This window comes from Vulpes vulpes, chromosome 14, assembly GCF_048418805.1.
Source record: "Vulpes vulpes isolate BD-2025 chromosome 14, VulVul3, whole genome shotgun sequence".
Classification (NCBI taxonomy): domain Eukaryota; kingdom Metazoa; phylum Chordata; class Mammalia; order Carnivora; family Canidae; genus Vulpes; species Vulpes vulpes.
The window spans coordinates 100,513,724-100,574,671 of NC_132793.1; the positions used below are offsets into that span (position 1 = coordinate 100,513,724).

The 60,948-nt window shown below is 50.9% G+C and overlaps 1 protein-coding gene and 2 long non-coding RNA genes across 4 annotated transcripts in view; 1 reads left to right on the forward strand and 2 right to left on the reverse strand.

Annotated features, from left to right (window-relative positions):
* LOC112921728 (uncharacterized) overlaps positions 1-6,075 on the reverse strand; it is a 24,003-nt gene extending 17,928 nt beyond the window's left edge. Inside the window, exons 1-2 of the long non-coding RNA XR_003235301.2 lie at positions 5,996-6,075; positions 5,798-5,896 (exon numbers count right to left, since the gene is read on the reverse strand). This is a non-coding gene — a long non-coding RNA (uncharacterized lncRNA). The remainder of the gene's footprint in view (positions 1-5,797; positions 5,897-5,995) is intronic.
* Positions 6,076-31,244: 25,169 nt separating this feature from the next.
* Positions 31,245-47,720, forward strand: LOC112921711 (uncharacterized). The gene is made up of 5 exons (XR_003235297.2): positions 31,245-31,345; positions 33,705-33,879; positions 38,250-38,495; positions 46,463-46,512; positions 46,832-47,720. It is a non-coding gene; the product is annotated as an uncharacterized lncRNA (long non-coding RNA).
* On the reverse strand, positions 31,280-55,858 carry RHCG (Rh family C glycoprotein). Of its 2 annotated transcripts, none has more exons than XM_072737273.1 (11): positions 55,428-55,697; positions 46,796-46,982; positions 44,213-44,363; positions 40,634-40,781; positions 39,608-39,774; positions 37,945-38,082; positions 37,624-37,760; positions 37,182-37,306; positions 36,892-36,965; positions 33,616-33,708; positions 31,280-32,333 (listed from the first exon to the last, which is right to left on the reverse strand). In XM_072737273.1, exons 1-10 carry the CDS (start codon positions 55,612-55,614, stop codon positions 33,640-33,642), a joined length of 1,383 nt encoding a protein of 460 aa, XP_072593374.1. In that variant the 5' UTR covers positions 55,615-55,697; the 3' UTR covers positions 31,280-32,333; positions 33,616-33,639. The 2 variants fall into 2 exon arrangements, with proteins under 2 accessions (XP_072593374.1, XP_025856829.1); XM_026001044.2 differs by lacking the exon at positions 31,280-32,333 and adding an exon at positions 32,335-32,781 and having other exon boundaries at positions 55,428-55,858.
* Positions 55,859-60,948: the final 5,090 nt, after the last annotated feature.

The window sequence follows — 60,948 nt, forward strand, 5'->3', positions numbered from 1 at the left end:
GCAGGAAGCCCAATGTGGGGCTTGATCCCAGGACCCCGAAATCATGACCTAAGCTGAAAACAGACACTCAACCAACTGAGCCACCCGGGTGCCCCTCAGTTCAAGTTCTTATGGAGATCTAGACTCATGGGTTTTCCACCAGAGCCCCAAGAACATTTTTCAGAAATAGAGAAAAAGCCTATGGCAAAGTCTCTAGCAGCTGCTGTCCCTTCTGAGACGTGGCTCTTGGTGGCCTTTAGTAGATCAGAAACATCAACAGCCATGTTGATATCAACAGTAAGATAAGAGTGTATTTTAATCACTGGGATTCCCTCTTTCTAAAGGGGAAACCAAGCCTTTTAACCCAAACCCCTTGTGCCATTGTACCTAATAATTGGTTGCAGCTGCCTTCCCAATAAGGATACTTATCTCATAGAGCAGGAGGTCCAGAGGAAGGTTGTCTTTTTTTTCTTAGATTTTATTTATTTATTCATGAGACACACACACAGAGAGGCAGACACAGGCAGAGGGAGAAGCAGACTCCCCATGGGGAACTCGATGAGGGACTCAATCCCAGAACTCTGGGATCACGCCCTGAGCCAAAGGCAGACGCTCAACCACTGAGCCACCCAAGTGTTCCAAGGAAGGCTGTCCTTTAACATCATAGCATCAAGGCTCAGGGAGGTTGGGTATGATATTGTTATTTCTAGTATGATTTTAGAGATTAACATAAGGGCAGGTAGCACTGACAACAAAAGTTGGAGAAAGTGTTTCCTATAGGAACACTGCCTGAAAATGTTGAATGGTACAAATCCATATTACATGGGGGAAAAAAGAAACTTGAAAAATAAAATAACAAATAGTCAAGATCAAATCCTTGGAGATTTACATCTTTTAAAAAAATATAATTACCTAACACAAAACCTCATCTCCATCCTCACTCACTTTGATGACACTGTTAGCATCATATCCTTCAGAAACTACCAACACGTTGGCAGTGTTCTATTTCTTGACTTTCGGTGGTGATTATATGAGAGATTGTGTTATAATTATTTATATTATTATATTTCATAAGCTTTCTATGTCTGTTATATTTCATAATTTTTAAAAAATCTGTTTTGCTTTTTAAGTGCCAGCACCTTTAATAAGGTCAGCTGAGCATATGAGGAAATGACCAGAGGCACCACTAAAGGAATACAGATCTCAAAGCCTGGTTGCCAGGACCCAGGTCTTCCATCTTCATCTTCCATGTTGGCTTTATTCTCAGTAACATTCCCTTTCATGATCACGAGGTGGCTGCCAATAACCATAAGAGCCATGTGATTGTTTGCTTGTTCATGCCAAAGAAGAAGATGAGAGGAAAATGCTCCACCCAATCCATGGACTCACAGTCATCATCAGGACAGATGGTATCAGCTGGTCCAGACCAATGGTTCCCAATCCCATCAGGCCTGATGCCTACTTTCCATAATAAATATTATTATCCTACTGAAATTTGTTTTTTTTTTTTTTAAATTTTTATTTATTTATCATAGTCACACAGAGAGAGGGAGAGGCAGAGAGAGACACAGGCAGAGGGAGAAGCAGGCTCCATGCACCGGGAGCCCGACATGGGATTCGATCCCGGATCTCCAGGATCGCGCCCTGGGCCAAAGGCAGGCGCTAAACCGCTGCGCCACCCAGGGATCCCTGAAATTTGTTTTATACTACAAATAGAAATTCTACAAAATAGAACCCACTTGTGCATATAATTATAGGACCCCCCCCCCAAATAAAAAAACCAATACAGTGCCCTAACTATAAAAGAAAAACAAAATGAAATGTATAATAAAATAACATGTATTTCAAGATATATGCTCAGGTGCAAGTATTCTAAAGGATAAAACAAAACAATCAGATACCTTCACCTACATATAAATTCTCCACAAATATGGCAGTGATAGATGAAGACAGATACAGGTGGATTGTTTTGGTGACTAAAATGCCACCTGGTACATGATTTTGTTGACATACTAACTCTTGGGAAGATTCTAAACACCATAGAACATAAGACTTCTCAATGTACACAGTGGTTGCTGCACTGTGGTGTTTATTTTTTTTTAAAGATTTTATTTACTTATTCATGAGAGACAAAGAGAGAGAGAGAGAGAGAGAGAGAGAGAGAGAGGCAGAGACATAAGCAGAGAGAGAAGCAGATTCTATGCAGGGAGCCCAATGTGGGACTTGATCCCAGGACTCTAAGATCATCCCCTGGGCCCCCCTGGGCCAAAGGCAGGTGCTCAATTGCTGAGCCACCCAGACATCCCTGTGGTGTATATTTAATATATATATTAAAACTGTACAAAAAACTTTTCTGTTAATATGTAAAGTGGGATTCGCTTCTAGGCTCAGATTTTGCTTTTTTCTTTTTTCTAAAGAAGATTTTATTTATTTATTAGAGAGAGAGTGAGCAGGAGCAGGGGAGGGGCAGAGGGAGAGAGAAGCAGACTCCCCACTGAGCAGGGAGCCTGATGATGCTGAAAATCCTGAAATCATGACCTGAGCCAAAGGTAGACACTTAATTGAACCACCCTGGTGCCCCTAGGCTCAGATTTTTCACCTATGTCACTATATTCAGTGGGGCATTTGAAAGTTTTATGGGATTATGGCAAAAGCTTTGTTATTGCAAATGTCAGGAATTCTAGCCCCTACCCCAGCTCACCAAATATCTGCAGTTCCTCTATCATCATGACAACCAGGAATGTTCCACAGAAATATAAATGATTGTAAGAATACTGCTGCCCCTCCCACCCCCCCCAGAAAATCTCTGGTCTGGTCCAGTTAGGAATCCTTTGTGTGGACTGGGGTAACTACCTGAACAAAATTGGATTCTTTTAGCAAGAAGGAGGGCCAGAAGTAGTGAAGGTGACCCAGTGTTCACGCTAAGCCTCAAGCTCAGCTGTTTCTCACAGATTCACGGTCTACTGCTGGGGTTCCTTCCTGGGATTGAAAAATCTTAGAAGATGCACAGAGGGACTCTCAGGAGAAAGTTCCGTTAGGTATATAGGTGTGTGTGTGTGTGTGTGTGTGTGTGTGTGTGTGTGTGTGTGGTTTCTGACTGGCATAGAAAATACTCATATTTCTCAGCCAGAAAGAAGGGAGGCCAGGACAGGGTAGGCTGATCCTGTGCCCACTGAGAGAGAATAAGCCCCCTTTCTCTGACTTCTTCTAAAACACTGACACTCAGATTTGTACACCTCCTCCTATCATACAAAACCCCTTTACTACTACTATCTTACTGTGCACTTGTCTTCTGTTGGGTTACTCATCTTTTAAAAAATTAATTTGTTGAAACTCTTTATATATTATAGATACTATTCCTCCTTTTATTTATGTTTTTTTAAATTTATTTTGTTGATGTTTTCTGCCAATTGTCACTTTTCATTTAACTTCATATAAGGCATTTCTTTTTTTGCCTCCTGTAAGTTTTTTCTTTAAGGTTTTATTTATCTATTCATGAGAGACCCACAGAGAGAGGCAGAGACATAGGCAAAGAGAGGAGCAGGCTCCATGCAGGGAGCCCGAAGTGGACTCGATCCTGGGACCGTGGGATCACACCCTGAGCCAAAGGCAGATGCTCAACCGCTGAGCCACTTAGAAGTCCCTGCCTCCTGTAAGTTTTTAACTGTTATGTAATGAAATTTAGAAATTTATTACTTTGTGTACATTAGGATTGTAAGCCTGGGGATCCCTGGGTGGCGCAGCGGTTTAGCGCCTGCCTTTGGCCCAGGGCGCGATCCTGGAGACCCAGGATCGAATCCCACATCCAGCTCCCGGTGCATGGAGCCTACGTCTCCCTCTGCCTGTGTCTCTGCCTCTCTCTCTCTCTCTCTCTCTGTGACTATCATAAATAAATTTTTTAAAAAATTAAAAAAAAAAAGAATTGTAAGCCTGGATGAACTGGTGGTTTTCATATGTTGATGTGTAGGAGGCCTGCTGGGACAAGGGAACTGTGCTATGGGAAGGCCAGGTTTGTGAGCTTACAAACCTGGCCTTCCCGAGTCAGGCAACTATCCAGAGACTTATACCAAGACCTCCCCTCCACTCCTTTCCCCAGAAGGTACACCCATGTGCAGGACCTGGGATTCAGAGTTCCCTCTGAATCCTACCAACAATCCTTATAGAGCCACAAGTGACCAATAGTTCTGCCTGAATGGCTGAGGAACCCTCTGGAGGTTACTTCCTGGCTTTGGGAGTGGGACATACAGGGCATCAATGTGGCCAAGTGAAAGCCATCAAGGGCTGGGAGGAAGAGGAGGTGGAGTGAATGTTGGTGCTGTGGCTAACTGGCTGTGTGGCTTTGGGGCAGCCTCTGCCTCTCTCTGGGCTCAGATTTCTCCTCTGCTCAAGAAGGAGGTTGACCATAATGGTCTTAGGGTTCCCTTTCATGGCAGATAGCCCATCATATTTCTCCATATATCCCTTTCTTGAGAGAGTCTTACTGCTGGGAGCTGCCTCATCCTGCCCCTGCTCAGATTCCTCACCTGGGACAGGAGGGGACCTCAATTTGAGGATGTCTGGGAGTATCTTTTGCTCCAGAAACTTGCTTCAGATCTGGGTGTGATTTCTGAGTCTCCGCCTGGCTTCAGCCCTGGCAGTGCAGAATGGAGGTCAGTCCCATAGGGCTCCCTGGGGCATCCCTTTTCTGATAACATCAAACCTATTGACGTGCATGCATATTGAACATAATTTACTCTGTGAGCTGTGTGGCGACTAGCTAGTTACCACGAGTTCTATCCCACAGACAACTAATTAGACAGTTTTTCATTGGAGTGCCTGGTGGCTCAGTTGGTTAAGCATCTGCCTTCATCTCAGGTCATGATCCCAGAGTCCTGGGATCAAGCCCCACATCAGGGAGCCTGCTTCTCCCTCTCTCTCTGCCTGCTGCTCCACCTGCTTGAGCTCTCTCTCTGTCAAATAAATAAATAAATAAATAAATAAATAAATAAATTCTTTTTAAAAACCCACATTTGTTCATTTGGATTTTGCAAGTTTTCTTTTAAAAATCTGTAAGCAAAACTTTTGCTTTTCATGCTCCTTATATTTTTGTAGCTCCAGAAAAGCTCATGAACTGAATACTATGCTTAACCAGGCTGGAGACTCCCAGTGCCCTGCTCACACCCACCCCCAGCCTCCCTGCTTCTAGTCTGTCTCCAACTTGTCCTACACAATGCAGCCAAAGTGCCTTAGTTCCTTTCTTTTCTTCTTCTTTTTTAATTATAAAGACTTTACAATTTATTTATTTATTTTTAAAGATTTTATTTATTTATTCATGAGACACACATACACACATACACACAGAGAGAGACAGAGATACAGGCAGAGGGAGAAGCAGGCTCCACGCAGGGAGCCCAATGTGGGTCGATCCTGGGTCTCCAGGATCATGCCCTGGGCCTAAGGCAGTGCTAAACCGCTGGCCCACTGGGGCTGCCCAAGACTTTACAATTTAATAATTTTTGTTTATTTTTCAGAACAGTGATTCATTCCATGGCTCAACATTCAATATGACCAAAATGCACACAGTGTAAGTCTCCCTCCACACCTAATGTCTATAATTGCGGTGTATCTTGCAGATGTAGTCTATGACTACTCCTAAGTATATGTATACATATTCTTTATTTGGGGGGTGGGGTGTCCCCTCCATTTTTTTTTTAACACAATGACAGCAGAGTATTTTTTCTAAGTGTATTTCCAACCAGGCCTTTTGGTGACTCCCTTTTGTCCCAAAGGGGAAAGACCAAGCTCGTTAGGCTGACCACTGCCCAACACCCTTGCTTACCTCCAGGCCTGTGCATACTTCTGTCTGCCGTTAAAGCACACGTCCCCTGCTCCTAGGCTCAGCTTCCCTGGTTTGCTCGCTGTGCTGGCAGTATCTCTCCTGGAAGCATACAATGCAGCCACTGGTCAGTCACTGTCTGCTCCCCTGTGAGTCTCCCCCCCGCCAGGCCATGCGGTACTCTGAAACAAGAGGTCGTACCTTACTCATATGGAATCCCTAGGGCTGGGCACCGTGCCTGGTACCGAGAGGGTGCTCCGCGATCTTTGCCCAGTAGACTTGTAGGGGGCCCCCCCGACGCGCTTTGCTACAGCGGCACCTCGTGGTAGACCTTGGAAGTGCAGCGAGGAAAAGACCTTGGAGGGGGGAGGTTCCACAGGTTCCAGAGATCCCTTGGGGTCTGAGTAGGAGGCGCTCCCCTGTCCGTCTGCTACAGACCCCACCTTCTCCATCGGCGTCCAACTTGGGCAGAGCCTAGTGGTAAGTGACCCACCTTTCCATCTCCAGGACTGCTGTTCCCTGAAATCTACCTACCCCATGATCAGTAGTAGCTTGAGGCATTTAGCAGTACGTGTGTATGTGGGGTGTGTGTGCATGCAAGTCTACATGCACACGTGTGTGATGTACTTGCTTCGGGGCATGGCTAGCATGTCCCTGTACAGATACTTAACACCATTCCTCTTCTATAAGACAAAATTATTGGCAATCATTTCAATAATCATGAAATGAATAGCAGTAAATAAATGGCAGACAGCCAAAATGTTCTTTTATTGAATTTTATCTATAAGCTCACACCATTTCAAAAAGAAATGAAATTACAGATACAATAATCATTATAGTACAAAAAAGGAAAACATGAACACATACTTTTACATTATTTTTTTAAAAGGGGGGGACATATATATATTGGTCTGTCCCAGTAATGAATAAAATTACATTGGAATTAAATAGGAACAATTTAAAAAGAAGACATTTCCATTTTTAAAAAGATTTCTTATTTATTTATTTGAGAGAAAGAGTGTGAGCACACAGAAGCAGGTGGGGAGGGGCAGAGAGAGAGGGAGAAACATACTCCCCACTGTGCAGGGAGCCTGATATGGGGCTTTATTGTGGGGCTCGATCCCAGGACTTTGGGATCATGACCTGAGTTGAAGGCAGAGGCTTAGCAAACTGAGCCACCCAGGTGCCCCAAGACACTTCCATTTTATTTATTTATTTATTTATTTATTTATTTATTTATTTATTTATTTATTTTTGACACTTCCATTTTAAACAAATTGTTCAAATTCAGTAAAATATATTTCCAGTTTAATCTAAAATGTGCACTTTCTTAACAAAACGGTTAGGTCCTCAGAACTTGCCCTCTGGTTCACTATTTAAAACTTAATTTTATTTACCTATTTTAAAGATTTTATTTTTAAGTAATCCTTACCCCCAATGTGGGGCTTGAACTTACAACCCTGAGATCAAGAGTTGCATGCTCTACCGCCAGAGCCAGCCAGGCACCTCTGTTTACAATTTTAAATACAAATAAAACAAAGTGGTTCAAGTCCTGTTTCTCCAAGTTTACTATCACAGAGCTAGGGCTTGGAGACACAAACCATGCCTGAGGCCACTCAGACAGTTCCAACCCTCGGAATTTGTGTGGGGGTCAGACGTGTGAAGCTAGAAGTTGTTGAAATTTATGCCTATGTATAGGGCACGGGGTTAAGGAAAAGATGGGTAATAGAAATGCACTGACTTGATGTCTACATATTTATTATTAAAGCCAACAGGTTAAGACACAAAAGGACCCATATTGTAGGATTCTACTTATATGAGGAAGCTAGAATAGGCAAATTCATAGAAACAAAAAGTAGAAAGAGGTTACCAGGGGCTGGACAAGGGGACAGGGATGTTATTGTTTAAGAGGTCTCAGGTTGGGATCCCTGGGTGGCACAGCGGTTTAGCGCCTGCCTTTGGCCCAGTGCGCGATCCTGGAGACCCGGGATCGAATCCCACATCGGGCTCCAGGTGCATGGAGCCTGCTTCTCCCTCTGCCTATGTCTCTGCCTCTCTCTCTCTCTGTGATGACTATCATAAATAAATAAAAGTAAAAAAAAAGAGGTCTAGAGTTTATTTTGGAGATGATGAAAAAGTTCTGGAAATAGATGGTGCTAGTTCCACAACATTGTGGATGTGCGTAATGCTGCTGAACAGTACACTTAAAAATGATTAAAATATTCACAATAAAAAATTGAAAAAATAGTTAATGTGGTCAAATTTATGTTATTTTTATTTTACCACAATGGAAACTATATGAAAAAAAAAAACCCCAACAGGTTAGAATTAACGAAATAATTTTGGGAGGGGAAGAATATCTTATCACTGACGTGGCTGAAGAATTTCTGGTGCAAAGTGATAATTTAAAAAAAAACAGACTGCAGGTGGGTTTTATTATTTAAAAAAAAAAGATTTTATTTTATTTATTTATGAGAGACACCTAGAAAGAGGCAGAGACACAGGCAGAGGGAGAAGCAGGCTCCCTGCAGGGAGCCCCATGTGGGGATTCCAGGATCACGCCCTGGGCTGAAAGCAGGCGCTTAACCGCTGAGCCACCCAGGGATCCCCTTTATTAGTATTTTTATTTTTTTATTTTTTTAAAAGATTTTATTTATTTATTGAGACACACAGAGAGAGAGAAGCAGAGACACAGGCAGAGGGAGAAGCAGGCTCCATGCAGAGAGCCTGATGTGGGACTCGATCCCAGGTCTCCAGGATCACCCCCCGGGCTGCAGGCAGCGCTAAACTGCTGCACCACCAGGGCTGCCCTATTAGTGTTTTTAAATTGTCTATAGACAAGTCCTCACCTGTCCCCAGGTTGGATCCGTTAGGACACCATTGGTGTGTTTATCTTTGTGGGTCTGTGCTGTGTTTGTTTTTTTTATCTGTCTGTGAGGTATTTGTTTTTGGTTTTCCAATGTGTAATGTGTCTCTCTGTTTATGTTTCTTTGTGTGTATATTTGTGTGTCTGTCTACAGTGTGTTGTGTATGGTATGTTCCTGCTGTGTGCTTGTTTGTGGGTGGTTGTATCTCCTTGGATCTGGGGGTCTTAGTGTTTCTGTGTGTGTCCGTGGTGTGTGTGGTAAGCACATGGTGACCCACTCCATCCCTGCTCCCTCTTTCTCATTTTGTCTGAGACTGCCTTCCCAGTGACTCCCAGTCTGTCCAGAAGTCCCAGCGAGCCCTGCACTTGTTCACCCACAGACCCCAAATGGGTCTGATGGGAGTGGACAACAAACCACTCCCAGAGTGACACAGTCCTCTTGAGGTCACCTCCATCCAGCACTAATGTGGAGCTAGGAGCACAAGTTTGTGGATCTCATGGCCTGGAGCCATGGAGACTCCAGTCCTGACCTGGAATCCATGCCTCACCCCCGGAGATCATCAGTTATCGTTCTGGGTGTCAGTTCCACCACCTTTTTTTTTTTTTTTTCAATTGCCTCCCTCATTTTTTTTTTAAATTTTTATTTATTTATGATAGTCACAGAGAGAGAGAGGGGCAGAGACACAGGCAGAGGGAGAAGCAGGCTCCATGCACTGGGAGCCCGATGTGGGATTCGATCCCGGGTCTCCAGGATCGCGCCCTGGGCCAAAGGCAGGCGCCAAACCGCTGCGCCACCCAGGGATCTCCAGTTCCACCACCTTTAAAGTAGGAATGGTAAGAGGCACCTGGGTGGCTCAGTGGTTAAGCATCTGCCTTCAGTTCAGGTTGTGATCCTGGGGTCCTGGGATCAAGTCCTGCATCGGAATCCCCTCAGGGAGCCTGCTTCGCCCTCTGCCTGTGTCTCTGCCTCTCTTTCTGTGTCTCATGAATAAATAAATAAAATCTTAAAAAAAAAAAAAAGTAGGCACGATAATACCAGCTGGAATCTCCCTTGCCCAAACACAGCCCTGCACAGGCTTCCGAGGAAGCCCCTTTCAGGGCCAACAGGCTGAGCTCTGTGAGAGGTCTTCAGAGCAGTTAGTGAATAGGTAGGGAGGTACAGAGGCAGCAAGCCAAGCCAAGGGGGGCTGGGAATCCTGTAGCTGCAGTTGGGAAGGAGCAGACCTGACCCACAGAGGGGGTGACACGCTTCCCTTTCCAAGCTCTGAGGTTCCCAAGTGGAGGTTGGGCGAGGGTGGTGGGAAGCCTGTTTCCTGAACAAAGGTCAGCATCCCTTGCCGCTGATGCTCTTTTGGGAGCCTTGGCTTTGGCCAACGGGAAAGAAAGGCTCCTTCTCTCTGGGCGGTGGTGGGCCTGGCACAGGGCTGCCTGGGAAACAGAGCCCAGTGTCTAGCTCCAATGAGCATTCAGAAGCTCAAGGCCTGGAAGCCTCTGCCAGCTGCCGGAAAAAGGAACCATTGTCCTGTTCTCACCCGAGCCAACAGGGCCTTCCCTCCACTGCTCTTGGGGGCCTATCCATCTCCGGGCTCCCAGCGTGGCCTGTGACTCAGAGGTGCCCACAGTCAGGCACCACAACTGGGCTCTGAGGGAGGAATCACAGGTGTGCGCTTGAGGAATGGGCTGGCGCTTCTGATTCTCATTCAAGTCTGGATGCAGAACCACCCTCTGAGCTACAGGATGGCCCGGGCCACCTTAGGGCTGAGGATGTGTGTGTGTATGTGTGTGCACCAAGCAGCAAGGACACGGGACCTCTCAGATGCTTTTGGGGCTCCCAGTTGCCATCTGCATGGTCTAGCATAGCTCCAAAATTCTCCCTGTAGACTTCCAGGCTAGCAAGGAGCCACCACAATCCACTTATCCAGAGCTCTGCTCCTCCGTGTACTAATAAGCTTAGCAAACCCACTTCCTGGTGGGTTTGGGGGACTCTGATATACCAACAAGGTGGCTCGTGCGGATCCTGTGCCCCCAGTGGAGACAGCTTTGTTGAGAGCACAGCCTCTGGAGAGTCAGTGAAGCTGATGAAGAATGACACGTCTGTCCTTTCATCCATTAAAAAACAGGTGGCTAAGGGCACCGTGGCATCTTGCACTGGACCTTGGAAGACAGGACATTAGTGGAAACAGGTGAAATACAAATAAATCTAGCATTTAGTTCATGGTACAGTAGTTGCCCTTATTTGTGGTTTTGCCTCCCACGTTTCAGTTCCTGGAGGTCAACCATGGTTCTGAGCAGCTGACCCTCTTTCTGATACGTTGTCAGAAGGTCACTAGCAACCTAACGCTACATCACCACGCCTGTGTCACCAATCTTATGTCATCCCATCACGTGGGCATTTTACCGTCTCATGTTATCAAAGAAGAAAGAGGAGTACAGCACAATATTTTGAGAGACAGACCACATTCACATTACTTTTACTATAGTGTGTTGCTATAATTGCTCTATTTTATTATTAGTTTTTGTTGTTAATCTCCTACTGTGCCCAATTTATAAATTAAGTTTTATCGTAGGTATGTATAGAGGAACACACTTAGTGTATATAGATTCATACTATTTGTGGTTTCAAGCATCCACTGGGACAGGGGGAGTCTTGGAATGGACCCCTGCAGATAAGAAGGATGACTATTGTAGGGATGTTACCTCGTTGGTTTTGACAAAGGTACCATGGTTACATAAGATGGTAAGGTTTGAGGAATCTGAGTAAAGGGTATGCGGGAACCCTGTACTATCTTCAACTGTTCGATAAGTCTAAAGTTGTTCCAAAATAAAAAAATTTCCTTTAAAAAGGTGGCTACTGGAGAAGGAACCCAAGTGCCTGCCCTGGTCACCCTAGCTCACCACTTCTACAGAGCCTGCTGGAAGCCTTTGTCTGAGCAACACTTTTGGACACAACTAATTCAGAACCCAGAAATACATGAAACACCATTTATAGAGCAAATCCTGTGTGTAAGGGCCAATACCCATCACTTCACACAACACACACATCACCCTGCAAGCACTGTTTCTATTGAAGCACTATTTAGAGATGAAGAAACTGTGACTCAGTGGACTCTGAAGCCAGCTGAGATCACACGCCCGGAGCTGCAGAGCCCAGGTCTGCTGACTCCGAGTCCAGGTCCCTCTGGAGTGCTCTCCCTAGCGCTGGGTTCCTAGGGGGCGGTTGCTGTCTGATAACTCAGTTGGCGACGGATGTGGGTCTTGTAGATGGGACTGACCCTAGGCGGGATGATTCGGAAGAGGAGCTCTCTCCAAGTTTTGTGGAGCTGCGCCCTGTTTGCAGACCAGCGGCCCCTCAGGGGGCCCATCACTCACCAGAGGCCTGAAGGCCTTTCTCATTAGTCACCAGTTCCTGTTACTGTCCTGGAAAGTGAGAAAGCAGTGTTTTAGCTGCACCCCCCACCCTCACCCCCAGGGGATCTTCTGGTATGTTCCAGGCTTCCTGGGGAGTGTGTGGGGGGGCAGGTTGCCTCAGCTTTCATCAATCCCCAGTACAGCTGCCAGGCTGTGGGTGGCTGGGGCCCAGCTGGCCCCCCATGGTGAGGCGGTGGGGGCGTGTTGAGAGGATGCCTGGGTGGGCGGCTAGTGAGAACTGGCTTCCTGGGGCCTCCCCGGGTGCTGAGCAGCGTGGCCACTTCCGAAGGCCCCTTTGTTTGCCCCTTTATCCAGAAGAGTGGCTGCAATTGTGTAGGGTACAAAGCCACTGTGGGCCCTGACTTCCCACCCCTGCCTGTGGCCCGAGAGGCAGAGGGTTTCCCAGGCTCCTCATAACAGCAGCCTCCTGCCCCTCCTGGGCAGCCGGTGAGACCCAGGCCTTCTCCTTCTGAGCCCAAGACCTGATCATCTAGCTCACATCAGCTCTTCTGCGCCCCGCCCCCCACCACCAGGGGACATGGCTATTCACACAGGCCATTGCCTTACTGCTTGTCTGCGCCTTGTCCCTGGACACACACAAGTGCTAGACGCCAGTTAAGACGCCAGGGAAAACTCCAGGAAGATGCCCTGTGCTCCACTCACCTGTCATTGCAAAGCATCTGGGGAGCAGTTGGTGACGCACTGGCAGCCCAGGGTGGACTGAGCCTGGACCACCTGAGGGGGTGACTGGCAAGTGGGGTAGGATGGGGAAGCTGGCCACAGGGTCCTTGCTCCCACCATGAATTAAGAAGGGAAGAGGAGGAAAGAAGGAGCTCTTCCCTCCCCTTCCCCCTCCTCCTTGGCCTTTTCTACACTGGTCTGCTAAGCCCTGTCCCCATATCCCAGTGTCCAGTGTCCAGTGCTCCCACTATTTCCCTGCCTGTTATGGCTGAGACTGAGAGAAGTGACTTTCTCAAGGTCTCCCAGCTCATAAGTAGAATTCAAGGCCATGGACGTCTGACTCCTTAGAGGGTGCTTTTAACCATTCTTTGAGAAAGGGGGATGAACTGTGTGGTCAAAGCCACAGAGGCTGCTCCAGGGCTGGCTGCTTTGGCCTCTGTCTGCCCAGACTACCCAGCCTCTGCCATCCCCTGGGAGTGGCCACCTTCGTTCAGTGGGGGAAGTTCCCATCCTTCCAGGAAGCTCTTTACCCTTGTCTCTCTCCCTGCCCCTCACCTCCAAAGAGGGACAGAGGGGTCCACCTCAGGGCTCATGCCCTGCACCCTGGGAGCTCTCCTGGAGGAAATAATAGCTCACCTATTGGCCTATAGCTCTCACCCAACCTGTTTTCGTCTGGGTCGGGGAAACAATAATTCAAGGTCTTGCGGTCCACTCCTGGAACCTGGAAGGTCACCTCCCAGCCCCAGGGGCCAGGCTCTGGGCAGCAGCCCTTTAGGGAGAGCCACCCCTGCCCCACCTGCCACAAACCTCAAGTCCTTTGGGGAGCAGTGGAAGCTAACTCACTGCTGTTCTCTTCACAGAGACTGAAGCTGCCAAGCTGGATCTTTCCTCTCATTCTTCCTCCTTTCTTTCTCCTCTCTCCTTCTCCTGTTTCCCCTTCCCTCCCCTGCCACTGCCTTCCTTTCTACTCCTCCATCTTTCTCTCCCTCCTCCTGCTTCTCATCCCTCTCTTCCTCTCCTCCCATGTCCAAATCTCTCCAGGGGTCCAGGACTTGAAGTTCGTAGAAATGATGCAGGGAGCATCGCCCTCCGCTCATCAACCCAGAGTGCCACAAATCATAAAGTTCATACTAGAAGGAGGTCTTGGACTTCCTCTATGAAGTCTTTCCTTTTATAGATGGCCCAGAGAGGGGAGGCAATGTGCCCATGGTCCAAAGTACTATGTGGCCACTCTTCCACAGGAATAAAAGTAATCACAGCACCATTTATTGATCATCCACTAGATGTTAGGTGCTATGCTAGGTACTTTATTTATTTATTTATTTTATTTTTTTTTTTTTTTTTAATGCTAGGTACTTTATATCGATTCCATGATAGCAACACTTTAGATTAGGAGCCACTATTGCCTTTCATTTTGCACTAGGAAACTGAAAGCCTGAGAAGTCCAATGACTTGTCCAATGTCACATAGCCAAGAAGTGGAAGACTATAGAGATTCAACCCAGGGCTGCTACAACTTGACCATTCACGAGATCTGTTAGGATCATTTTCTCCAGCTCCTTCCTGCTCAGGACTCATTGATCACTCATTTGCCCAGAGGTTGCTTGAGGCCCTTCAGGGGCCTCCTTTTATACCAGACTGTCCCCTGCCAGGCAGTCCTATGGCCCCACCACGCACCTTGCTCTGCCCAGGATGCTGCCTTCCGTTCATCTCAGGGACTCCATCCTGCTCACTCAGGCCCTGGAGATGAGGGCAGAGGAGCATTCTGGGAGGACAGGGGTAGGGGGGGTCTGGAGCATCTACCCCTCCCATCTGTCCGCCCACCCGAGAGCCCTCCTTGTGAGATGTCACATGAATTCATCATTAACAAAAGCTCAGGGCAGAGGTGGGAGTGCAGTCACAGCTGTGGGAATGAAGCGGGGAAGGAGGGAGACAGCCAGCCACAGACATCCCCAACCCTTGGCTGCCCCTTGGAGCAGAAGGAGGCCTGTCGGATGTGGGAGGACAAGGGGCTGCCCCCTGCTGAGGAAAGACACTAAACTTGGGCCTCCTGCCAGCCCTAAAGAGGGCCTGACCCTGGCTGAGCCAGTTTGGGACAGAGCAGCAGGTGTGGGGTGGTGCTTGGTTCTTGCTTTTCCCCTGCATTTGTGGGTCACATCCCCCCTGCATGTGAGCCATTAAGGGGTCAAGGCATCAGGGAGCCTCTGTTGCTGGTCTGCTGAGTACCCAGACTAAATGCGTGTAAACACCAGGGACTGAGAGGAGGGAAGAAACGGATCCATTTCATGGAAAATGAAACTGAGGCCCAGGTAGGAGAAGGGACTTTTGTGAGTTCATGCAGCAGTATATAGGCAGTGAGGGCTTTCAGCTCTTGAAGGAGAGGATTCGGAGGGAGCCACCAGGGCGTCCCCTCCTTGTCCCACCCCGGGGTCATCGGTGCATGAGGGCTCAGAGTCTAGAGCACTGTTGTCCGGAGGTTGGGGGCACTCCTTCCCGGAACAGGGGCTCAGGTCCAGAAAGAGTGCTCATGGGGGTTTTCTGCAGAGGAGAGCTAGCCCACACCTCTGTTTGAATTAAAAAAGAGGACTCCTGCCCTTAACACCTTACTTCCCCTGCGGGAAGACATCCTGCAGCCTGGGGCTGGGTGCTCCTGCTAGCCTGGCCCCCTCCAGCCTTGTCTCCTCCCTGAGTGACTCTAACCTCTCTCCTACCCTCCTGCTCAGGGCTCCACTCTCCCCATGCCTCCTGCTGCCCCCAGAAGACCAGGATCCCCCATGGAGCTCACATGGGCATCTCAGGAGCCAGCTGCCTCCTCCTTCCACTTGCCCCATGCTCCAGCTGCGGGAGGCCATGGCCACCGCTGTACCCAAGTGGACCTGCCTTGCACCTGCTTTTTCTTCTAGTGGAGCACAGTCCCTCCTCTGCCTGGACTGTACCTGAGCATACCCCTGGTCTTAGAGGACATGTCTTTAGGAGGCCTCTGTGGCCCCATTGGTGGAGTCAGCTGCCCTCCTCCACAGGCTTCCCCTAGTATGGGCCTGGCCTCTCTGTGCTGTCACACAGTGTGGCTGTCTCTCGCTCATTGGATGCAAGGCTTCCAGAGGGAAGCAGCCTATGTATCTCTTCCCAGGTGCTGTCTGGGCCCAGGGCTGTAACACAAACCACTACAGTATATTTATTTATTTTTTAAAAGATTTTTATTTATTTTTATTCATGAGAGACACACAGAGAGAGGCAGAGACACAGGCAGAGAGGGAAGCAGGCTCCCTATGGGGAGCCAGATGCAGGACTGTATCCCAGGTCCCCTGGATCATGACCTGAGCCAAAGGCAGATGCTCAACACTGAGCCACGCAGGCTACAGTTTAATGAGTGAATGAGTATTTCTTTTGTACCAAGTTCTGTGCAAAAGCACATTACATACAACTCCTCAGTGTGTCTTCATAATGACCCTTTGGATTCGATTATTGATAATTAATAATAAACACTAATAGTTAATAATAAATGCTATTATTATTGATTAATAATTATTATTAATAAACACCCATTCCACAGGAGAAGAAACTGAGGCCCGGGGTGGTTAGGTACTTTCCTGCTAAGGGGTGTGTCTGAGTCTTCTATTACATGCACTGCCTCATACCAGATCGTGGATCAACTCACAATGTGAGTTGAATGAATAAGCCACCAGGATGTGGGTAGGCATGGGTAGGCAGGGGAATCAGCAGCGCTGCTTTCACGAGAGCATGGCACAAAGTCCCTGCTCCCATCAGGGCCTGTGTCCCAGCTCAAGGGGCTCCAGTACCCTCTGAAACTAATGCTGGGCTCTAGCCTCAGCTTTGTCAGGTGGGAGATGGGTGAGTCCCATTCTCCGAGCTTCTGGGCTGCAGCTATAAATTGGACACTGCAATCCTGCCCTGCTTCCCCTGCATACTGGTTTGAGGGGTTCAGATGAGATCCTGGTGAACGTGCTTTGACACTGATAAAGCTTCATACAAACAGAAAATGGTATTTAGTATTCATAAAAGCTACCCGCCTCTCTGCTGCCCCCTCGTGAAGGGTCTGGAGCTTCCCAGACCTCTGGAGATAGGGTTGCTGGGGCTCTCAGGGGTCACCTGCTTCCTTTTCTAGCTGATCCCAATGCCCCATCTCTGTGGGGATGGGTTGGCAGCCTTGCAGGGTGTCTACCTAAGACATGTAAGACAATAGGTCTTAGGCCCCTGGTAGCTCTGCGACCTAGAACGGGGTCTCAGTTTCCCCATGTGTAAGGAACTATCTACCAGTTTCAGGGCTTGTGAAGACCCAGAGGCCAGGCAGGTGAAAATTTGGCCTGCACCCAATCCCCAAGCTGGGTGTCCTGCAAGGACCGTAATTGCCCAGAGGGAGCACCCTTCCCTAATTTTCACACAGGCTTTTCTGGGCCCTCACCCAGCATGGGACATAGGTCTCTTAGGGAGAGAGCAGGGCCTAGCACCAAAAGCCCTCCAGGATTCCCTAAGGTTAGAGCACTTTTCCAGGCATGGACATTCAGCAGGTCTCTGGGGCAGGTAGAGCCGGGTCTGCATCCCCGCCGTGGCCCATGAGGACTCCCTGAGAAGGTAGCTTGTGTGTAGAGGTTCCCCTGCTAGGCTCTGGGCTGTGATCCACGATCTGGCCTGTGATCTGATCATCACCTGCAAAGGTGGCTTCCAGACACCAGGCCCTCCTATTTGCCCTCTAATTCCCCTGTTTTGGGAAGAAAGAGACAGAAAATAAAGTTCTTATTTCTGTCACATGTGTCATTTCCTGATCTAAGTAAAGAGTGTCAGGAGAGTGACAGGCTAAAAGCTGCTGATTACCATGGCTTCAAGGCAGCACCACGAAAAGAGCCAACATCAGAAATAACGTGGTCCAGCCTGTTTTGGGTGCCTAACCCTGCAATTAATCAGCATTGAAGTGGGGGGGGGGCAAAGAGATGAGGGAGGGTCTGTTCACTCAGCCCTGGGAATCGGGGAGCCTACTGATTAAAGGGACACTCTCCCCTCTCTGGGGGGTGGTGGGGTTGTCTAAGGATGGAGGATACCAGGGCCAGGGCAGAGTCATCATGAATCAGCTTGCTTATTTTGAATTCAAACTCATATTGTGAATCTGTGGCGTGGGGCTCCTCCCAGCCTTCTTCAGAAATCCATGGGATTATCATTCAATCCGATTTAGCAGCCTGCCCTCTGGGGGCCTAAATGTTAGAACAGATGAGGACGATGAACACACACACACACACACACACACACACGCACGCAGGCATTTAATCAGTCTGGCAGGAGGGACTGTTTATAGAAATGATTTCATTTATTTTACTCTCAATATCAAGCAGGCTTGGCAGGGAATAAACCTTTCTTCTGGGTAGACTGGTAAACTTTGCAACTTGCCTGCAAGCTTGTTTTAAACATACAGTATCATAGAAATAAGGATGGTTTGGGGCCTGGTTCCAGCTCACGCTTCCCATTTTGGACTCACCTGAGTTATTAATTTTGAAGGCACTTATGCACCATGCACACTACCATCTGGATTTGGGTTCTGGCATTCCTGCAGTTGGTCCCACCCTGTGGAGCCCCTCTGTTGCTGGGATTTAGGAGCTGCCAGCCAAGGCTCCAGAGGAGCCCTGAAGCCCAGACCTAGACCTGGGGGCGGGCAGCAGAGCTTCTCTCCAAGGTGGGAGTGTGCCCAGGCTTCTAGGTGGCCAGGATGATGAGGAAGCCGACTGGCGGCAGACTCTGAGGCCATGGGGCAAGGGTGGGGACTTGATCTCTTGGTCTTTCTATGTCCCTGAGGATCAGTAATTAATCCACTAAAGAGGCTTGGTTGTTTTGATCTGAATCCTAGCACTGCCCCCCACCCCCACCCCAGTCCCCTTTGTGTGAGCCCTGGGGTAAAACCCACAGAGGGGTCAGAGGGGAGGACCTGGCAATTAACCCCACATCCTGAGCAGGGGGGGTCAGGGGTCACTGGGAGTGGGGGAGGGGCTGCCTGCCAGCTGCCACGCCCAGGGGGAGGCCTCCAGGGGCACCCACAGGTGGCATTCCAGCCCAACGAGCTGGGGAGAGTGGGGCAGGCGTTCTTGTCCTGCACCACCTCCCAGCACCACGGCCCAGGCCTCTGAGGAGCCTCTTTCTCCCTTTGCTCCCCCACTGCAGGCCCATGGGGTTCCCGGCCAGGCCTCTTCCCCGGGTGGGACCCTGCCCCCCACCTCCCCCCTACCCCAGCTTGGAGCAGCAGCTGATTCTCCCCCGCCTCCCCACCCCCGCCCTACGTTAGGGGGAGAATAACCTGTGATAATTTCTCCTTCTTCTTTCTGGCAACTAATGGACTCCTTAAATAGCAAAAATTGCGGCCTGTAATTAAGATCTTGCTTTTTAAATGATTAATCATTGTAACCCCTTTGAGCAGTTTCCTACTTTCCTCCCTTCTCACATTGAAATGCAGATCGCTGGCAGGGGAGGGAGGTGCTCCGGAGCCACCGAGGAGCAATTCAACCTTCCCAGCTGTCTCTCGTCCGCAGGCCGCCTCCCGGCCCCGTCCAGACGCCTCTCAGGAAAGCGCAGGCCCCGCTCCACCACGGCCACCTATGGCCTGGCTGGGGGGCCCCCGGGGGTCTGCCTCTGGCTCTCGGAAACTCCTAAGAAAGCAGATCACGTTTGCTGAGCACCTCCTCCATGTCCAGCCCGTTGGTACTAAGATCTCACTCAGTGTTCACAATAAAGGGAATGTAAAGGAGCCCCGTTTCCACAAGGGACAAATGGAGGTGCAGATGCACCAAATCGGTGAGTAGGCCTACCAGGATTTCAAACAAGGACAGGCTGATGCCAAATCTAGACTTGTTTTACTCTTCCATGGGGTGGACAGACCGTCACGGGACACCTCACTAAACACACAGGTGCACACGCACACGACGATTCCTCACCAGCTTGCAAATGGCTCTCTGGATTGATGGGCTTTAAGCCAACCTTGCAAGCAAGTGCTAGCATTTATTTATCGGCCCACAGAAATGTTTTCCAGGCCTTTTCTCCCTTTGATATATACACAGACCAACAACTTGATTTGGGGAATATGTTGTTAGAGCTAGCAGGGGACTTGGAACCTGCTGTGTCTGTACCCATCACCTTACTTAAGAGGACCTTGGGCTCAGAGGTCAGGGAACTTGGCCAAGATCACATACCATATATACGGACAGCACTTAGCAGGATGCCAGGCCCCTAGCAGGTGCCTATGGATTTGTTGAATGAGTCAACATAGGCAGCCTTCTTCCTTAAGGGCTTTGCTGCTGCATTTCTCAGAACCGATTTGTGCATGTATGGTAGTGGTGGCTGGGGGCAGGAGAAGCTCCAACCTTAGTAACTATCCCAGAGGAAGACACAGAAGAGAAAGAGTGAATAGATTCAAGTGTGAATGGGTATGCCGTGTGTGGTTGTGAAAGACCTCTATTACACAAGTGCCCTGGGCTGGGAAGGCTAAAAGGCCCATGTACTACTGGCCAAGCCAAGATGTGTGCATCGAAATAGTCAGTGACCCCTCCTTGTTAGGATCTTAGAAGCCACTTACTGTGGGCAGGCGGGGACACCTGCCCCATGGAGGGCAATTTGGCAAGATATGGTGAAATGACAAATTGTGTAGAAGATTTCGTCGTGCAATCCCCCTTCTGAGAACTTACCTCACAGACATACTCACACCTGTGAGAACTGACTCATGTGCAAGGTTATTTGTTGTAGCAACATTTGTAAAAGCAAAAGGTTGAAACAGAGCAAATGGAGCCTTAAGAGAGGACTGGTCCAGGGCAGCCCGGGTGGCACAGCAGTTTAGCGCCGCCTTCACGCCAGGGCATGATCCTAGAGACCCGGGATCAAAGTCCCATGTCAGGCTCCCTGCATGGAGCCTGCTTCTCCCTCTGCCTGTGTCTCTGCCTGTCTCTCTCTCTCTCTCTCTCTCTCTCTCTCTCTGTGTCTCATGAATAAATAAATAAATCTTAAAAAAAAAAAAAAAAAGAAAAGAGAGGACTGGTCAAGGGACACCTGGGTGGCAGGGGTTGGGCGTCTACCTTCGGCTCAGGGTGTGATCCCGCCATCCTGGGATAGAATCCAACATTGGGCTCCCCTGCAGAGAGCCTGCTTCTCCTTCTGCCTATGTCTCTGCCTCTCTGTGTGTCTCTCATGAATAAATAAATAAAATCTTAAAAAAAAAAAAAGAGCTCTCTCTCCCTCTCTCTCTCTCTCTTTTTAAGAGTCCTCTACTGGTCCATGTAATAATACTGGGAAGCTGAGTAAAATGGGGAGAAAATAAGAATACAAGTTTGTATTGGCTTGTTTAGGTATAAAGAAAGTCTGGAAGGATACATAAGAAATGATGAATAGTTACCTTTTAAGAGAGTAGTGAGAATGGGGCAGATGTGACACAGGGACATGAAGGCCATTTCTCACTGCAAAATTTTTTATTTTGGGGCCAGGTGAAAGCATTAGCTATTCAAAAAAAAATTCAATACGATCTTCAACGCCCTCACTGATACGGCACATGCTTACTCACAGGCTCAGACAAATGTCACCCATGCCATCAGTTGGTTCTAGAAGTCTCAGGGACACATTCTCATAGAATGTGCACCCCTTAAGGCCCATCTGCTGGGGTGTCCAGGGGTAAATGTGGGGAAGACTTGCAGTTCCCTGTCCTTCCTGAGGGATACTCCAGATTCCTTGGCCTCTTACTTAACTGGCCACATGTTGGCACTCACCTCACTATCTAGACATCACTGGGGACTCCCCATTTGTCTTGCCTTTTCAGAGCATCAGAGTAGTTCAAGGCACTTGCTTTAGCCACATGCAGCCATAGCAAATATGCACATACAAACACACACAAGGGTGTGACACACGCTCACATGCACGCAGGCATATCCAGGTGTGTATGAGCGCACACACACACACACACACACACACACACACAGAGGCCTGGTTTAGGCCATTCTGCAAGTGATGGATGCTTCAGTCACTGTCAGTAATGAGAGATTGAGAAGTGCTGAGAGGGAACATAGGAGAGAGACAGTTGGGAGCCACCTGGGTGGCTCAGTGGTTGAGCATCTGCCTTTAGCTCAGGGCATGATCCTGGGGTCCATGGATCAAGTCCTGCATCAGGCTCTCTGTGAGGAGCCTGCTTCTCCCTCTGCCTGTGTCTCTGCCTCTCTCTCTCTCTCTTTCTGTGTCTCTCATAAATAAATAAAATCTTTTTAAAAAATCTTTATTCATGAGGGACAGAGAGAGAGAGAGAGAGAGAGAGAAAGAGAGCCCTGCCCCTTGCTCCCGGTATGCCAGGCACTGTGCTAGGATGTGGCACTAACATTGACAGGTCTGTAAAGCTAGGCATGGCGAGGTCAGGGTGGCTTGCTAAGGTCTGACAGCTGGAAGGTAGCAGAGCCAGGATCACATGGAGCAGGTCGGCCCAGAGATTGTGCTCTTTACCACATGGCTGTGAGGGCCACCTCTCAGCTGTGAGGGGCTTTTTCAGGTGTTTGTGCACAAACACACCTAGCCCAGGGTCAGGTGCACAGCAGGACCAGGCAACTGATCCTTTAGCTACCATGTGTTATATTCTGAGCAAAAAAATCCAGTGAACCACCTCTTACAGGGGTGAAGAGCAGAAACAGCCTGAATAATGATCTGCTGGGCAGCTTTCAGGACAGGGGTCCCAGGATACATGGGGTCCTCCTCAGGAAATGCCTTTGCCTGCCTGAGACCCCTTGTTCTGAGGATGAGGTTTCCTGGGGCAAGGGCAGGTCAGAGACCACCACTCTCTGGCAAAGAGGCAGCCTGGCTCACTGTGCCCCAAATTAATGCTCTGTTCCAGGTCCTCACACCCCTGGGTGTGTCATGGCTATGTTGCACTCCCCACCCCAAGGTTTCTCTGAGTAGCACAACCCCTTTGTTACTCTGATAGTGCCAGACTATGAATATGAGCCCCAAGCTGTCACACTAAGTCAGGTTGGATTGTTTTTGGCTGCAAGTAACCAACAGCATCTCTAGTGGCCCTGGGACTTGAACCCTGGTCTCTCTTAATGCTTGTCCCCTTAACAACATGTCATAACAGCCTAGCAGGAGAGCGGACCAGTGAACCCTAATCCCAGTCACTAGATGCCACCTCGGGAGGGGGTCCTGGCTGATACAGGGGGATTGTGTGGTTCACAGACTGTCCCCATCCCCAAGTCCTGGGCCTTGCCTAGAGGAGAAGTGAGGGGAGGGCGCTGCTCCATTTTCTCCCCACCACACCCCATGTCCCAGGACACCTCTCAGAGCTGGGTCAGGCCAGCCTAGCTTGCTCCCATCCTCCCCGGGCGGGCGTGATGAATGCCAGGACCGCTTATAGAGTCACAATCGCCAAATTAGGTTGCCAAAGGCATCCCAGGCACAGCCTGGAAACACCTCCCCGACTGAAAGGAGGCGCGTCTGGACGGAGCAAACGTCTTTATTCAGCTCTAACTGACGTTTCACAGACGTCTGTAACTCTGTCTGGAGGGACACAAAGCGCCCCCATGCTCGGCCCAGGCAGCCTCTTTATGTCGCCCCCTTTCATCTGGCAGTCAAAAGTGTACGAGCTGCCTGGGCCGTCCTACCCCGTCCTGAGGCCAGGACAAAGGCGGGTGCTGCACACAGAGGCCGCCTGGTGGGCCTTTACCTCCCGGAGTGCGTTATGCTAATCCAGCGCCAGCCAGGACCCCTCCTGCATATCGATGGGCAGCTGCCAGCCTGGCTGGGGATGGGGAGAGTTCCGGCTCTCCCAGGGAAGGGGTGGCCCGGCTGGTCAGGTCTGAGAGGGTGGGCCAGCCTGTACTCAGTTGGCTCAGGCAGGGGGGAATGGACTTTGGTGGTCAGCAAAGGTTCTCAGCCTGGAATCCATGGCCCCCAGGGGGAGGGACATGTGACCCTCTGAAATTATAGGCAAATCTATGAAGAGGTCCTTTTCTCTAGGGGAGAGGGTCTGCTCCTTTTTTAAAATTTTTTTGTAAGATTTTATTTATTTGAGAGAGAGAGAGAACCAGAGAGAGAGCACGAAAGAGCACAAGCAGGGGGGCAGCAGGGAGAGGGAGAAGCAGGTTCCCCGTTGAGCAGGGAGCCTAACACAGGGTTCGATCCCAGGATCCCAGGATATGACCTGAGCTGAAGGCAGATGCTTGACTGACCAACCCAGGTGCCCCTCATCAGATACTTCTAAAGGCAAGTCTTACTGCTGGGCTTATCCAACCTCCCATTTCACAGATGGAAAAGTGGAGGCCCAGAGAGCAGGCACCCTTTGCCCAGGATGTCCCAAGTTAAATTAGTGGTAGCACTTGGGCCTCTACTCCTGCTCAGAGAAGCTCTCTGCTGTCAGAGTGGGCTTACAGAGACGGGGCAGGTAGCTGTAGGGAGGGATACAGGCTCACAGAGGAGGGGCCAGCAGGACAGGGGAGCGTGCCACAGTCTACCAGGGCCACTGCTGCTCAGCCATAGCCCAGCATTGCCAAATCCTCCAGAGAAGACTCAGATACTTTTTTTCTTAAAGATTTTATTTTTTTATTCATGAGAGACACAGAGAGAGGCAGACACAGGCAGAGGGAGAAGCAGACTCCATGCAGGGAGCCTGATGTGGGATTCGATCTTGAACCCCAGGATCACACCCTGAGCCAAAGGCAGAAGCTCAACTGCTGGGCTACCCAGGCGTTCCTCAGATATTTTAAAAATATGAAATGAGCCACTTTAAAAATGCAGATTCGTATTTTAAAGCCTCTGGGAGGGTGGGGAGGGGTGGCCTACATGGCCAGGGGGTTTGAGACTTGCTTTTGGCCTCACTGAGTGAGATTTTCAACCTCCATTCACAGGGCTGCAGGCAAAGGATGCTTGATGGGAGAGGCAGAGGGTCTCCCTTGCCAAAGTCAAAAGTGGGCTGCAATGCTGGCCTGAGGTCCAAAAACCCACCCCAGCTGTCCCTGGTGCCCTGGAGCATGTCTGCGGCCCTCTGACCTGGTGGCTTCTGCTCTCAGTCTCAAGCTGATGCCCCATCTCCAGTGACTGCAGTCCCTGGTCTTTCCTGGGCCCTGCTGTTTTCCTGGCTGGAGGCAGAAATGACAGGTTAATGGCAGTCTGTACTGTTCCCCATAGGGGGCCCTGACCTTCCTTCTGGGCTTGGCATCATCCCACAGAGTATCCTCCAGAGGGGGTGAGTGGGGAGGGAGACAGATGGAGAAGGAGACAGACACACAGAGAGAGACACACATACACACACAGAGAGAGAGAGAGACAGAGACAGAGAGAGGCAAAGAAAGAGAGAGAGACAGCCTGAGAGAGACAGCCAGAGAGAGAGAGAGAGAGAGAGAGAGAGGGAGAGAGAGAGAGAGAGAGAGAAACAGAGGAAAATAGAGAAGATGAGAAGGGAAGGGGGGAATCAGGCAGATAGAGAAGGAGAGAAGAGCAAAAATCAAAGGGAGAGGTGGCGGAGAGACTCGGGGTGGGGGTGGAGACAGAAGAAGGAAGCCGGGGAAAGAGGAGAGCTAGACTTATACAGGTAGTGAGAGCCAGAGACAGAAAAAGGAGAGGGGGGAAACCGTGAGTCACACAGGCAGGCACCCCAGGAGAGCAGGCAAGAAGGGGAGGGGAGGACAGAGGTGGGGAGTGCTCACCCCAGGCACCCTCAGGCTCCGCAGACACAGTCCTCCCTTGGCAGGGCCCTCTGGGCAGTTCTCGGAGGCTCAGAGCGGTGAGCATCATGTCAGATGTCTGAGCTGATTTACTCTTTGCTCTGAAGCTCAGCTAGAGCCAGCACTACCTCTGTGCCTGGTTGGTGACAAACTTCCAGAACTGACCCGCTGGTGGCTCTGAAAAGGTAGGAAGGTGATTCTTGCTGAGATCCCAGGGAGGCCTTCCCCGATGGGGAGCTTCATTCACCCTTCAGAGGAGTTTACATTTATTTTGGGAAGGATGAAACCCAAGTTTCCAAATTCCTAAAATATTTTCTTTTAAGGATCCCTGGGTGGCTCAGCAGTTTAGCGCCTGCCTTCAGCTCAGGGCATGATCCTGGAGTCCCGGGATCGAGTCCCACATCAGGCTCCCTGCATGGAGCCTGCTTCTCCCTCTGCCTGTGTCTCTGCCTCTTTCTCTCTCTCTGTGTCTCTCATGAATAAGTAGATAAGATCTTTTTAAAAAAATAAGATAAAATATTTTCTTTTAGAAATAGTTATTAGATTTTAAGATGATAAAGTAAAAATATGTTTGGTGTGATGGCACAGGAGGAATCAAGAGAAAAGTAAGTTTTCCCTAGCAGCCTCCCAAGCACTCTCTGGAGGACAGGATCTGAGTCCTCCAAGCAAAATTCACGAGGGGTTCCCTCTCCTTTCCCTCCCCTTGGCTGAAGGGATTGGGGCTCCTGATTGGCATTCATGCCAGCTCTGCCTGCTGGATCCTGCAATGGCAACTCTCTGGAACATACAGGAGGGCCAGGTCCTTAGCGAAGCAGCTTTTTACAAGCACCCACACTTGTAAGCACATGAGCAGTGTGCATGCATGTGCATGATCCACCTTCCAGGGGTGGTTCCTGGAGTGTCCAAGGGTTAGCTAGGTGACCTGTCATTACAGTCGGTGGTAGCAGCCAGCCAGAGAGATTAGAACATACATCAGGCACTGGCGTGCAGCTTGTAACTAGGACCTTTGAGATATCTGACCTGGGCATTTGGTGCTTAGTGACAAGTAGGGAAATTTCAGGGGCAGGATAGAGAGTGCTAGGGCAACAGGGGGGTGGTTTGAAGGGAAAGATGAGCAGATGGGCCAGACTCTTCCCTTTGTTTGTTCGTGATTGATACCTTCTTCTATCAAGCATTTACAGTGATGTTTCTATGGTGTGCATTTAATTACGTGCATAAATGCTCAATGTTTTTAATTTAAAAAACTATAAAAATACATTTGAATATATGCTTTTTCTTTTCTACTACATATTAGTACATCCATTTATACAGGTATAGGACTGTTTAGAGTCATATATACCAAATCATGTATATGGGCTTGCTGGGCAATTGGGAAAGGCCCAATATTTTTTTTATTTTGGGTAATTTTTTTTTTAAGATTTTATTTATTTATTTATTTAAAAAAATTTTTTTTGAGAGAGAGAGAGGGAGAGAGTACAAGTAGAGATAGAGGCAGACGGAGAAGCAGACACCCCTGAGCAAGGAGCCCGACACAGGGCTCAATTCCAGGACCCTGGCTGGGATCATGACCTGAGCCAAAGTCAGATGCTTAACGACCAAGCCACCCAGGTGCCCCACCAGGGGTAATTTTGATAGTACTGGATGTTTACCCTGAGTATTGACCCTAACCCCACAAAGGTAAGACTTGACCTAATCCCTCCTCTGTGGCAAGCCTTCCCTTATGCCCTAAAGGAGACAGAAACACACGTTCTGTCCTTGTGGACGTTGTATCCTACTGGGATGTGCCATCTAGACATGTGATGAGTATGCCTGTGATGTGTGCTCTTAGGGGAGGTATGTTCATGGTGAAATGGCGTTCAGGAAGGTTCTATAGAGCAGGGACACTGGAGAGAATTCTCAAAGGGGGAGTAGGAGTGGTTATAGCGTTAATGGCTTCAGCCTAGCTCCAGAGCACTGGGGGAATAGCCTGAGTTCTGGTCCTGCCACATACTAGCTGTGTGAATGAATTCATATATGCCCAATCCCTAGAACTGAGCTTGGTACACAGTAGGTGCTTTGTGTTTGCTGTTCTTGGTCTTTAGTCCTATCCTGTCCTGGCCAGCTACCGTGTCAGTGATCTTGGGCTTGCTTCCCTATGGAAGGTTATAGTATCCGGGGCCGCCTGCACCCCTGCCTCCCAGCACCTGGCCCAATGGAGGTCAAATGGTAACTACCCATTGAAGTATATTTGCTCTGGGAAGAATTTCTGGCCATCATCCTATACAGTGATAAATGTGGACCCTAGCCTTTTCTCCCTCTTGAGGGGTAGGAGGTGCTGAGCTGAGGCTTCACGCCCTCCCCCAGATCTCTCTCCTTGCCCCAACTGCCAATGCCTCCCTGCACCCCATCCTCCTGACAGCTTCCCACAGGGCTGATCCTAACAGCCCTGGATGGAAGAGTCGGACTGGGAGTAGGGGTGAGGTCAGGCAGCAACCCTGTGAGCACAGATGGAGAGGGGGCTCCTTACATTCAGAGGGGCACTGACAAGCCAGGTGGGTCCAGCAGGGAACAGCCAACTGTTGGAGTGCCATACCCCAGGGAAACAGGAGAGTCTGGGGAGGCAGGGGAGCCCAGGGGGCAAGAGAATGCAGCTGGTGCAGGTGCTCGATGATTGCTCTGAAGCAGCACATCCCCTAACTAACCCTTCTGTGTGCCCACAGCTCCCAGCTGGGAGTAACTGGAGCTCCTAGCTGGGAGTGACCAGAGCATACACTACAGTGTACCAATGCTAAGGGTTGCCATGACCATGCCCTCCCTGGGTCACCTTGGTCTTCTGCATCCTCCACACCTCATTCAGAACCAGGTGAATTGCTGGTGCCCATCTGCTGCTTAATGGATGAACTAGACTCCCATGGTGGTGGTTGTGGTGGTGATGACGGGGGAGGCACAAGGGGTAGAGGGATAGGATAGAGCTGGTTTCAAATCTGTTTCTCACCTATTAGTTGTGTGGCTTGGGCAAGTCACTTAGCTTCTCTGAGCCTCGGTTTCTTCACCTGTGAAATGGGAAGCCCAGAGTCTACCTCCCTGGGTTCAATGAGCCGCTGTGTGCAAAGCAAGTAATAGCATCTGCACAGAGGCTCAGTGAGCTAAGACCTTTCTCTGAATCTCTGCATATCTCCATCTGTGCATGCTGCCACTCCCTCCTTCAGTATCCCATCTCTGACACCCTTCGGATCCCAGGCACCTCTCAAACTGCTCAAGACTCAGCCTGGCCCACAAGGAACCAGCCACAGGGAAAGAGAACTGCCCACCTTCATCTCAATAGAACCTAGAGGCCACCTCTTCCATCCCCTCTGGGGTTCCTGCCTCACTTCCCCATCCTTCATTTTCACGGGCCCAAAAGGACATCCCAGAGCACAACTCAAGCTGGAAATTTCTGGAATTCATGAAGAAAGCCCCGCACTGGTGGTGGAAGTGTTCCCAAGGCCTGGGTGCCTCACATCCCCAGGCCTGCCCGCGCCTTGGAGAAGGGTCCTGGTACCTCCTATTTTCCCAGCCAGGAGGCCTGCGGGTTCCCACATTACCACATGAATGGGGCACAAGCCCCTGGTCCACTCGAGCAAACAATTTGGCTAGCAAATTGACATAATTATGAGAGACAGAGAGAGGAAAGAAAGCGGCCCCCACCTCCGAGGCCCCCCAGCGGGTGGCTCCCGCCGAGCTCCTCCCTGGCTTTGTGGGCCCGGCGCTCAGGGCTGATTAGAAACCGTGTGGCCTTTTCAAGAGCCCTAAGTGATTGGCCCCCTTAATCTGATTACAATTTGCAGAGTCCCTCCAGCCGCCTCTGAAGGGCCTTTCTCAAGCACCCTGCTCGATGGTGCGCGCGCGCATGCATACACACACACACACACACACACACACACACACTTAGCACCCACTCGGGCCTGCTGGTGGGGGCTAGGCTCCTTTGTCCATGCCTTACTTCTTCAGTTAGGGACCTTGAGCGGCCCCAGGCCCCTAAAGGTACACCCTAGACTTCAGACACATGCAGGGGGACTGGGGCTGCCCTAACACACCAGGTCACCTATCTTTAGGGTCCCACACAGATATACCGCCCAGCTGAGGGGCACCTGAGGATACGCACACCCCATGAGCACACCTTCCCCAGCACCCATCCTTCGTTAGAGGCCACTCTGAGCATCCAGCTCCATGCTGTGTAAGCCCATCAAGGGCGGCCCTGTCTCCACAGCAGCTATATTTCTGGGGCTCTTCGAGCTGCAGCTCCCAGGGGATTAGGCCCAGCAGGCTGCCTGGACACCGCTCAGCCACAGGCTGCTCCCACTGCCCCCCCTGGGAACTCAGCCCTCCACAGCCACTTTGTAGCTCTTAATCCCCAGCCTCAGCCACAATGGCTCCTTTTCCCATACTTGTTCCTGGCTCTTACAGGCTCCAGCCTGGCCTCCCACCCCTAAATGGAGCACCCCCCCACCTGGGGGGGGCAGCAGCTTAAGATGAGGGTGGGGTGGGGGGCAAATCTGGGGCCAAGGCAGAAAGAGGCAGAAGATGGCTCTGGCCTTGTTAGCTAACCATGCATCCTCACGGAGGAGGAAGTGGGGCCCGAGCAGGTGGCTCGAGCCCTCCCAGGTGCTGCCCCCAGCCTGCTGCACCCACATACCTCAGGCCCTCAGCCTGGAGGCCCTGAGAAGTGTTTTCTCCACTTAGGAACCCCACTGTCTGGCAGCCCCGGTGGTACAGCGGTTTAGCGCCGCCTGCAGCCTAGGGTGTGATCCTGGAGACCCTGGATGGAGTCCCACATCAGGCTCTCTGAATGGTGCCTGCTTCTCCCTCTGCCTGTGTCTCTGCCTCTCTCTCTCTCTCTCTCTCTCTGTGTCTCTATGAATAATAATTTTTAAAAAAATCTTTAAAAAACTTTTAAAAAAAAGGAACCCCACTGTCTTCTCAGACTGTCCCACAGACCTTCTGGTGGCTGGAGCCTAGGTTGAGATGTTGGAATCAGAAGGACCTGCGCCCCAGTCTCACCCTAGCACCATCTTCAATAACTCTGTGACCTTGGAAGGGTTACTTATCATCTCTGGGCCTCAGTCTCCCCACCGGTGAGATCGGTGTGATACAAGCTTTCTCTTAGGGTGGCATAGGGTGCTTCCAGCACTCAGTGGGACACCCAGCACACAAATGGCATCAATCTATGGCTGCTGCCACCATGTGCGAGTCAAGACCAGGAGGAAACCGGGGGTACAAACACTGATGGGGGTACAGTCTCTGCGCACCCCTGCCGCCCTGCTGGGAATGCCAGGCTCTGCAGTCCCGGGGGTTTTCTAGGACAAGTCTCGCAGGCGACAATTTTTAGATCTTGTCCTTGATCATGAGACGCAGAGCGGGTCTGGGCAACAGCGGTCTAGACCCAGGTCTCTACCTCCATAGCCCCGGGCACAGGTCCCCCAGGGCAGCCTCGACAGCTCCCTGGGACGACCACCTGGACCCGCACAGCTCCCAGGACCCAGGTCAGGGGATGGGAGGACGGTGGTGGAAGGGGTCCCGCCCCGGCCTTCTCGGAGCCCGAGCCCGAGCCCGAGCCCGGTGCTGCCGGGGTCCTAGCCCGGTTAGCCGACCGCCAGGGGCTCCTCTCCCCGCCCTGGGCCGGTCTCCCCCGCCCTCGGGGGCGTGCCGCGGGGCGGGGCCGCCGGGCCGGGGGGCGGGCGGCTGGGGCTCGGCTCCGCGGAAATGAAAGCCGCCGCTCCGCTCCGCTCCGCTCCTCGCCACGCCGCACCCCTGCCGCGCCGCCGCGCACCTCCTCCTTTGTCACAATGTTTTTCAATCCGGTGAAGCAAACTGTCCAATTAGAGCCGGCGCCTCCAGCTTCCATCTTTGCCGACGTTTAATTAACATGCTCCTCTTGGCAGCTGCTGACAAGTTCCAGAAACAGGTTGTAAAGGGTTTTTGTCTTTACCCAGCATGGAAAATGAGGGGTGTTACATCGCGGGAACATGAATAGGTTGCATTTCAGCTCCCTCCTCCCCCCCCTCCGGCACGGAGAATGAAGGCCCGAGCGTGTGTATGTATGTGTGAATTGTGAGGGGGGCGGGGAGGGCGGGTTTGGAGGCCACAGAGACCTCCTCCCTCTCCCCTCACCCCTTCTTCCCCGGAGTCTTTGCTCCACAAAGGATCTGGATTCTGCTGCGTATTTGCCAGCTGGCACACTTTGGCCTCACGTCCCTGCTAGCCATACCAAAGCTCGCCATGTTGGTTCCCATCTCTGGGTCTCTGCCTGGGCTGTCCCTGTGCCATCCTTCTGGTAAACTCCTATTCAGCCTCCAAAACCCTGCTCAGGTGACCCGCTCTGGGAACCCCCCCTGGGCATTGAATGGGTGTCAGGGTTTAGGGTGGATGCTCGGTGTCTGGTTGGTCCTGTGAGCTACACTGTAAACCCCCTAAGGGTACGAAGTGTGTGTTACTCTGACCAGGGTGGTGGCTGGCGGTAGGAAGTGGGGAGACCTAAACTGCTGTGGAGGGAGGGAATGCTTGCTTGGCAGGGAGGAGGGAGGGCAGGGTTGGGGTAGAGCCATTGGCTCAGAGGAGCCTTCCCCTCATTCTCCCACCCTGCCTGAGTGCCCTTGTAATGGGACAGGGTCAAATGAAGGGCACAGTTTTCACAATGGGTGTGTTTCTGGGATGGTTGATGTGAAGTAATGAAGGGCCTTGGAGAGAGACCCCAGCCCAAAAACTGAGCCTGGCAGGGGGCACCAAGCTGGGGTAGCCTCCAGCACCCCAAATTCTTCCTCTTCAGGCCGGGATGATTTTCCTTGCATTGTGGGTGGCAGCTTGGTGTAGGAGGTCAGGACTGCGGCAGGAGGCCAGGCCTCTTGGGTCCTTTTCTCCCTCAGATTGGCCCTGCTGGAGCATTCACACCCATTCTACAAAGAATACCAAGGACATTTATTCATGGAGGCTGCTGTCTGCGTGGCACAGAGTGGTCTGGGGGACCCAGGGAGCAAGGGAGGTGCTGGCTGAGGGGCAGGCAGGGAGTGGAAGAGCCCAGCAGTTGGTGGCTGGCCTCTGAGTTGTCTCCTAGGAGGGCCCGGGTCCACTGCCAGCTCCCAGTCCCTCTCCTGCCTGCTTTCCTCAGGATGTGGCCACCAAGACCCCTGATGGCAGGCCTCCTTGCAACCAGAACCTGGCTTGGATGCCCATTTTGTCTATGACTCTTCCTTCTCCATTCTCAGGCAGGCCCCCTGGGATGAAGGGGAAGGGAAGGGAGGCACCCTGGGCCAGGCCATCAGGTGGGGTGCTGCTCGCCTTGCTCTTGTGTTCCCAGCTTGGTCAGCACCGCTCCTTTGGGAGCACCAAAACAGTCTGTGGAGCCTGCAGGGAGAAAGCCAAGAGTAGCGGGCCATTGTAGGGTCCTGCTATAGATCGCTGGGCACCTTAACCTTTTCAGGACAGGGTGGGCTTTAGAGGCAAGTGATCACAGCCTTGCTCTTCTCTCTCCTTAAATCCTGACATCCTCTCCTGCCATATCACTCAGCCTTTTGCCCCAGACACAGCTCTTTCCAAGCTCTAGCCCCCAAGGGGATCAAATAGTGCTACTGAGGCAATGGTAATGACCTGCAAGGACCCCAGTTTCTCCACGTGTACTGTGTGGACTCAAAGAGGCTGAACTTCTCTGAGCCTTAATTTTCTCACTTAGAAAGAGGAAAATAGTTGCACCTGTCATGTGGAGCTCTCTGGAGGGTTAGATGCAAAGGCACAAGAAAAGGCTTGGTGCATTCCACAGAGGAGCAAAGAAATGTGAGCTGATGGGAAGAAGAAAGGAGATAGAAAAGGAAGGAAGAACTAGCCTGAACTGATTGGGTGGATAGCGCCAGAACTGTCATTTCCACTGGAAATTGGGGCTCTGTCTCTGGGTGAGGAGATCCTCAAAGTCACAACCAGTAAGCAGCAAAGCCAAGTGTGTAGCCAGGTGACTTTCTATGCATTCCTTCCTGTTCAGAGTGCCATCCACATATTCGTGTGCCTGCTAGACTTGCAAGGAGTCTGATCCTGAGGCCACCAACCCTTGTGTGCCCACTCCAATCCAGGCAGGAGGGGTGGAAGCTCACATCCTCATGTCTTATGCTTTCTTTTTGCCCTTTTGGTGGTGGCATCCAGTTCTTAGAGCTGCCCCCCGCCCCCCCGGGATAATCTGCCTGTGCTCACCTGCTTCTCACCTGCCCCGGGAGTTTAAGGTTCTGAGGGCTTGAGGGTAGAGTCCTCAGGATGTAAGACCGTGCTTTTCGGCTCCTCAGGCATCTGCAGAGAGAGGACGGCAGCTCCAAGGACCTTGTCCCAGGCCAGGCGGGTGTCCCTGGTAGAACTAGAACAGCCTGGGCAAGACTGGAGCAGCGTATGGTGTGTGGCGAGCGCCACCTTGTGATCATTGTGCAGATCGCATGCCGAAGAGCAGGGCCGTCTTTTACTCAGGTATCGTGTCCCCTACACTGGGTTAGCCACTGTCCAGGGTGCTGGGGCACTGCGAGGACGAGACAGGGTCCTTGTCCCACTTAGAGCAATGGAAAAACATTCAGGTGATGAGCATGGTGACAGTACGATCTGTAAATGCACACAAGGGGCTCATAACACGCCTGGGGGGAGGGAGATTCCGGTTGTGCTGAACCCACTTTTGAAAGATGAGTAGTAGTGTGCCAGGGAGAGGCAGCATGGCAAACTCCCTGAACTGTAGGCAGGTCCAAAAGTGAGGTGGGGTGAGACCTAGGGGACGCCGGAAGTGGATGGGTAACTGGAGTGGGGATGGGGTGGATCAGCCTTGTCTTGGCTTCAAGGCTTAGATTTGATCTTAAAGACCTCACCTTGGGACACCTGGGTGGCTCAGGGGTTGAATGTCTGCCTTCGGCTCAGGGCATGATCTTGGAGTCTCGGGATCAAGTCCTGCATCAGGCTCCTTGCGTGGAACCTGCTTCTCCCTCTGCCTGTGCCTGCCTTTCTCTCTCTCATGAATAAATAAATTATATATACATATATATACATACACATATATATACATATATACACACATTTAATTTATTATACGTATATATGTATGTATACGTATATATGTATATGTATACATATATGTATATAATAATAACATACATATATATGTGTGTATATCTATCTATATCTATATCTATATCTATATCCATATCTATACCTCATCTGAGGTCCTGGGGGACATCTGTCTCATTCTGTCCTCTGGAAAGCCACCTCATCTCACAGGTAAACCACCCAGTTCCAGGGGCTGAAGGGATGACCTGATGGTGGCTCACTTCCACTGACACAGAATTAGATCTCCAAATCAAGCACCACTGAATGGTATTCAGCAGATAGAAGGTGTGAACTTAGAATAAATGATAAAGATCAAAACAGAACCACGAATGAACTTCTGTGTATGGGAATTGGTAAGATTTTTTTAGTTTATTTATTTCATTAGTGTTAGAGCCATGTGATTTCTTTCTTTTTTTCTTTTTAGCAATGTTTTTCTTTTTTAAAAAAAAAGATTTTAATTATTCATCATAGACATAGAGAGAGAGGCAGAGACACAGGCAGAGGAAGAAGCAGGCTCCATGCCGGGGGCCTGATGCGGGACTTGATCCCGGGACTCCAGGATCCCGCCCTGGGCCAAAAGCAGGCACTAAACTGCTGAGCCACCCAGGGATCCCCAGCCATGTGATTTCTAATTGTGGTGTTTAAAATAGTTTAAATTCTGGCTGTAAATATGGGATGAAAATGCTGCTAAAAAGAAGAAAGTTTATTAAGAATGTAATAACATAGAATATTATATAATAGACAGCAGGATCCCAAATTGGGCAAATACTCTCTGCTGTGTAAGAAAAATCTGGGCAGATTATTTTTTTTAATATTTATTTATTCATGAGAGACACAGGCAGAGGGAAAAGCAGGCATCCTGTGAGAAGCCTGATGTGAGACTCTATCCCAGAACCCCAGGATCACGACCTGAACTGAAGGGAGATGCTCAACCACTGAGCCACGTAGGCATCCCAATCTAGGTGGATTAAAAAAAAAAAAAGACTAGAAGGACATATACCCAAAATATTAGTAGTCATTAAATGAGGGAGATGGGATTTCTTTCTATTTTTTCCCTATTTCCAGATTTCTCTTAATGGGCTTCTATTTATTTTATAATAAAAAGATAATTTAAAGTGAATGAATTCAAAAGCATTATTAGTTATGAACATGAAATTGGTTTGTAGTTGGATATCAGTGAAAATTACTTGGAAAACTTCTGGTGTAGTTTTTAAAATAGCCATATGAAAGGCAGCAATGGGCAGATCTTTGCATTGGGGTCATAGACATAGGTGAGGTCATGAGGTCATGAGGAGAAGCAAGTGCAGGTAGCTGTCACCCCCCACCATCAAATGCAGGTAAACATCTCTAACAATGATTCCTCAGAAGAGAGGCCTGCCTGAAGTCACAGAAAACCCAAATTGTGCATATTTTTAAGGAAACAGGGGCACTTGGGCAGCTCAGTCGGTTAAGCACCTGCCTTTGGTTCAGGTCATGATCCCGAGCTCCTGGGATCAAGTCCCTCATTGGGCTCTCTGATCAGCGAGGAGTCTGCTTCTCCCTCCTGCTTGTGCTCTCTCTCACTCTCTCTCTCAAATAAATAAATAAAATCTTTAAAAAAAAAAAGTTAAAAAGAAACAGAGTTCTGTGATACCCTACTACTTTTTGCTTCTACAACAATGGTTCTCAAGTTGGGTTTCTGTACTGATACTTCTCTGGATGCTTAAGTAATGGAATGTCACAGAACCCAGTTTCTAGATCAGAATCATCTGGGAACTGATGACTAAATTGAAATTCTGGGTGCCTGGGAAGCTGCATTTTTACAAGGTCTCCAGGTGGTTCTTATGAAGTCTGAAGCTGAACAACCACATCGTGGTTCTTAACCTGGGCTACATATTGGACTTACGTGGAGAAGCTTTAAAAAAAATAATTGTAATGTCCAGGCCCTAGTCCCAGACCAATGAACTCCAAGCCTCTTGTGGCTGAGGCCTGGGCTTGGAGTGTCTTTAAGGCTTCCCAGGTGATTTCAACGCACAGGGAAGGGCCATGGTTCTCAGAGGTAGGTGTGGTTTTCATCAGAAACACGTGGAGGGCTTGTTGAACCATAGTGCCGGGGCCCACTCCTGAATTTGGGATTCAGGAGATCTGGGAAAGACTCAAGAATCTGTATTCCTAATAAGTTCTCAGGTGCTGCTGCCAGGGAGCACAGGGGACCACACTTGGGGAATTATTGCTCCAGAATAAAGCCTTCAGCCCCCAGGAGACACAGCCTCTGGATGGAGGAGCAGGGTGATGCAGGCTCTGTTCCCAACCCCCAGCTTCTAGTCCCTTAGCAGCCCAGCTGAAATGGGCAGGGTCTGTGGAGAATTCCATATCTCCCTTTGTGCAGATGAGCAAGTCTCTGGAACTCACCTCCCAGTAGATTGCATCCTCAAAACAGTTCTCATCAGCAGGTTGTCCCCAGAACGGTAATTTCAAAATAATCCCTAGAGAGAGTTGGGAGTTGCACGAGGTCAGGAACCCCTTCCTCTCAGCCTACCCAGCCCTTCCCGTTAGCTAGGAAGCACCACACACACACAACCCAGTCCTCCAGCCACAAGTGCAGAGGATTCCTGGGATCTCTGATCTGACATCTGGTACATGCTCTTGGGTGCCCAACCCATAGCAGCCCCACCTTCTCTGGCCCAGCCACTTCCACTCACCCACGATGATGCCGCCCACCAGGGCCATGGCCAGGGACACAAAGAGTCCAGCAGCCTGAAACTTGCCCTGCATGCTTGGGGTCCGGTTAGTCTTGAATCCATCAAAGCCAAAGGCTTGGGTAAGCCTGGGGTGGAGATCGGGATAGGTCAGGGCTCCACAGAGAGGCCAAGAAACCACTTGCAGTCGCCCCATAAATGTGGGTAGGCACCAAGGCTCCATAGACCCTGGCCCTGAACCTTCCCATGTGCAGTGGACAGATCAGATGGTCCCTAAGACACTTGAGGAAGAACAGAGGTTGGGGAGAGAGTCCCATGGACAGTGGTTCAGATTGGGGAAGGTTAGGGATAGAGACACTCTGTTGGACCCCAGAAGAACAGCGGGAAGGAGGAATGGAGAAGGACAGAGGGAGCTCAGGCTCCCCTGCACCTCCTCCATACTTACCCCTTTACTCCATACACATCAGTGTTGGCACAGGATGCTGTCACGGCACCTACGATAGCGCCAATGATGCCGGGGATGCCATGCAGGTTGTGAATGCCACATGTGTCCTGGACCCGCAGCCGGGACTCCAGGAATGGCTGGATAGGAGAGACAGGTATTGCTCAGGCCCTGGGCTGTGGCAAGGGTGTGGGGGAACCAAATACATGGAGCCCCAGGATTCTCCAGCCTCCAGCCCCTTCCCTAGGGAGCCCCCCACCTCCTGTCAGGAACATAGAGGCCCCTGGATTCTCCAGCCCTCAGCCCCTGACCTGGGCCCCTCACCGTTAGGTACGCAAAACCCAGGGTGGAGACAATGCCGCAGATGAAGCCAACGATGAGGGAGCCATAAGGCATGAGCATCATTTCAGCCGCCGTCCCCACAGCCACCCCTCCTGCAAGCGTGGCATTCTGGATATGCACCTGGGTGGGGCAGGCAGGGTGGGCTGGGGCTCAGTCCTCTCCCAGAGCCCAGCACACTCTGTGTGTGTGTGTGTGTGTGCGTGTGGGTGCATATGTGCACATGTGTGCTGCACCAGCAGTCTGGCCATTTCCCATGGGCACAAATCAATGTACTTGTGTCCTTGCAGGTGAGCCCTCTTGGCATGTCTGCACATTCCCTCTCTATCTGTATGCTCAGGCGTGCACGTCTGACGATCCCTACACACATATGTGCTGACGTCAGGACCTGTGGGGCCTACGTGCAGAAACGCCCACGCTGACATCTGTGGACATACAACAGGACCAGCTGACTTTCTCTGAGGCGCTACCGGCACCAGGTGCTATGCTGCCTGCCATGGGAATGATATCAGTACATTTCTACAAAAGCCCAGGAGGTAAGAACAGTTCTCTTTGGATGTTTGCAGAGGAGAGAATTGAGGTTCAGGGAAACCACACATCTAGCAAGAGGCAGAAAGGTATCCTGATTCAGGTCTGTGCGGAGCCAGAGCCCCTGACCTTGAATCTGTCCTGTGTCCTTGTCAGCATGTGTCTGATTCTCTTCCCCCTGATGCGTGTGTCCCTACCTCTCTGTGTGGTGTGTCCAGTGCATCGAGGGGCTCATGGCAGCATCCTGGAATAACAGGTACTCCTGGCAGTGTTCCAGCACACATATACCCGTGTCAAGAAGCTAGTCTCAGACTATGAAATATAGAGGTGGTCTTCTTTTTATAGAAAAATCTATCAACACCTATGGGGCTTGGCCCCTCCCCACTAGTGACAGAACAATCTGTCCAAATGGTGTGAGAGGGAGGACACTGTGAAACCATACCCCCCTATAAACCTCCCCAGGGGAGTGGACGGGCATCAAAGGAGTTCCCTTTCTGAGTATATGGCATGGGGCAGGTGAAGGCAGCTTTAGGAAGGCTGAGGGGCAGGCAGCCCGGGTGGCTCAGCAGTTTAGCACCACCTTCGCCCAGGGTGTGATCCTGGAGACCCAGGATCGAGTCCCATGCTGGGCTCCTTGCCTGGAGCCTGCTTCCCCTCTGCCTGTGTCTCTGCCTCTCTCTCTCTATGTCTCTCATGAATAAATAAATAAAGTCTTAAAAAAAAAAAAAGGAAGTCTGAGGGCCAATGTTTGGAGGATCCAAAGCCTGGCAGAGGGGAAGTGCCCCTGACAACCCTACTGGGCAGGTCTGATGGGGTGCTCAGCCCAGAAGAGGTGTCAGCACCCGAGGTGGGGAGAAGGAAAATGAGAAGAGCCACTCATCCAGAGCAACCAGTGTCACAGAATCTGGGAATCTGGCTCTAGGCTCTGCCAAAAACTAGCTATGGAATCTGACCAAATAATTTCTCCCCAAAACTCAGTTTTTTCATCTGTAGGATGGGTGTGATAATCCTGATGCTGTCTGCCTCACAGAGTTGCTGGTAGAGCCTGATGATCAGTGCCCAATGGGCTCAGGTCATACACCTTCCCCCAGAGCTCTCCAGGGTACCCCCCACTGCTCACCATGTCCAGCTTGCCTTTCTTGTGCAAGGCACTAGATAGTGCCACTGAGGTGAGCACGCAGGCTGCCAAGGAGCAGTAGGTGTTGATGGCAGCTCGGTGCTGGGCGTCTCCGTGATTGGACACAGCTGAGTTGAAGCTGGGCCAGTACATCCACAGGAAGAGGGTGCCTGGCCAGACCAGACAGGGCCCGTGGGCCCAGGAGGTGTTAGATGGGCCCCACAGAGCTCAGGCAGACATCCTGTCCTTAGTTCCAGAGATGTCATTGTGACTCACACGCCCCAGCAGTTTCACACCCCTGCAGCTTTACTCATGCTGGGGAGTCTTCCCAGAACATCCTCCTCGCCTTACTTATTATTACCTAACTTCCACTTGGCCCTCTACTCTGCTCCAGAAAGTCTACCCTGGCCCCATAACTGGGCTAAATGCCTCCCACCTTACTCCCATGGCGCCCTGAGGGAGGATCTTTTTCCCTACTGCAGGGAGATTATCTGGTAACATTGCCATCTCTGCCATCACCCCGTGAGGAGCTCCTTGAAGGCAAGGCTGGGTTTTAGGAGACCAGAGTGGGTGGTTGATATGTATTCTCTGGAATGAATGGACATAGGAAGTATGAATTCACACCTTATACTAGCCTAGGGGATGGAGTGACCTGTTCCTGGTTACCACTTTATCTGCTTTGTGGGATGCTAGGGAAAACAGGATGAGAGACCAACTTCTTCCAGCCCCATAGGAAAAAGGGACAAACATCTGAGATCCTCAAGGTGTATACAGGCAACACTCTCTGCCCTTTCCTCAAAGGGAACTGCCTTCTACCCACCAGACCATGTGGGGATCAGGTGTAATTATGGCAGCCTGAACTCCTCATGGAGACCCTCACCCATTATGGTGGGTCTCACTCCTCATGGTGATCCTCACCCATCATAAAGGTCCTCACCCAGCATGGCAACCCTCAGGCATCATGATGGCCTTTATCCATCATGGCCATCTTCACCCATCGAGGTGGCCCTCAATCATAGCAGTTCTTACCAATCATGGCAAAGAGGTCCGAGTGGTACACAGAGCTCTGCCTCTCCTTGCTCTGATGTAGGCCGGGTCGGTAGAGGATCCAGGTCACTGTGAGCCCAAAGTAGGCGCCAAATGTGTGGATAGTCATAGAGCCCCCTGCATCCTTCACCTGGGGTACAGGGATTTGTCAGGCTCTTCTCTCCCTCCCCTCTACTGGTACTTTCTTTCCCCTCCCCCATGAAACACACACACACACACACACACACACACACACACACACACAACTCCATCTGTCTCTGACTCCAGAAGCCCAGGACCCCCACAGACCAATTGGTTGGGAAGGGGAGAAAGTGGGGATCCCTGAGCCCAGGCTGTGAGCCTGTCGGCAAAACACCAGAGCATCTTCACCCAGCAGATGGCATTGTGTCTAGATGGGGAAATCCGGGCTTGGATGCTCCATCACAGAGTGGGAAGAGGTGAAGCAGAGCTAAAACCCAGGGCCGCCCCCTACCTGGCTTGTCAGCCACTAACTTCCACCGTATCTTAATTCCTGGGAGCCCTTTCCCTCCTTCCGGGCCTCTCCTCTCCACATTTCTTCCCCCACCCCCAACCACTCCCAGCCCAGCATCATGCAGTCTACACTGTCACTCCTCATCTCCCCAGCATCCTGCCACAGTTCTTGCCCTACACCTCCCAGCTGTCCTCCCCACCAACCCGCCTACCCCATCTCCACACTCCTCCCCTCTGTCCCCTGCAGTCAGAGCAGACAGATTGGTTTCTTCCTCCTCTGTCCCTTCTATGCCTCAAGTACCTCATTCACAAAGTGGGGGAGATTGCAGTGACTTAGCAGGGCTGTCTGGATGGTGAAACTAAACTCGTGTAAAGCACCTGGTGAGCGCCTGGTACCCTGCAGGTGCTTGGTTGACCTGGCCTTCCTTCCCATGTCCCCACCTCCCCTCTTTATAGCATCTTCTTCCTCCCCACTCCATACCAATCTCGGGGGAAACTCTAATCAGAATCACACTTGCTCCTTTACTTTAGTTGGGTAAATCCTGTCAGAGAGGTAAGCATGTTGTCCAGGGTCACACAGCTAGTTGTGGAGTTAGTGGTTGATGGAGCTGGGTTCCCTGGTTACCAGCCTGGCAGGTGCCTCTACTGGCTGTGGGACCTGGGGTAGGCCCTTTAACCTCAGCTTCCTCTTTTGTAAAGTGGGAGTAATGATTGCGCCTATCTCAGAGATGAGGATGCATGAGATCAGCCATGTGACTCATTCAGAGCAGGGCCCAGCCAAAGGCAAGTGCTCCTTACATGTCAGCAGTGATTGTTGTATTTTGACTTGGCACAGAGACAGGCCCAAAGGCTGTCGTGCATGGAAAGAATTTCTGTAGCAAGCTGGGAAGGATTTTTGAGGGCCTCTTCACTCAGGTCCAAGATACTACATTATCAGCCTATTTCAGATAATGCCCATTGGCCCCACTAGCTTCTTTCTTCTCCACACCTCCCACGCCAGCCAGGCCCCAAGGCCAGTGTGCTCAGCTTCTTTATATCTGTCGAACTACCACCATCTCCTTGTACTACCCCAGTCCCTGTCCCATTATCTCTCACAGGGTGACAAGGACAGCCTCCTTGCTGGGCTCCCTGCTCCCAGCTGTTCTCCTCACACCACAGCCAAAGCAGCATTTCCATTACACGTGTCTGACCATGCCGCTCCCCTGTCTGAAACCTTCCACAGCTCCCAATGACAAAAGTTGAGACTATTTAATGCCATCTCCAGGAGTCTTGATGATCCATGCTCCCCCCTCATTATCCCTCCAAGCCTTTCCTGCTCCCCCCTCCTCCAGCCAGGTGGAGCCATCAGAGACCAGAGACCTTTCACGGTGGGCCTCCCTCAAAGCCTATGCACTCACTGTTCCCTCTGCCATACTCTTTCACCTGGTTATTTCCCACTTGACTTCTAGCTTTGACATCTCTTTCTCCAGAAAGCCTCCCTGACCTGCCCTGCTGGTTCAGGGATCTTCCCTTTATGCCACAGAGATCTGACTCCACTCCTCATCACACTGCATGGTTACTGTCTATTTACTTTCTGGCTCCCTCACTAGATTGCGAGCTCCTTAGAGTCTAAGTGAGAGGCCTGCCCACCTCTGTATCACAGTGCCTGGAGCATTACCTGCCGTGCAGTCAGACTCCAAAATGCATTTACTTGACAAATATTTGTTGATCACTTATTAGGCATTGAACTAGGTGCTGGGGATACAGATAGTCCAGACAGATCAAGTTTATTGGAGAAAGAGAAACATTACAAAGAAAATAAACCAAGTCAATGTGAGAGAGAGTGCCTAGGGGTAGGGGGGCCAGTAAGATAGAGGGCAACACTGTGGGGTGGGGGGAGAATCTGGGAGGGTCTCTCTGAAGAGGTGATATTCCATCTGAGACCTCAGTAATGAAAACAAGTGAGGGATGAGCATTACAAGCAAAGGGAGTAGCAAATGCAAAGGCCCAGGGGTGGAACCAAGCTTGATGTGTTGAGGAGCAGACAGCAGTGTGTGGCCAAAGCACAGAAAGATGAGGAAAGAGTATATTATAAGCTTGGAAGGAAAGGCTAGGGGCAGAACATGTGAGGACTTATAGCAAATTTGGATTTTACTCGAAGTAAAATTTTAAAACCACTGGAGGGTTTTAATCAGGAGAATGGTCTTACATGCATGCATTATTGACAGGCCTCCATGGCTGCTGGTGGAGATTGGCCTGAGGTAGTGAGTGGGGCAAGGATGAAGATAGGGAGATGAGTTAGGAGGATGAGATATGGTGGTTTGGGCCAGTCTGGTAGCTGAAGAAAATGGCAAAATAAATGACTGAATGTAGTGTGACCTAAAAGAAAAAAAAAACAACAACACTTCTACCCCTTGTGGGGGGTGGGAATATTCCAGGCAGAATCCAAATGTAGAGGAGTTGGGGGCTAAGAAATGGATGAAGTCCCTGAATGGGTGGCATCCTGCAAAGGTGCCAAAGATGTATCTGAGCTAGAGTCAGAGGTCTAAGGTGCCCCTTACTGGGGCCATTGAATTGGCCAAATTCCAGGGGAATGATTCCTTCCATAGTCCATGTGAATGTCATCTCTGGAGTTGTGCAGTGTGCAACCTATGCAGCTGTACATGTTCACTGTGGCCATTCCCTTACAGATCTTCCCTTACAGATGTGCCCCCCCCAATACACTGGATCCCCCCCCCCCAAAAAAAATACACTGGATCCTTCTCTTGGCAGAGCAGTCTGAGAATGAGGTGTGTGTGTGCTCAAGAGCATGTGCGGGAACACACATTCTTCCCATCCAATATGCAGGAAAGAGAAAGGAGGGAGAAAACCACTATAGGAGGAACCCCTGCTTTGCCCAGGTGTTGGACTGATTTGCTGGGTGGACCACCATCCCTGTCCAATAAGTGTCATCACTCTCCCTTTAGAGATGAGGAGACTGAGGCTCACAAAGTTAAGTGACTGGCCAAGGTTGAATTGAATCCAGCTCACATGCCTCCCAAGCCCTCTCTTTCTTTCCTTCCCTGCTGTTACCCCAAGTATCCCCCCCCCCCAATTCTGAGCCCTGCTCACCTCTAGCAGATTGAGGAGGATAAACTCATTCACCGAAAAGAGGGTCACTTGGAAGAGAGTCATGATGAGTAGCTGAACAGGGCTGACTTTGCCCAGAACTGCCCCGAAGGCCACACAGACAGAGCCCACGCAGAAGTCTGCATTGATGAGGCTGTGGGGAGACAGGTCAGGGGAGGTGCTGAGGCAACAGCAAAAAGTGGCACTCCAAGTCCCCAGGTTGAATCTGGACGTTGGTCGTCTGTGAATTTGGGCTCATGGCTTAACCTTTCTGAGACTCAGTTTCATGGTGTGATCATGAGCATATCACATCTTAAAGCTACTCTAGGAATGAAAAGAAATAGCACATGAAAGGGCCAGCACAGCAGTGACCATACCAGATGCCATACCCTTCCTCCATGGCCCCCATCCCAGTGCTCCTTGCAGGTAGCTTGTGTTCAGGGCACCCAGGTCATCTGGCTGCTGTTATGGAACATGCCCCCATATTTGGGGGCTTGCCCTGTCCTCCATCCTCTATATGCTCTTCCAGAACCTCTTCTGACTCCCTCCTCTTTCAGGAAATCTTCGATTCTTCCATGCAGATATGGTCTCCGCCTCCAGACCCTTATCTCTCACTCTATACACACCTCTTCTGCTGGCTACCAGGCCCCTGCTTGGGTTTGAGCTCTCATGGCCTCCTCTTCACCTTACCTAGGAGAGAGGTTCTGTGTCCAGGGAAGAGAGAGAGGCCCTTCTGCAGGAACTAGGGAGCTGGGGGCTGGGTAGAGGGGGGTAGGAAGACCAACAGAGAGAACAGAGGTAGAGGAGCATCTTGGTTCTCCTTAAGTCTGGACCCTGAAGGGGTGGTGGAAGGGGAGGAGGGCGGGGGGTGGGGGTGAATGGGTGATTTGCACTGAGGCGGGTACTTGACGGGATGAGCACTGGGTGTTATTCTGTATGTTGGCAAACTGAACACCAATAAAAAATAAATTTACTATTAAAAAAAAAAAAGTCTGGACCCTGAAAGCCCAGCTGGGCAGCAGAGGGTTGATGAAGAGGTGGATATCCAGGTAGATGTCATGTAGCCAGATGAGACCCTGGTTCCATCCACATGGAAGGCCTGCCTAATCCAGTCCTTCTTGGGCTCAGCCAGTAGCAAAGCTGTCCTGGATTCCAAGACAGAGTCATGAGAGTTGTTCATGGAAGTGGGGCAAGGTGTGTAGGGACAGTAGAAGCTACTTTCTCAAGCCATTCACATCCAGAGGAAGGGCTCCCTGCCCCATGCTGAAAGGTGTGTGTGTGTGTGTGTGTGTGTGTGTGTGTGTGTGTGTGTGAAAGAGAGAGAGAGAGAGAGAATCAGGAGCGAGAGGTGAGAAGCCAGCTAATTGTAGGGCCAGGGTGTAGAATGGGGGCTGCTCTGTCGGGGTCCCTCCCAAGATGAGGATATTCATTGGAACATCTCCTCCACTATGAGCCTTGTTTGCTGCTGAATGAATCATGGCAGTTACTAAGTGCCAGGCACTGAAATACCCCTGTTCAGTACTGCATATGCCTTCCTGTGCCATGCCCAAACCTGAGGGGACAGGTACTATTACTAGCCACATGATAGGGTTGGAACAGAGAGGCTTATTAGAGAGGCTGAGTTATTTGCTCATGTTCCCATGACTGTAGCCAGAAGACCAGCTGACAGAGGTGACCTCAGAGAGGGAGAGGCCCGTACTTTGGGCCATCAGCTGCCAGGAAATAGAGGTTTGCCTGTCACATCTCAGGAGGTCCCCAGAGGCTCAGGGAGAGCCTGCACAGGGCATCCCCCTACAGGTGGGACCTGGGGTACTCTTCAGCAGGGCAGAAGCCAGGAGGAGGGTCTGGGGACAACCGGATCATCCAGGACTTAGCACAAGAATTGGCTCCAGCTCAGTGGCTAAAAATCAATTCCTTGAAAGCCAATTTGCCAAAACTCAATTTGTCAAGTGACCAACTTGCCAAATAACTGATTCACCAAAAACTCACCAGCTCATAAGTGTATGATAATTCCCTTTGACAATTTTTAAAAAGTCGTATACTTCTGTTTTTCATTTAGCCACAGCTCTTTTGCTTGGGTGACAAGGATATCCCAGGTGTTTCCATACTTTAGGTCTCGGTCTTTGAGACTGAGACTTTCTTGTGTGTTTTGAACTGCATGGTGATATGCATGTCAAAGATTTTGCATACAAAAGACTGACTTATTGGTTCTAACACGTCTTCTATCTAGTCAACTGTTTTTTTTTTTTTCAGTTTCTCTTAAGTCATGGCTTCACTGATTGGCTTGTGTGAAGTAATATCTGGCAAGTATTTGGCAAATGTTTTACGTTTCAGACACCTGGTCTATGATCCCCGGTGGGGCCCTCTAAGTGACAGCAGGGGTTTGCACGTTGAACGTGGTTTTCTTTTTCTAAACACATCCAGCAGGCTAAGGAGTGTTCGTTTGCACATCCGCCCCGCCTCCAGACCCCGCCCCGGGCCTCGGGGCCCGCCTCTCACCCTAGCCCCACTCCACCCCTTCCCCGCCCCCCAGCCTCCGACCCGGCCCCGACCCGCCCCCTCGGCCCCGGCCCCGCCCCCGCTCACTTTTCCACGCCCACGCGAATGTTGCCCCGGTAATAGGAGTGGAACCAGCCCTGCATGAGCAGCGCCCACTGGATGCCGAAGGCTGCCAGCAGGAAGTTGAAGCCCACGGAGCTGTAACCGTAGCGCTGCAGGAAAGTCATGAGGAAGCCGAAGCCCACGAAGATCATCACGTGCACATCTTGGAAGCCTGCGGGGAGAGCGCAGTCGGGGTCTGGGTGACCTAGCCCTCCCTCGCCCTGGGTCTGGGCCGGCGCTGACTGGCGCAGTGCCTCTGTCTTCCGGGGCCGCCGACCCCCCAGGTTGCCTCCGGAGCCCCCTCCCCACCTCTGCCTGCATCTGGATCCCGGGGCTAGGTGCAGTCAATGAATAGTTCTGCTGGCCATAGAACAGCCACCACCCCTATCTTGTCCTAAGACCCTCTGGAGGGGGCTGGGCTGGGGGGACCGAGGTGAATCCCCCACACTTTAGACCGCTTGTTCTGATGCCAACAAATGCTTGAGCGCTCCCTCAGGAGATGACAGCCTCCTCTCCACCCTCACCCAGGGTGGAGGTGGGCAGCTGGGCATTTGAAATTGGGGCGGGGCTGGGCTCACACCTAGAATCTAGGGCCTAGAACCCAGACTCTCTGCAGCCTTGCTCCTCAACTCCATTTTTTTAGTACAGAGAAGTTAGTCTCATCTGGGCCTGAGTCCCTTGAGGGACCAAGCACATGAGTTGATCACCTCCCTCAACCCACGAATGTCACATTCCACCTCCACCCCCAGCAGGTGCACTTTCTTGCACCATGAGACCCGAATTTGGATCCTAGTTCCTCCATCTGGCAGATGACTCTGGAAAGTCAGGTAACATCCTTAGGTCTTAGTGCCTTCTGTAATACTTTCTCACAAAGTCTGCAGAGATTAAATGTGGATGTGTGGGTAAACCACCTAGCAGTGTCTGTCCCACTTGCTCAAAATGGACAAGTGTCATTATTTACTGTTGCTTTATTTTTATTTATTGTTACTTAGGCATAGGCTAACTCTGGGTTGTTTTTTTTTTTTTTAAGATTTTATTTATTCATGAGACACACAGAGAGGCAGAGACACAGGCAGAGGGAGAAGCGGGCTCCGTGCAGGGAGCCTGACGTGGGACTCGATCCGGGGCCTCCAGGATCAGGCCCTGGGCCGAAGGCAGCACTAAACCACTGAGCCACCTGCGCTGCCCTAATTCTGAACTTTTCTACAAATTCTAGAGTCCCAGAAAATAATAGCCAAGTGCTTTAGGAAACAGTTACAAAAATAGAAGGCCGTAAGAGGAACTACAGATGCCACAGGAGCCAGATTGAAGGTTTCCCACTGCCCAAATCTGGGACGATTTGAGCACCAAAATTATGTACTGTAATGAATTAAAAGCATTACGAAATAGGAACTCGGAATAGGAAATAAATTAGATCATGGGGAGGGCTCTTGCTTGGAACAGAATGCTGAGGGCCAGACAGTTAAATGTGGAATGAGCACTGAGGTTGGAAAATCGTGATTTTCACAGTAAAGATTCCATCAGTGGGTGCTAAATCCAGGGAGAAATTTTGATGAAGAGCAGAACATTTGCATTGTTTTCAAGAGTCTCCCTTAGATGTGAGTTGCAAGGGATTGAAAAAAAAAAACCCCAGAAATTATGGAGTGGAGAAACAGGACTACATCTTCACTGGGTGATCAAAATTAACGTCACCAATGAGAGACAGGTGGGTATCACGGGCCTTCAGATGTGATACTCTGAAGAAGACGTATTACCTGTATGGTCTTCCAGCCCAGCAGGCATTAGCCTCATCTACTCACGAGGAAGCACCAAACAGTAAAACAAGTAACAGACTGTTAGAAAGGAGGGGGGTGGTGAGGCTGTCTTCTTGAAAAATGTCAATGTCGTGGAAGACAAAGAAAGGCTGCAGAAACATTCCAGGTTAAAAGGAGCTAAAGAAATATGCCAAGTACGTTCAATACCTAGCTCCAAACTGGATCCTGGATTGGGCAGGTGGCATGCAAGGAGAGCTGTAAAGGTGGTTACTGACCCTTACTGCAGGGTCTTTGCCCGTGGCCTTGCCCTGCCCGGGGTGCTGCTCCTGCAGCACAGCCAATGACCTCTCTTCCTGCAGTTCTCAACAAAGCATCAGCTCATCACAGAGGCCTACTGGACTCTTTAGTTTAAAGTTGGTTCTCCCCCTCCCAGCCCCCTCTTCCTTCCTTTTTGTTCTTTTTATTTTATTTTTTATTTATTCATGAGAGACATAGAGAAAGGCAGAGTCACAGGGAGAGGAAGAAGCAGGCTCCCCATGGGGAGCCCTGATCCTGATGCGGGACTTGATTCTAGGACCCCGGGATCATGCCCTGAGACGAAGGCTGATGCTCAACCACTGAGCCACTCAGGTGCCCCCTTTTTTGTTCTTATTACAGTCTGCAGTTGGGTATGTTTGGCCCGCTAGAGTGGTAAATGCCCAGAAGGTGAAGCTGTGCCTGTTTTCCTCGGCCCCATTGTTCCCAGCACCTGTGAGAGTGCCCTGGAGACTGTAAAGATCTGTGAATGAATGATGACTGTTGTCACCTCAGCAGTACCCAAGGGTGCCAGCTGAGCAGCAGTCAATGAGCCCTAGGTAGGATTTCACGGGCAAGAGAGGCTGCAGGTTCTCTCCAGTCTGACACCTCCTGCCCACGGGGGTGGATAGCCTGGCTAAGGTGGGGGCAGCAGTGCTTATGCTCCAGCGGCCCTAACCTTGCCTGTTCCCAGCTGCCCCTTCTGTCCCCCCATCTCCACCCCGCCCCACGGCCCCCTTGGCTAGTGGCCACCTGGAGGTGGCTTAGGGGAGAGGCGCTGGCACACTGCAGGATACGTATGGGTGGAGGGCATACAAGCTGGTGCAGGAGAGCCATGAGTCTCACCCCAGTGTGGTGCCCTGAGCTGCTGTCTGGAGGCCTGTGCGAATTTGCAGGAACAAACAGCAGCTCAGTGTAGGTTTCACGATGCATGCAGTTGATTTTCGTGCATTATCGCGTTTTATGGTTTATCACGTTTCCAACTGTTGTGGGGGAATCTGAGCTAATGCGTGTGAAGCACCATACGTGGCATTATGGTTATTCTTGGGAATAACGGATGGGTGGCAGACTGGAGGAGAGGTGTGAAAGAGGGAGGTGACATTTTCAGACTACAGTTCCAAGCAGCGGGGAGAGGAGCTGGTAGGAGGGCAGGGCTGCTGCTAATAGATGCAGGGAATTAGGAGCTGGTTGTAGAGGGGGGGGCTGGGTCTAGTGCTGGCTTTGGGGTTCAGAGGACCACAGTGGGGGAGGGTGGGGGAGTCGTGAGGGGTGGCAGGGCAGGTGGAAGGAAGGGAGGCTGGCTGTGCGGGGTGGTGCGGGGACCTGAGACGGGGCAGGCCCCGCAGATGGAGCTGTGACTCAGAATGTAGGCACAGTGAGGGGGAGACAGCAGCCGAGAGCTGGCCTGCCTTTGAAGCTAGCAGGCCGGACAGGGAAGGCAAGGCGCTGGCAGGGGGTGGGAGGAGCCCCTGGGTAGAGGAGCGTCACAGAGGTTTGGTGGCAGAAAGGAACCATATGGGCAGGGGCGGAGGGTGGGTGTGGTGGGTGGGGGGTACCTCCTGGGGCATATCTGCAAATTCAGGACTGACTCTCCTTCTCAGTGCACGGTCCCTGCCTGCCCTGTCTCGCCACTTCTCTGACCTCCACAAGTCCCGGGTGTCCTGACGTCTCTCTTTGCCTCTCTCTGGGGGTGTCTCTTTCTCCCTTGCTCCCACCTCAGGCCCACAGACACCAGCTTCTCTCTCCTTGGGCACCTCCTTGTTCCTTCGCTTGCTCCCTTTCTGCTTATCTCCCAAACTGGTCCTAATTTAGAACCCCAACCTACTACTTGATTAATTAATGTTTTATAAAGTTTGGGGCTACCTAAACTGCGTTTAGTGGTCATGGTTTGAGGATCCCAATTGTGTGACCTTTGGGAAGGACATAATCTCTCTGATCTGCAGTTTCTTTTTCTGTAAAGTGGGGATAGTACTTGTGCTCGGGTAGTGCTCACCCCAGAGCTTTGTGGTGCACATTTAATGACTTCATCCAGCCCTGGGTATAGGCCTGCCTCTTTGGCAATCGACCAATTCACTATTTCTCTTTTTCTCTTTCAAGTCTCTCCCTGTGTTTTGCACTGAGTTGGCAACTTGTTGTAGATCAGTGGAAGTTTTTTTTTTTTAATTTTTTGTTAACTTTTTATTTATTTATGATAGTCACAGAGAGAGAGAGAGAGGCAGAGACATAGGCAGAGGGAGAAGCAGGCTCCATGCACTGGGAGCCCGATGTGGGATTCGATCCTGGGTCTCCAGGATCGCGCCCTGGGCCAAAGGCAGGCGCTAAACCGCTGCGCCACCCAGGGATCCCTGAGATCAGTGGAAGTTGATGAAACGCCTCCCCTTCTCCCTCTTTCCCCAGCTTGGGGTGACACAAGCAGCCCTGCTCTGCCCAGAATCTGTCCTCTCAACCTGGAGACCCAATCACCACCATCATGGAGCGCGGCTGGCATGCCAGCTTGCAGCCACGAAAGCTGCCACCAGGGGGCACCAGCGCATAACTGTTCCACTCTTCACCCCTTGCTAGCTCACACTCTCCCCTAACTCCAGGATGGGTCCCTCGTGAAAGGAGCCTCATCTCTGAAATCTGAGGACAAAGTTTCCCATGCTGCTGGATCACAGCACCCTCCTCCACCCTGCTGCACCAGAACAGAAAGTGGTGCCCTGCCTGGTGCAGCCTGGTGCCGTCTCCTTTCCCTTTTCTGTAGTCCAGCCTAGCCCAGCCCAAACTTTCTTTGAGGCCTCCTGGCTGAGTCCCTCGCTCCCCCAAGGCTCTGTGCCTACCTCCCCCACATCTCAGAGCCAAACACAGAACCACCCCATCACCACACAGTCTCCTGGCGATGGCACAGAGGCCGGCGGAAAGCAGGTGGGCTGTGGGGTGGGATGGCTCAACCAGTCCCTGCCTGTGCCCCTGACACAATGCTGAGAGTCCTGGGAAAATCTCTAACCTCCACTTCTGACACCACAAGATGGAAAGAAATGCCCTGCCTGACAGAGCATGCAAAAAGCACTTGTAAGTGGGGAGAGCACAAAGGAATTTAAAGGCTATCATCGTTGAAACTAATATTCAGGGAGACGTTCTTAGGCCCTATCTCTAAAGAGACGCTAGGCCTCCACTCACATACCGTGGGTGATGGAGCACTCACTCCCCTCTGAGGACACTTGACACCAGCATTTACTGTCCCTTCACTTCATGCCACCAGATGTTCCCCACCAGTCACCTGCCATCTTCAATTTTCCTGGAAAGCCAGTGCATTAAATAACATTCCCACTTCATGGATGAGCACTGAGGCTCACTCAAGTGATGGACCCAGATCTGCTTAATTCCAAAGTCCATGTTACATGGACTGCTTGTGGGAGAGCTTGTCCTTTATTAAATGGAGCTGAATCTGAGATGCAGTTCCCAGGATTGCAGAGTGAGCCTGGCTGCTGTGGCCTCATGAAACAGTCTTTCGGGTGTTGAAACTATGGCATCCTCTGCCCTGGGTCATCTCCTAGAAAGGTGTCCTGTTCATCCTTCCGCCAAGTTTTAGGATCTTAGACTCCGATGGATGGCTCCTCCTCCTCGGGCCAACCCCCCCCCCCCCAACACACACACACACACACACACACACACACACACACACACACTGCCAACAGCCACGTAGGCCCCAGAGCAGCAGCCCATGAGGAAGCTCTGTGTTCAGCAGCCAGTGCCTGTAGCACAGGCTTCTGAGGGCACTGCCAGGGCAGGTCCCCAGCTGGCTCTGTGCCTGCTGCCTGCCAAGGGGCCCAAGCCTGGGGAGCAGTCCCAAGGCCTTTCTGAGCCCCAGCCTGAGCCAGTTGGAGCTGGACTCCTCTGGAAACCAGAGATGCCCAGCAGGCTACACTAATCCCCTGGGCAGGAATGGGGCCCATGCAGGTATTATGTTGACAGCTTAGACCCAAGAGCCCAGAAGGTACCACAAGGGTGTGACCTCATCTCATGCCCCTGGGAATTGCCACACTGGAGCCCACTTGTGCCAAGAGGCTATGTGCACTCTAACTCCTGACCATAACCACAATGACCAAGTGGACCTGAAAAGGGTCTGGCAAGAGGAAAGGGGGAAGATGAGCCAGGATGAAGGAGAGAGGTCCAGGAGCCCAGGGTCTTACTCTGGCTCTTTGGTTTCCTAGCCACTCCCCCTCTCTGGCCATAGTCTCTTTGTCTGTAAAATGGAAGCCCCAACAGTGCCCTCCTTGTAGAGTGGTGGGGGTGTCAAAGGAGAGAACACATGCCTGCTATCTTGCATTGTTCCACTATTTGCCAAGGAATCCTGAGGCCAAGGGTCTCTCCCTGTACTTCTCTCCTCTCTGTCACTTCTTATGTGATGACCAAGAGCTTCCTAGCACCCATAGGGGAAATGGCAGGAGAAACTGAAGCCCTCTTTCATGGCTGGGGCTGTCTCATCCCCCTTAGCAACCTCCCTTCTTTCCCTTTTGCAAACCCTACCCTTGGGCCACTCTGCACCACTCACCTGCTCCCAGTAGCCTGCCCTGCTTCCCCCCTCCTCACTGTTGCACCTCCTTGCAGGAAGCTGTCTCAGATCTCTTCTGCCTAGAGAAACTGACACCATTGAGGACAGGGTGTGGGGATGCTCTCGATGAGTCTGGGAGCCCTTTGGGGTCAGAGACCCAGGATGCACATCCAGAGTGGCCATAAGTCTTGGTTTGTTGGAAGAGTCATGATTTACATCTGTGTCCTGGCAAATTAATGCTAGCACAACTCCCTCACCTCATCACTCTCAAAAGTGTCATTGATTGAGAAATTATATGGCCACCCTATAGGTAAGCAATTGTTGTGTGAATAAATGAAGGTGGATGTGGATGGAGTGGGGATAGGTACTGGGGAGATGTGAGGACTGCACCCCTCATTGGGGAGGTTCTGAGCTCCTATTATTTTAGGGCTTTGAGACTTTCCATCATTTGGATTCATCAAAGAACCTATTAATTATTGAAGCCCATGGAAGACCTTGCCTCCCATGCTTTGCTGAGAGGCTGGCTTTATGGCTAAGAGATAAGCAAGAACGAGAGCAAAGGAGTGGAACTGGCAAAGGAGGACCTCAGGCTTGCCTGCCTCTTCATTTGCTGGGTCAGTCCAAGGAGAGTAAAGGGGTCAGTGAAGGGCAGATTTGGAGATAAATTCTAAGGCTACAGCTGTTAAGATCTGTTAAAACATGACCCTGAGTGGAGCCCAGTAGAGGCTGTGGTCTCAACCAGCACAAGGCACACTGTCCTTCTGTCACTTCCCTCCTTCTAGGCACCATATTTCTCTTATTGTAGCCTGTGTTGGGTTAGCTTTTTGGCAACCATTTAATATGGCTGTCTCCCACTGAGTTGGCATCCCCCTCACCCTTGTCTTTATTCATGCAGGTCACCATCTTGAATGTATGCAGTTATTTGTTTGGATCTAGGTAAAATGTTATTTCTGGAGGTAAAGACTCCCATTACTGAGGGTATTCAAGCCATGCAGGGAACGCTAGTTGGCATAGGTGGCTGTTGCTGATAAGCTTTAGAGTCCCTGCCGAGACTAACAGTCCACCACCATGTGAGCACCAACAATTGGAATGAATGTCATTGGCTGCTGGTATATGGCATGGAAAATCAGAAAACGCAAGGGCATGGAAAGAGCCCTGGGCTAAGACTCTGGAGGTTGGGCCAACCTGAGTGACCTTGAGCCAGTTTTTCCAACTCCTGAATCCTAGGCCATCTGTGCTTTAGTGCTTCTCCAGTAATTGCTCCATTAGGACGTGAGGGCTCCATGGCCAGCACCATGGCAGAGCTTGACAGGCACTGTGTCACACCAGCCTCACCCCAGCCCTTTAAGGCAGGTGCTCTTATTGTCTCTCTTTGACAGATGTGGAAATGGAGTCTTGGTGAGGTGGACACGTGCCTAAGGTCACCCACCTGGTTAATGGCAGAACCATGACAGAAGTGAGGTCTGGCGATTCCAAAGCCATGCCCTAACCACAGCACCACAGACACCAGAGAATTCAGGATGTTGGTTCTTCCTCTCCAAGCCAGAAGGGGGTGGGTGCCACCATCCCACACACGCCTCCCCACACAGCAGGACTGGCAGGTCAACGAGCCATCCTGCAGCCTGTGACATGGGACCTACCCCCTTCTGTGGAGAGTACGGGCACAGCTGGACAAGGGAGCCGGGTTCACCCTCTGGTTGGTGACTGAGATGGGACTCAGGACAAGTAGGGCTCTCTGCCAGGGAGGCTGGAGGCCTCTGATGGCACCCCCAGTGAGCTCCCTCTGGTGAGTTTTCCCTATTACCTGAACACAGGGAAAAGGAGTTGGTGCACATGTGGCCATTTCTCAAGCGTGCTCTGCAGAGCCTGGCGGGTGCCCAGGTGGGGAGGCCGGGTGGGGAGGGCCAGGGGGCTGTGAGCAGCTGCCTCCTCCACCCTGCCCGGCCCACCCACTGTTCCCGAGGAGCAGCAGGCCCCGCAGGTGCGCGGTGAGGCAGGGCTCCGGCGGACCTGCCTGCGAGGTGGCCAGACTTACTCGGGTAGCGGTAGTAGAATTCATTCTCCAGGTCGCTGGTGGAGTTCTCAGCCTCCTTCTTGTCGATCCAGTGGGGATCGGCATCCATGTCATAGCGCACAAACACGCCGAACAAGACCACCAGGGCCACCTGCAGGAGCAGGCAGGTGACCGGCAGCCGCCAGCGGAGGTTGGTGTTCCAGACCATGCTGCGGGGGGCGCTGGCCAGGGAGGGCGGCGGGCACTTCGGACCGACGCTCGCAGGCCGGGGAGGCTTATAAGACCCGGGCAGGGGCGGGGCGGGGCGGCCGCGTCGGGTGGCGGAACAGCTGACCCGGGTGCGCCCGCGCGCTCGCCCAACCGGCAAGGGGACCGCGGGCTCGGGGCTCGCCTCCATCTCGCCCCCCAGCCTCCCCCGTCGGGGGCCCCGCGGCGGGAGCTGGGGCGGAGAGTGCAGGCAAGTGGGAGGGGATGGAGGCGCCTCAGCCTCGGTGGGTCTCCTCCGTTCCCCGCAGCCTGCCTTTCCGCTTTTGTTCTGCGCATCAGGATCCGAGACAGAAAAGGCCAGGTTATCTGCCTCCTACAGAGAGAAGAACGGAGGAATTCCTCGACAGCGCTCATCAGCATCACCAGCATCACCACCATCACCACCATCCCTCCCTCTTTCTGATCCCAAAGTTCCTACAGGGAACATGAAAAACCAACAAAAGTGTAAGAACCAGCATAGACCAGAGAAGCCTGGAAGAAGCGTGACAGTTCATACAATTGGTGAATTGTATCCTGGAACAGAGAGACGATGTTAGTGGAAAACCCGGTGAAATCCACATAAAGTCTGAAGTTTAGTGTTGTTGTTGTTTTTTTAAGATTTTGTGTGTTTATTCATGAGAGACACAAAGAGAGGTAGAGACATAGGCAGAGGGAGAAGCAGGCTCCCTACAGCAACGGGGAGCCAGATGCAGGACTCGATCCCAGGACCCCAGGATCACACCCTGAGTGGAAGGCAGACACTCAACCACTAAGCCACCCAGGTGCCCCAGGTCTGAAGTTTAGTTAATAGTTTTTGTGCCTATGTGGGTTTCGTGGTTGTGATGACTGTACCAGGCACTTACGTGAGATGTTAGAAGGGGAAACAGAGTGCATGGTAGAGGTGAACTCTGTATTGTCTTTGTAACTTTTCTGTAAATCTAAAATTATTCCTGAAAAAAAAAGGGAAGGTATTAAGAAAAAAGAATATATATATATATATATATATATATATATATATATATAGTCCTTAGCGGGTCAGAGAGTGGAGTGGGGGGGGGGGCAGTGTAGCCATCACCATAAAAGGAGATATAGATAGGATAGGAATTGAGAAGAAATACTCCAACCCCTACCTGTTCCCAGTTGATAAGGGAGCCACAGGTACGCAGTCCCTGGGGGTTAGCTGCTCAGGACACAGGGCAGGACTGAGAAGGGCAGATCAGATACTTGGGGTGGAGATGGGATAAATGGAGCATAAACAGCAGGGGCCTTTAGGTTTTCTTTATATATATATATATATATATATATATATATATATATATATATATTGCCCGGTAAATATATATATATATATATATTTTTTTTTTAGTTGAGCTTGATCAGGAATTATCTTTGGTTAAGATGTGTGATCTTCAGGTGAGGAAACCAGAGGGTTTAAGTGAAAAAAAAATTTTTTTTTCTTTTGGTTTAAGTGAAATCTATGCTTAGTCTATATTTTGTCAAAATAAATTTGATTTTCTAATTTTTCCTTATAAAAGGAAATACTCGGGGCATCTGAGTGGCTCAGTGGGTTAAGCATCTGCTCTGGTCATGGTCCTGGAGTCCTGGGATCGAGCCCCACATCGGGCTCCCTGCTCAGAGGGGAGTCTGCTTCTCCCTCTGCTTCTCACCCTACTCGTGTGCGTGAGCGCTCTCTTTCTCTCTCTCTCAAATAAATAAAATCTTTGAAAATAAATTTAAAAATTAAAAAGGTAACACTGTAGAGATTTTGGAAAATACAGAAAATAACAAGAAAACCAGCTGTAATTCCTCTACCTATGGACAACCCTAACATGAGACAGAGAAAGGGAACAAGAAATCCATACTGTAATACTGATATCTAGCTACTTTATCCACTTAGTATTTTGTAAACATTTCCTGTATTCTCATTCTTCTATACCATTTTAATGGCAGGATATACCATGCCTTATTTAGCCAACCCCCTAGTGTTAGACAATGGGGTTGCTTTGGGTTTGTTTGGTATAATAAATAACCCTGTCATGAACACCCAGGTGTATAGGTCTTTGTATGGATTTCTGTGAGTTTCCAGAGGCTAAATTGCTTTGATACATGTTGCTAAAGGTCCTCCAAACAAAGCATGTGTGTCATGTGCTGCATGGCACCTGTGCACCCTCACCAACGCTGGATTATAAAAAACCACTGCCAGTTTGAATCCCAGATTTGTAAAAGCTGGGAGTGCCATGCAGAACATCTGAGCCTGAGCTCCTGATCAAGGTGCTGGGAACTCGGGACACCTGGGCAGCTCAGTGGATGAGCATCTGCCTTTGGCTCAGGGCGTGATCCCAGGGTCCTGGAATCTAGTCCCACATCGGGCTCCCTGCATGGAGCCTGCTTCTCCCTCGACCTCTGTCTCTGCCTCTCTGTGTGTCTCTCATAAATAAATAAAATCTTAAAAAAAAGTGCTGGGAACTCAAATGTGGTCCCATTGCACCCACATAGGCAACAGGGTGTCCCCCATTCCCTTAGCAAGAGAAGTAGCCGGCTTCAAGACACAGCCAGACACAGAGGAGCGATACTGGCAAGAGGGGCCATTTTTTACATGCTTGCTTGGCCAAACCTTTTAGATTCATTCTAGTTCTCAATGAAACTCTTGCAAAGTGGATGATGGAGCTCCATCCTACAGATGAAACTGAGCTGAGATTCAAACTTAGGGCTGTCCTAAGTCACCACATATGCTGCCCACCCCTGCTCTGGGCAGGGCAGAAGAAAGGTTTGGTTTCAAGTACCCACACCCCCTGTTGCAGAGAGAGAGGTATCTAAGCACACAGCCAGGGGAGAATGAGGGGCAGGAGGCAAGGGCTGGGGATGTTTGGAGATGATGTCCTGGGAGCACAAAGGCAGAGTCATCCATTCCTCAGGGGGCCACAAGTTCCTTTAGGAGAGGAATGTATCTTACATCTAACTCTCTCCCCTGCCCACAGCACAGCTACATGCAGAGCAAGAAAGTTGAAGGAGGTGGAGGATAATATTCTTTGAGCACCTAACCATATCCCAGGCACTATATTCTAGGTGCTAGGAGGTAAATCCCTGTCCCCATGGAAATTATTGGGGTGGGAGGTGACAAAAGCAAGCACAATAGAGAAGTACATGGTATGTGCCAGGGTGACAAGTGCCAAGCAGGACAAGGATGTGGAAAGTGGACTGTGGGAGGGCTGGGAATGTCAAGTAAATGCAGGGACCAGGGAAGGTCACACTGGGGAAGGAGGGATAAGATGTGGAGGGAGGAAGTGAAGGAGGGAGGGAGGAAGAGAGAGAGAAAGAAAAGATTCTTCTGCTGGCTCTGGTCCCACCTCATCCCTGACCTGGGGGCATGGCCCCCTCAGCAGCGTTTTGATGCTGCTGCACTTTCCTGACTGTCCCAGAGCAGCTGTTCCCTTCATTGGCTGCTGCCCATGGCCTTCTGGTAGACTGCACTCAGTGCCCACCCCTGGCCCCAACCCTCACCAATAGCCAGCAGCCATTGGTGCCCCAGTGCCCCTGGGGCGGGGGGGGGGGGGTGGCCACTTCTCCTAGAAATCTAGAAAAAGAATCTCCTTCCAGATTGTTTCCTCTGCACCTACCAAAGTAAGGCCAGGCCAGCAGGCTACCCCACCTGTGATGAGGCTGGCCCCCTGCAGAGAGTCTATCCTCCCCATGTGATGGGGGGCTGGAGCTGGGGTGGGGGGAAGATGGGAGCTCTCTCCTCTGGGCCCTTTGTTCACTTTCTTCTATCCCCAATTGCCATCTCGTGCATTCATCTCATCTTTCCTCTTAGCACTGGCCTCATGTGATCTGCTCCTCTATCTGTCTGTGGTCTATCCCCCTGTACCAGAATGTCAGCCCCCAGGGCAAGGGTCCCTAGAAGAGAGTCTAACTCAACATAGTTACTCATTAATGACTTTTTGAATGAATGAATGAACGAACTCTTTCAATGTATTTGGTAATCCGAGTGTGTCCAGAGCACCTACTGCATACATAGTTCAGTATTAGGCCTGAAGAGTCTCACAAAGACGCCCCCTACTTTGTGCTATACAAGAGGAGGCACAAGTGATTTGCCCTGGTGGTTAAAGCAGAATCAAGGACTTTCCCATGTAGTTGGGAAACACGCCCCTGTGCCGATCAGAGTGGGCTTCCTGGAATAGGAGAACTGATCTAGGACATGCAGAGCAGGTAGGAGATAGACCTTTCCTTCTCTGCCATCTGGCTTGTCTTGTCTCACCTGTCCCCCCAACCAAATGATTCCAGGCCACTTCCCCAGCCTGACCTGGTGCTTCCTCTGACCACCAGCAGGCTGGAATTCTGGGCATGTCCTCTGAGACCAGGGTTCAAGAAACTGGCTGCTCAGGTCTATCGGGCCAGGCAGGGGTTTGCCAGAGGAGCTAGCCACTTCCTCCTAAAATGTGGGTGACTTGACAAGTGAGGATGACAGGCGGGAATGATGAATTGAGATGGCTCCCTCCCCAGCCGGAGAGCGGGGTGTGGCAGTTATATGGTCTGGCAAGGTTAGAGGTGGTGGTGGTGGTGGCATGGTTTGGGCCAGAGGTGATTCAGATTGTCCTGCTTTGTGTCAGGGTCGCCCTGCTCCAAGCACGGTGGCCATGCAGTGGGAGCTGTGCTGGGATAGTCACTGCCATGGCTCTTCCCTGTGCCGATCCCTCAGGGCAGATCACCATCAGCACCTTTGGCATCTCTGGCCTGGGTCCCACAACCCACCTGAGGGTGTGCCAAGGGTACTAGGCCAGGTCTCACAAGTTCTTGAGGCTGATTCCAGTGCTACTAATTTGCCAGTACACACAATCTATCTGGGCCTTATTTCCTCCATCTGCAAATGGGTACCTGCCCTGCTCACCACTCCAATCTGCTGTGATGCTCCAAGGAGAACAACAGCGTGGTGCTTAGCACCTTGGCCCAGAGAGAGGTACAAGGGGGCCAGGGCTTGAGGGCCAATGCTGTCACCTCCTAGCTGGGTGAACTTGGGCAAGCCACGTAACTGCTCTGTGACTCCATCCTCCCATGTACACAATGGTGCAACATAGTACTCACCTCTCAGGATGGCTAGGAGGTCTGGATGACTCTAAGGCCCACAATATTTTAACACAGCAAGACAGTTGCTGGAGGAAACGGTAGCTCTCATTTGCAAGTAGAAATGAATGGGAAAGTCCCTTGTAAGTTGCAGAATCATAAATATAATTAGGGGTGACTTCTATGAGCTGGCTGATGGCATTCTCCTCTGGTGCTCTTTGAAAATTCTGCAGAAGGG

Bases quoted from the DNA above. Each gene is read 5' to 3' on its own strand.
- RHCG (XM_026001044.2), bottom strand. From the start codon at position 55,803: ATGGAGGCGAGCCCCGAGCCCGCGGTCCCCTTGCCGGTTGGGCGAGCG. The intron at 44,364-46,795 runs GTGAGCGGGGGC...GTCTCCCCACAG, and splicing joins ATTCGCGTGGGCGTGGAAAA to CCTCATCAATGCAGACTTCT. The intron at 39,775-40,633 runs GTAAGAACTGCT...TGGTCTGGCCAG, and splicing joins GGACCTCTTTGCCATGATTG to GCACCCTCTTCCTGTGGATG.